Source organism: Bradysia coprophila (assembly GCF_014529535.1).
Source record: "Bradysia coprophila strain Holo2 chromosome X unlocalized genomic scaffold, BU_Bcop_v1 contig_26, whole genome shotgun sequence".
Classification (NCBI taxonomy): Eukaryota; Metazoa; Arthropoda; class Insecta; order Diptera; family Sciaridae; genus Bradysia; species Bradysia coprophila.
The window spans coordinates 1,364,808-1,436,644 of NW_023503313.1; the positions used below are offsets into that span (position 1 = coordinate 1,364,808).

The 71,837-nt window shown below is 36.3% G+C and overlaps 5 protein-coding genes, 2 long non-coding RNA genes and 1 pseudogene across 10 annotated transcripts in view; 6 read left to right on the forward strand and 2 right to left on the reverse strand.

Annotated features, from left to right (window-relative positions):
* LOC119069059 (sodium-dependent neutral amino acid transporter B(0)AT3) overlaps positions 1 to 4,518 on the forward strand; it is a 7,486-nt gene extending 2,968 nt beyond the window's left edge. For both annotated transcript variants that reach the window (XM_037172933.1, XM_037172932.1), the window contains exons 5-11: positions 1 to 185; positions 244 to 491; positions 549 to 656; positions 710 to 913; positions 978 to 1,135; positions 1,202 to 1,465; positions 1,546 to 4,518. The exon at positions 1 to 185 is cut by the window's left edge. In XM_037172933.1, the coding sequence (XP_037028828.1) occupies positions 1 to 185; positions 244 to 491; positions 549 to 656; positions 710 to 913; positions 978 to 1,135; positions 1,202 to 1,465; positions 1,546 to 1,744 (1,366 nt within the window). In that variant the 3' untranslated portion in view covers positions 1,745 to 4,518. The remainder of the gene's footprint in view (positions 186 to 243; positions 492 to 548; positions 657 to 709; positions 914 to 977; positions 1,136 to 1,201; positions 1,466 to 1,545) is intronic.
* A 16,106-nt stretch (positions 4,519 to 20,624) lies between these two features.
* LOC119069358 lies at positions 20,625 to 26,235 on the forward strand (annotated as a pseudogene).
* Positions 26,236 to 30,710: 4,475 nt separating this feature from the next.
* On the reverse strand, positions 30,711 to 31,988 carry LOC119069065 (regucalcin-like). Its single transcript, XM_037172942.1, has 2 exons — positions 31,319 to 31,988; positions 30,711 to 31,190 (listed from the first exon to the last, which is right to left on the reverse strand). The coding sequence occupies exons 1-2, from the start codon at positions 31,878 to 31,880 to the stop codon at positions 30,799 to 30,801; spliced, it is 954 nt and encodes a 317-aa protein (XP_037028837.1). The 5' UTR covers positions 31,881 to 31,988; the 3' UTR covers positions 30,711 to 30,798.
* A 594-nt stretch (positions 31,989 to 32,582) lies between these two features.
* LOC119069064 (sodium-dependent nutrient amino acid transporter 1-like) lies at positions 32,583 to 38,328 on the forward strand. The gene is made up of 12 exons (XM_037172941.1): positions 32,583 to 33,045; positions 34,300 to 34,458; positions 34,520 to 34,580; positions 34,645 to 34,734; positions 34,797 to 35,034; positions 35,292 to 35,562; positions 36,235 to 36,338; positions 37,145 to 37,334; positions 37,398 to 37,488; positions 37,562 to 37,644; positions 37,701 to 37,977; positions 38,041 to 38,328. The coding sequence occupies exons 1-12, from the start codon at positions 33,022 to 33,024 to the stop codon at positions 38,310 to 38,312; spliced, it is 1,860 nt and encodes a 619-aa protein (XP_037028836.1). The 5' UTR covers positions 32,583 to 33,021; the 3' UTR covers positions 38,313 to 38,328.
* A 1,891-nt stretch (positions 38,329 to 40,219) lies between these two features.
* Positions 40,220 to 40,780, forward strand: LOC119069066. Its single transcript, XR_005086271.1, has 2 exons — positions 40,220 to 40,377; positions 40,465 to 40,780. It is a non-coding gene; the product is annotated as an uncharacterized LOC119069066 (long non-coding RNA).
* Positions 40,781 to 43,156: 2,376 nt separating this feature from the next.
* Positions 43,157 to 44,484, reverse strand: LOC119069359. The gene is made up of 3 exons (XM_037173432.1): positions 44,304 to 44,484; positions 44,023 to 44,253; positions 43,157 to 43,369 (listed from the first exon to the last, which is right to left on the reverse strand). The coding sequence occupies exons 1-3, from the start codon at positions 44,379 to 44,381 to the stop codon at positions 43,157 to 43,159; spliced, it is 522 nt and encodes a 173-aa protein (XP_037029327.1). The 5' UTR covers positions 44,382 to 44,484.
* A 4,701-nt stretch (positions 44,485 to 49,185) lies between these two features.
* LOC119069067 lies at positions 49,186 to 52,626 on the forward strand. The gene is made up of 4 exons (XR_005086272.1): positions 49,186 to 49,380; positions 49,436 to 49,758; positions 49,811 to 51,061; positions 52,023 to 52,626. It is a non-coding gene; the product is annotated as an uncharacterized LOC119069067 (long non-coding RNA).
* A 7,312-nt stretch (positions 52,627 to 59,938) lies between these two features.
* Positions 59,939 to 71,837, forward strand: part of LOC119069068 — a 12,123-nt gene continuing 224 nt past the window's right edge. Inside the window, exons 1-6 of one of the 3 annotated variants that reach the window (XM_037172945.1) lie at positions 59,939 to 60,270; positions 62,537 to 62,817; positions 65,574 to 65,690; positions 71,101 to 71,330; positions 71,414 to 71,573; positions 71,639 to 71,738. In XM_037172945.1, coding sequence (XP_037028840.1) covers positions 62,621 to 62,817; positions 65,574 to 65,690; positions 71,101 to 71,330; positions 71,414 to 71,573; positions 71,639 to 71,738 — 804 coding nt within the window. In that variant the 5' untranslated portion in view covers positions 59,939 to 60,270; positions 62,537 to 62,620. The other 2 variants (XM_037172944.1, XM_037172946.1) reach the window with 2 other exon arrangements.

Here is a 71,837-nt window from a genome sequence, read left to right on the forward strand (position 1 = left end):
GCCCAGCGTGGATGTGCCTGAAGCTTTTAATTATAATGTTGCCATAGCTCTGCTAACAGCCTGGTTTTTGGTTTACATTTGTATGGTTCAGGGAATAACATCATCCGGGAAAATTGTCTACATAACAGCAATTTTCCCGTATGTCGTCCTCATCATATTCTTCTTCAGAGGAATTACGTTAAAAGGTAAATTTTGGGCACACTTTTTTTTAGAGTGAACAACTGATTGATTCTAAAATTCTAGGAGCTGCAGATGGCGTTGCACATCTGTTCACTCCAAGATGGTCCGCACTATTAGATCCCGTTGTTTGGTTAGAAGCGGGTACCCAGATTTTCTTTTCCTTGGGTCTGGCATTCGGTGGCCTGATCGCGTTCAGTTCATACAACCCGGCAAATAATAATTGCTATCGGGACGCTATATTAGTGTCATTGACTAACTGCACAACGTCCATGTTTGCCGGTGTGGTAGTGTTTTCAGTCATCGGTTTTAAGGTGATTTTTTATCAAGAAAATCGCTCGGACTTTCTTATTAAGTTAAATTTGACCTAGGCAACGTCCACCTACGACAAATGCTTGGAGGAAAGGGCAGCACTGATCCATGCGAATCAGTCGAATACAATATTACCCGTGTGTGATCTACAGAAGGAACTAGATAATGTAAGTCGATTTACGTAACAAGTCCGTTCAGCAATACAACATTCCCCTTTCAGAGTGCTTCTGGTACGGGGTTGGCTTTTATCATTTTTACGGAAGCTATAAACCAGTTCCCTGGCGCACAATTTTGGGCTGTGCTGTTCTTCTTGATGCTGTTCACTCTCGGTATCGATTCACAATTTGGTACTTTGGAAGGAGTGGCAACGTCATTGGTCGATATGAAATTGTTTCCAAATTTATCAAAGGAGAAAATTATTGGCGTAAATAAGTCGTAGAAAAGTTCGACAGTTCGATGGTCTATAAATTCCTTTTTTTTGTCCCCAGATTCTATGCTGCTCTTGTTGCTTATTATCCACATGCTTTGCACACGGTGCCGGGAGCTATATTTTCCAATTGATGGACAGTTTTGCCGGAAATTTCCCGCTGCTGATCATAGCATTATGTGAATGTATAGGTATCAGCTATGTGTATGGAATCAAAAGGTATGCGAGACCATCATTCCCTAGCACAAGATTTTCTTTACGCTAATTCACGACAACAACATTCAGATTTGCCGATGACATCGAATTGATGACTGGTTCCCGTCCATCGATGTACTGGATGCTGTGCTGGAAATACTTGTCTCCCATTGCGATGATAACGATTCTAACAGCATCATTCATTGAACTAGCATCCGAAGGTAGCAGCTATCCGGCTTGGAATGCAGCAAAAGGGATAACTGAGAAATTAGAGTGGCCGCACTGGTGTATAGTGATGGCTATATTTCTAATTCTAGTATCGGTACTGTGGATACCAATTGTAGCAATTTCACGGTTCGTACGCTAAATTCAGTGTTTACTCAAAAATCTGTCTCCGAATATCGTTGATCGACATTGATTCTGTGATGTTTCAGATTACTTGGAGTGACTATCGTTGAGGACACCGATTCGGCGTGGTTTCCCGAATCTGAATTGCGCGAAATTCATGGCATTGTACCGTACGAACCGACTGAATTGGAAGCGATGTTATTCTGCATTAAACCGGACGGTACGGAGGGTATGTGTTTTCCGTCATATGGGTTAAGAGAACAAGTGTTACAGGAAGATGAGTGAGCAGCATACTAGGTAATGTTATTATAACTCTGTACATAAATTCAATTATTTTACCATAATTTTGTTGTGAATAAACCACGCGGCTCTTAATTTGTAAGTCAATAACAAACAACAACAACAAAACCAAATTTACTGAGGATGAAAAGAACTGAAAATGAATTATTATTAGAAAACAAAAAACACAATAACTTGATGGCACTTAACATTAAATTAAATAACATTCATTCTGCGCATTCCTTTGAAACACTAAATATAAACTTTAGAAATTGGTAAGAGACGAACCACCGCATGGTGGAATATAATTTTAAGGCCTACAAAATAAGCACACGATAACAATAAATAAAAGAATTCAGACAAGAAAATTTAACTGACGATAAAAAAACAAAGGAAAACTAAAATCGCGACAATAAGCGCACTTAGCAACACATAATAACGACGCTTTGACAATATTTTGACAAAAAAAAAGTTTATAATTTGCCAAACAAAAGGAAAAAAAAATTTTGATTTTTGTTCCGAGTATTTTGCATTATCGCTTTTTATGTGCCTTTTTAAACAACATTATATACCGAGTCGTTGAACGAATTACCACTGAAAGTTATGGACCTAAGACGGTTTTTTATTTGATTTTTGATCGAGGATTTCATTCGTTTAATTTAACAAATTTTAATTCTTCCTTCCGATCGAATTGATAACCGTTTAAACAAAATAAAAAAATGAAGAAGCCAACTGACACTAATAGCGGTACTAATATAATGACGAAGCATAACGGAGGCACCCGGTTAAGACTATACAATTGAAGTCGTAAGTCCAATTTTTTGTCTGTTTTTTATGACAATAGTAATCAAGATAAATGATATGGAAAGTACAAACCTTCCACTTGTTCCGTAAAATTTAAATTATTTCACTTCGCATCCTTTAAATGAGTTCTTTAATTGGCTTCATCGTATTATGCAACAGTTACCTTTTAGATACATTGACAAAGCGATGAATTTATACCATTTGAACTATCTAACCAGCGAAACTTAGTTTTCATTTCTATCGGACCTGTGATAGAATTTTAAAAAGTGTGTCTTGTGCTAAGACTAATCGCACATTGGATCTATTAACCTTCGAAGTCCTAGTTGGCTGCACCCACTTCTATCATTTTCCCCAATAAATTGTTTCTGACTCACACGTCAAACGAAACAATTCCAGAAGTTACATTCCAAGAAGCTTTCTCAAAAACAGCATTATTCTTATAAAACATTTTGTTTTGAACTGCTTATTATGACCCAAAGTCCGTCCATAATTGAAATGAGCTGGATGGTTGTGAACATTGATTTTTGGGAAAGAAAAGGATTGAAAACCTTGTAATTATAGGAGGTTTTCATGAAAATAATTGAATGTGCAACCGGTTGACGGTACATAAATTGTTCTTAACAAATATTCACATCCGCGTTCAAATGACGATCGATTATTTTACAGACGCAAATTTAATTTATTAAAGAACAAAATTGTTAACCTGCACAACATTTCATACAAAAATAGAAAGTTTATAGATAAAAAAAGAAAAGTTTGCAAAATATTGATATTTAATATAATTTCTAAAATATTGAGCATCAGAGTTCGTGTAGTAGTATTTAAGGCTGTCCGTTGTTACTTAATTTTATGTAAGGTTTTTTTTCTGTAATGTGAAATCACTAAATTTTTTGATAGGATAAAACAGATGATCACAACATTTTACATATTTGTGCTGCTCTGAAATCAATAGAATTTAATTGTTGTTATTCCCGAGAACTGGATACACAGGACAAATTTTTGTTGAATTTGATGAAATTTCGTGAATACGAAAAGGTCAGAAGTTCATTGAGAGCTTGTAAAGCACTATATGCTACTAAGGTCTGACATAAATCTCAAAATTCCTACTTTTCTTTCGAACGATCGATTCATGAAATTTCAATAAATTTTTAACAATGAAGAAATCGGTTCTGATGGAAACAGTTCTTTTTTTTCGAAAATATCGCTAAATATCGCAGGACAGGTATTCACCATTCTACTATTCGCTTACGATTGTGAGAAAAATTATGGCTATAAAAGCTTATGTAAAAGCCCAAGAGAGCCCACAAACGAAATTAACTGTTACCGATCTATGTCTGTCAGCAAAACATAAAAAAAAAATTACGGCAAATTAATGCTAAGTATTATACACTAAATGGATAAATTTTTACAAAGAGTAAGTGTAAGATTTCGTGAAATTTTCCTCTCATTTTACATTAAGAAAATTTTCTTCGTTTTTCCAAAAACCAAAAATGAAATGAGAATGAAAACAGTGAGATAAATTACCGGGGAAGATGCAGATCGTCCGCGATGGATGAAGTTTGATAATAAAATATGTACTAAGATTGCGTGAACACGAATGACAATTAAGCTGTGGAATCAGTCACATCTTTTGATCTAAGTATTTTCAACACAGGCCAAAAATCTGTGTGCATATGAGTCCCTCATTAGAGTGTGGTTCGGAACTTACACCACGTAATAACACTAACATTTACCTGATACGAAAGACAACTGTGCTACGACTTTTATTTTTGAACGCTACGAAGGAGCGAAAATGACCACGACAGAGTAAAGTAAACCAGGCAGGAAAGTCTGTCATGTAACTGACGAATGCACATTATAAATAAAATTTTTAATGAAAGATTTGTCATGCCTGATAACTATGTCAAATTTTCAAATTTTGTCTTGGATTTTCATGAGAAATTTCATTCTTCATGAGACTTTCATTACAGGCCTACGCTCGTTAGGAGCTTCTTAAAACTAAAATAAGAGGTTTGAGCAAACATTTTTCGTACATCGGGTAGTGAAACAATATGTGTGGACAAAGCTTAAAACCCATTGCCTTATGAGGGACTGATCTGAAATGCACGCATACAGGCACTCATTCTCACATATTCATAGTTTAATCAGTGTTTACAAACAATTTGCTATTTAATATCACGCTAGGCGCAGCTCATCATTTGTTTTGTCGTTGTGGTCGATAAAGCGGTAAAAATCGAAATTGGTTCGACTTCAAAATAAACAAAATTAGTTTTCGAATTCCATTTGCTTCCGGATCGAAGCTATGAAAAAAGAAAACGATTAGCCAGTTATAAACCTTTCGAAAACATATGCTCTATCCCCAGTAAATTGAAACCCATTGTGTATTATTCATGGAATGTTTAAAGTAAGTCATTTATCGTGTAAGAGTCTTTTTTATAAACGTTAAGGAAAACTTCCACCGACAAACAATATCCATTTTCCAAAAATGGAAATGAAAATTTCTCCGTTTATTTAACGATAGTTAATAGGTAAGCAATATTATTTTAACAAAGTGAAAACGAAAGAAGAAGAATAAACCGTTAATAGAGATTGAAGATGATTCGAGAGGTTAAAAAATGTTATGAGATTGATTGAATTAAATTGTTCGGATGGGGGAAGAAAAGTGTAAATAACAAACACGAAATTATGGTTAATGGAAACGAGCGTACGGGAATGAAAAGTCGAAAATCTAAACATTTCATGAAATAAGACTAATAAAGTAATAATAAAGAAAAGGCATATCTAAATTATAATAATGTAAACAAGAAAAACAAAACAAGAAAAATGAAATGTAGCCGATTATAATTAAAATAGAAAATTTAAAAATCCATATTTACAAAACCATACAAAACAAACAAAACACAAACAGACACAAACAAAAGGAAAGAAAATAATGAATAAAAACACAAAAAATAATTACGACAATAAATCAAGTTCTTATATTTAAAGTAGTCTAGCAATCAAAAATGAAGAGAAAAAAAAAGAAAATTGTAAACATACAATTGATGGACAATAATATCTAACGAACTAAATAATTGAAAGAGCATAACAATAGTATATCTCTAGATATATGATTTAGTTGTAATACAATTCGAACAAGAGACGTATATTTTACCATACACCCACTTCAATTGCAATTTACGTTAAGTTATAGTGGCATGACACATGAAAAATCACATAATATAAAATAAGGTTTCTAAAATCAATTTAAGCGCATCACGACAAGTCAATCGAAATTTGTCGTGGACAGTGGATTAGGTGAAAAGTATTTCATAATTTCAGTGTAATTGTAAACGATTGAACAATATATCGATGACTGACCCCATTGGGTATACTGGATTGAACCACAATTCTCCAAAAGTAGGGAAAGTGAAACCGCGGACACAGCAAACAAATTGAATGGTTGTTGGCTATGGGAATTGGGACACGACTGTTGAGAAAAGGGTAGTTTGTTGTTTTTCCAGTAATGACTGAATGGTACCCAAGAAAGACAAAACACTTATTGTGATTGGTGGCTAAGAAAGAAAAACTTACTTTGGCAAACACCCAAAATTTACCATACCTCATTCTCCACCTCATTCTCCACCGTCTCTTCCAATTCTAAAAGCTTGCTAGGAAACGTTATAAAATCGTTATTAAATCAAGAGTCTCTCAGAGGACAATTACTTGAAAACGAGACACTCTAGAGGGGCTAGCGACTGTATAGGGGACATCTGGAAATTTTATTAAAGAAGGCAAACCGCACATTTAAGTAATGATCGATTTACTTCGCAAACCACTGGTATCAATTGTTTGTTGTTTTTTTTTAAATAATATTATGCAAAGAGTGGATGGTTCGTTGAGTATTTTATTCAATCACTTAAGTCAATTGAAATATAGGGATGTTGTGATTTTTCGTTTCGGTTGTTCTTTTAGGGAGCGTGTAAAATTTGTGTTGATTGTCAAAAGCTTGGGAATAGAATACTTTAACATGCATCCAGTAATCCCATTATTCAGTTTTAGTCAAGTGTTCCGTGTGTTCAGATTTTGTTACAGGAAGGATAAACAACAAAATCTCACACTTAAAACTTTCTACATCTTCAATCGCTGTAATCCCCATTAACTGTTGTAAATTGTAATTGAATTGACTAAAAAAATTATAATTTTTAGCCACATAAAACTCTTGCAAGAATTTTTTTTTGTGCCCAACAATGAAATCGTAACAAAATTAATGTTTCAATTTTCACACATCCTTTTTTCGAAAAATAGTTTTCTGTACATTTGAAAACCATAAACATATTCCGAAAATGAACAAAAAAAAAACTAAAGTCGGAAAGACATCCAACAAGTACGATTAAGTACGGCAGAATTTTAATTTTATTTAAATGGAAAATAGCCTGTACGAATTCAAAAGTGCAATGAAAGTAAAAATAATTAATTAATAAAAAAAAAGTTTATCTCATCAATGAAGAAACCCCCCCCAAATATAAATGTGTTGTTGTTATTTCAATGAAATTATAAATTAAATTATATTATGAATGTTCCAAAAATAAAAAGTGAAAAAAATTTAAATGATATTTTAAAATGTTAAAAAAAAGTAATTATTGTAAAAGTTAAAAAAAAGAATAAAATAATAATTTTACGTGGAAATTTCTGATGAAAAGTATATACAAATATATATGAATGAATTAGAATAGAGAAATGTGCCAGTATGTTTTCGTTTCTTTAAATAACACGCAGAATTCTACAACTACATATGTATGCTTGAAAGATAAACGCCTTCTCTTACAATGTAGAATCTAATTGGGCCCATTATTGAGTTTTGAGACTACAAAAATTTGGTATATTTTGAAGAATAAAAATTAAAGAAAATCAGCCTCTGAAGTCCATCTTCATTGAAATATTGAGAGATTCTTCACTCCGAACTTGATGGTAAAACCGTATAGTTTCGATTGTTTGTGTACATCAGCTGAAAAACAGCTGAAGCAAACACCAGTGTGACTGTAAAGTTCTTGAGGCTTTCGGCATTAGTTTGAGTGTTTCTTCTCTCGTTCGGTTTTGTAAATTAGATCATTAACCAGCCAGCCCTTTGAAGTAGTTGCAAAAGATGTTGCAGAAAACATTTTCCCTTCACGAAGTTTGCAACGACTGTAGGCAGGTGGAATGGTGTTCATGTGAAAGTGCAAGCAGCTCTGAATATTGTGTTATATCTCACAACTTAGCACTAAGTCAGGGCCTATTTTTAAGCGTTTAATCCGAGGGGGAAACCACTTCTTTTTTCGGGTGATTAACTGGTGATTAACATGATTAACCGTGATTAACATGATTAACCGGTGATTAACATGATTAATCAGTGATTAACGGGTGAATGACGTTTGTGGATTGGGGATGAAAAGTCGAAGTCAAATGAAAACTTCAACCCCTATGCATAATGCATATATATTGCAAGGGTGAGTGATTTTAAAGTCATATCTTCCCATTTCCACAGGTAACTGTTCAATGTTTGCAATTTTGCATAATTTTGGTGATATGTTCCTTTCCATTTCACCGAGGTTTTAAAATGACAAGGATAGTTTCCATGGAAATGATCTACACGCGTGATGCGTCTAATTCGAAGTATGAAGTCGATATCTGAGGAACTACTGAACCGATTTTGGAAATAATCATGAAAGCAAGTTACGAATTTTGAGCATAAAAAATTTCAGTGAAATCCTTATTTTTCGTCGTATTCTCTAGAGGCTTTTCAGTTTTTCCACAATAAGTGCCGAACCGAACCCGATAAACTTCATGTCGAGCTCAAAATTAATTACCACCTTTCAGGGAAAAATTAAATTTTATGAAAATCGGCTCAAATGTCTCACAAATTTGGTTAGAAAAAAGCTTGTTTTATCAGTTTTTCGACAATATCTTCCGAACCGACTTTACGTCAGGCTCAAAATTCATAGCTTTTCACTGTCTTTCAAGCAAAAAAAAAAAAAAATTATCAAAATCGGTTGAGTAGTTTATGAGATATCTGAGTAGTTATGATGCCGACAATATCTTGGCTGTAAACTTTGGGGAAGTCACACACGACAGTTGACTATAAAATGACGGATTTCATACACAAATTAACCTCCTGTGATGATTCCCCTCGCCGTGATTATGTGGTGAATTTATTTTTATGCTTAAGGGGCTGTTCACATGTGACGTCACGCTATTTTAAGGAATTTTCGACAACCCCCTCCCCCTCGTCACGCAAAAAGGGTCTAATTTGACCCAAATTTGTTAGAACCGTCACGTTTTGCTATACCCCACTCCCCCCATTCAAGTGTAACGTTATATGTGAACAGCCCCTAATCATCAGAAGTGGTGTGTTCTCGCGATCTACACAAGGTAAATATATGAGCGGAGGTAATGCCATATATAACATAACCGAATCAGATGTGCAGTGGCACGAAAGTTCGATACAAACGTCACCTCATCCCTTCGTTAAAAGCAAAAAATTGCATAAAAATTACCCACCTGTTTTGTGATAGGCACATTTGACATATGCCTTTATTGTTAGGATTTAGTGTAAGTGTTATTATTCGGCATTTATGGACTAAAAATCTGACGTTTCCCAGGACCTATTTTAGGGAATTAAAATTCCATAAATTCCTTAAAATTCCCGAAAATTCCTCAAAATTCCCGAAATTCAGAAGTTGTTCAACATGAAGTCTTGAAAGTAAATAAGTCAAAAAATTACTAAAAAATTGTGGAATGTTAGAGAATTAATTCCCTTAAAATAGGCCCTGACGTTGCCTATTGTCCAAAAACACTAAAATATGTCTAAAACGATAAAATATACGATTTTATAACCTTACTTCGCATTTTCTAGTAATAATACCTTGTTAACGCATTTGGTTTCAATTTTTACTAAAAACAAAAATATACTAAATTTTGAGAATAACCAGTGATTAACATGATTAACATTGATTAACATGATTAACAGTGATTAACACGCTGTTAATCAGAGTGGTTTCTCCCTCGGTTTAATCTTTAAAATTAAATAGAAAACTTAAACGAGCCATCAGAACAGTCGGAGCGTTTGCTGCGACTGAGCCCCGTACGAACCCGTATATCTATTGCGTACGTGACCCTAGTGCGTCTGTCGCCCTACTTTGACCGTTAGCCTATTGCGCCCGTAAATGTAGTTAAAGTAAAATTATTATGAAATGTTTACATCTTAGAAATTGCGCATAGCGCAATTACGAAGCCCCGTACGACGTTCCTTTCAAATGCAACACAAATTTCAAATTGACCTAAAATCTCCTCAGTCCTATATTAACCTATATTTATCTATAAATAAACAATTTATTAATAAATATGCTAGAATATTGCTCAAAATAAGTATCTATACCGTTATATAGCTCACTACTTTGAAGAATAATTTATTTAAAAGGAAATAGTTATTTACATGACTAGGGATAAAAAGATGAAAAGTAGAGTTTTCGTGTGAATTTTGTTGATCCGAGGCGAAGCCGAAAACGAGACTTTTCATTTTTATCCCGAGTTATGTAATGGATTTTACATGCTGAGGGCGTCGAAAGTAGTGCTTCAAACATGAAAAGTACGGTTTTCGACGCATGTAGCCTTTAAACTAATTACAAATACAAACTTAACTCCTGAATTTATACAATTTAAGATAAAACCGAACATTCTACACCCTTCTATAATCGAACGAAGTCCTCTGTACGTTCTACAACTTACTGGTACTTTCTATTCTAGAAAAGTCTGGTCTATTTGTACGTAGCCGTTCGGCGTTTCTCCCATCTCCCATTTATGTTGTTTCGGTCCTTCATTATGTCTACCAATCACCATTGTTATCATTGGTAGACATAGTGAAGGACTCTTTCATATGGGACAAGTGGGTTGACCTGTAGAGGCGCCACATTTTTTTCATAGTACTTCATTCTCTGTGGCTTATTTTCATGTGAACAAACTTCACATTTGTCATTACAGCACAAATTTCACAATATGAAGTTGCTTCACATGAAAATAAGCGCAGTGACAGCAGTAATTTTATGACAGAATGTACTAAAACATGTAAAAACTCTACTATATTTCTTCTTAGTTTATGAACGTCATTCTCCTATATGGTCTAACTATTATAACAGTGTTCAAAGAGCGTAAAAACAGGGGAAAAAACCAGTTAAATTAACTGATCTCGATGGGTGATACGTCAAAGTTTGTATGAAAAAAGGGGAAAAAACCAGTTAATTCAACTGATCTCGATGGATGATATGTCAAAATGAGAACTCTCTTTGAATTAGATTTAGATTTATCAGGGTGGGACGATCACCTAGGTGATCTTGAAACACAGATCTTGTGATCCTTTGTTTCCTTCCCGGTCATCATTTAAATCAAGACAACCTTCGGGTCGCCGCCAGGAATCTGTCCAAAGTGGCAGGTCCCAGGGTGACAACTTCGGAGGGTTGTACGACGTAATCTCCAAGGAGCCTGCGTCTTAGTTGAAGAAATTTAGGACATTCACAGATGACGTGTATGCCCGTTTATTCTTCTAATCCGCAGGAGCACCAAGGAGTCGCCGAGAGCCTTAGCTTATTGAGGTGCCGATTCAGCCCGCAGTGTCCAGTAATTGCACCAACCACTCTCCTTATGCATTTCCGGTCCATGCTGAGCAAATCTTTAGCCCATCTAGCGTTCGGCCTCGGGAAGAATCGCTTCGTGTGAGCGCCTCCCTCGTACGCATTCCAGCGCTCCAAGTGTTTACCCTCCACCCATTTCGATCTCGCTTTTGCGCATATCGAATCGGGTATAGGTAGGTACGGTTCAAGCCCGTCTACGAGAGCAGCAGAGCCTGCTTTGGCAAGCTCATCCGCCTTCTCGTTTCCATCCACGCCAGAGTGTGCGGGGACCCAAACCAAGCAAATCCGGTTATTTTGACCCACCGAGTTTAGGTAGTCTTTACATTCTTTGATCAGCTTGGAGATCGTTACGGGTGACGATATTGCTTTTATCATCCCCTCGTTATCGATACAGACCGTTACGTCCTCTCCTTGCGTTCCCAAAGGCAGAGCTTCTTGAACTCCTTTGAGCACTGCGAAGACTTCCGCCTGGGGGACGCTGGCAAACTTACCCAGGTGGAACCAGCTGCCTTCTTCGCTTTCTGGTCTGAAAACGCCGGCTCCGGTCCCTACCGAGGTTTTAGATCCGTCGGTAAATATGACTTTACCTTCCCTATGCAGATCTGTGGGCCAGCCGTTTAGCCAGTCCTGTCTGCCTGGGAACCTAACATCAAAGTTCCTGGTAAAGTCAACTACCGGCGTCAGCCTGTCCCTAGGCATGCTAAACACAGGATTCGCAATCACGTTCCTGATTTTTCCATGCCCCTGCAGGAAATTTGGCGTCCACCAGCCATTTTGCGCTAGCCTGTCTGCTGTGGCAGACGCTCTGGCCTTAATTACCAGGTCCAGAGGTGGCAAATTTAGTAGCACTTCCATGGCCGCAGTCGCCGTGGTTTTCATGGCTCCAGTAACACAGATGCATACTAGCCTCTGAATATCACCCAGTTCCTTCCTAGCTCTTTCGATGTCGAGTCTAGGCCACCATACCACGGAACCGTGACTCACCATGGGTCTAATGACAGCCTCATATAGCCACAGAATAGCCTGCGACCTTAGACCCCAGTTCCTCCCAAAGGAGTTCCTGCAGATCCAAAAAGCCGCTAGAGCCTTCTGCGCCTTGTCCTTTACATGCGCTATCCAGTTGAGTTTGCTGTCAAGTATGACCCCAAGGTACTTTACCTGAGAAGAGAGCGCTAAGTCAACATTAAAGAGCCTCGTATTACCCACGAGGTCGGATCCTTTGTGCCTTCTGCTGAACAACACTAGGTCCGTTTTTCCTGGGTTAACTCTAAGCCCTTTCGCGCTACACCAGCGCTCCACTATCTTCAGTGCGACTCTGACCCGATCGCCTAGCGTACTCTCAAAGCTTCCTCTGACTAGGATCGTTAGATCATCCGAGTAGCCTTGGGCGTAGATTCCCTCATCGACCAGTTCTTTGATGAGAGAGTCCACTACCATACACCATAGGATCGGTGAAAGGATACCACCTTGCGGACATCCTTTTGCTACCCAGAGATTGGTCTTCTGACCACACACATTGGCCTCCACCGACCTGTCTCTGAGCATGTTACTGACCCATCTCACAACCATACGTCCGACTCCCCTTTCCTCCAGCGCTCGGCGGATAATGTCAAAGCCCGTGTTGTCGAAGGCCCTTCGATGTCCATGAAACATCCCAGGGCCACTTCGCCAATTACGAGCGACTGTTCCACTTTTGCTACCAGTTTGTGCAACGCAGAGTCCGTTGACTTACCTGCCTGGTAGGCATGCTGGTTGATGTGCAGCGGGTATCGCTTCAGCACTTCATCCCTGATATAAAAATCGATCAGCCTCTCCAACGTTTTTTGGACGAAAGATGTGAGACTGATTGGTCTGAAGTCTTTAGCTCCACAGTGAGATGGTTTTCCCGGTTTAGGAATAAATGTTACCTTCACTCTTTCCCACTCGGCCGGTATATGACCGAGTGCCAAGGAGCTCCGTAACACATCACACAGCGGTTCCAACAGTATTTCTCCACTCTCCTTCAGTAGAGCCGGGAAAATACCGTCGTTTCCCGCTGACTTGTACGGCTTAAATTTACCTATCGCCCACTTCAACCTGTCCTTAGTGACAATTCGTCTAGCCAGTGCCCAATCTTCTTCCGATGGAGGAAAACGATCTTGCGGCCTGGGCTCGACTTTATCATCTCCACAGCCAGGGAAGTGGTTTTGAAGCAGATGTTCTGCCGTATCTTCTCCACTTTCCGTGAACGTACCGTCGGGTTTCCTCAAGGAGCTCGGGAGGAGCCTGGGGTCCTTGGAGAGGATTCTGTGGATTCTGGCATAGTCGGAGACATATTCCATTTCCGCACAGAATCTCCTCCATGCCTCCCTGGCCCTCGTTCGAACAGCCTTTCTGAAAGCCTTTTGAGCCGCCTTGTACGCAGCCCATTCGACGTGCTGATTTGTCCTCATTGCTCTATTCCACGCTCTCCGCGCAGAAACCCTGAGTTTCTCAATCTCAGCGCTCCAGAGCTTGCCGTCCTTTTTCCTGACTTCTTTGCTTTCTGGGCACGAGCTTTCATAGGCTTCCGTCAGCAACCACGTAATGCTGTTCACAGCTTCGTTCAACTCTGCCGAGGATCTCGGCATCCCTCTTTCCAGTTTATCCTCTACGTGTTGCCTCAAAAATCCCCTATATTGTTCCCAGTTTGTCCGCCTAGGATTCCTATATTTCACCACTTTCACTGCCCCACTTCTCAGTCTGAACTTTATCGTCCTATGGTCCGAGAAACTGGGCGTTGAAGACACCCTCCACGAATCAATCTGATTCGCCAGGCCCTTCGAAGCGAGAGTAATATCTAGGACTTCCCTTCGGTCTTTTGTGACAAACGTTGGTTCATTACCTCTATTCAAAATATCGAGGTCCGCACCAGCTATGAACTGTAGCAATAGAGAGCCTCTGGGATTTATGTTTGTGCTTCCCCAGACCGTATGATGCGAATTAGCATCGCAGCCTAGGAGAATTGGCACACCCTTTTCCTTAGAGAATTCTATGGCATTAGTTAAAAGCTGGGTGTACGGCGTATCCACCGTTCCTGGCATATAACACGACCCTACTAGTAAGTCACCCCCGTGAGCAACGTCTCGTGATATTCTTACTACGGCCGTGTCCTCGTCCGAAAACTGTCGCATTAGCATGGCTTGAAACTTGGGGGCCACGTAGATAGCCGCCCTCGTTCTCCCACCATTGCCTGCGATGAAGACTCTATTTCTGTGATGGCCGAAGCCCATCACCATAGATTTATTTGTCCAAGGTTCTTGGATAAACACTATACTTGTGTGCTCCATTGCTATGTCGCGACAAAGGTTAGCCGTGGCAGCTTTGCAATGGTGCAAGTTAATTTGTGCAAATTCGATATCTCGATTAGCCATTTCGACATTGAGATGGTTACATTGAAATTATTCGACCCAGCCTCTTAATGGGCGGTATTTCCCGAAGAAGGTCCCTTCGTTGTCGAAGAGCCCTTTTTCGGTGTGAACCTTCCGGTAGGCAAATTGGTTCTGACGGTTCCAGTCTTGCGACTAGCCCTCGTCGACCCCTTTTTGCCACCGTGCCACCTTTTTGCCAACTCTCTTTGAATACTGTATACACTTATAACGGCAAATGACTATGTACGTCATAATATGGTTGCCTTCCACTAACGCAAAATAAACCTAATTTTTTATCTGTATTCGTTTTAGGTAGTATAGTTTAAATTAAGTGGCATAAAACCTTGAAGAAAATTCGCAACACAGAAAAAGGAAAAGGTCCACAAGTCGGTGAGTTTCATTTTTGATACGCTACAGCATAGCAATGAACCAAGCACTAGAACAGATTTTTTTAACGGAAATTTAGCCTCTCTAATATGATCTGCCAAAAAATAAACAACATTTTTTGAACCGCCATGCCACAAGTATAAATTTAATGAGGGCCTCTAAAGTGGTACAAATTTAAAATTTTCAGTTCACTTTAAAACGTAGACAAGTAGGTCATTTCAAACAGATCTATAGAAATTCACACAAATAATTGTCAAATATTATTATTTAATGAAAATTTGTCAATAAAAAATTAGTTGAAACATTTATTGATCGAAAATCGAAACCAAAATACTGTCAGCATCTACAACATGTGTGTCCAAAATACAGTACACCGGCAACTCTGATCTTTTATAACGACAACATAGTAGGGTTGCATACGCAGGCCCCTCTTGGAAAATCTGTTCTACTGCTTGGTTCGAGATGCTATGGCTACAGTCAACATGGGGTTTTAGTTACGGTAGATCACAGTATTTTAATCTGGAAATACATAAGTGGTTGGGGTAACTAATGAAGAGTTGAAGATTCCTAAAAAAACATGACCCTGCGACTTATTTTTTTTACTGTATGATTTTGAGTCTACTTCCAAAAATTTTTAATTTCCTTTAGAAGCCTTTCTTAATTATATAGTAAATTATATTGATTACCTCAATGAATTAATAAAACTACAGAGTTGTCCTAAGGTAAAATCTTGAACCGATTTCAATGAGAATCATGAGTTCAAAAAGAATCAAATTTTATCGAACCAAAAATCCCCGACATCTCGGTGTTGGTTTATGGCTTGTTGCTTGTTTCATTAAAAAGATAACTTTCCAGCTGATTTTCGATTTTCTTGGGCGATGTAAATAACTATGTTAAATGGTACTCTAATCTCATGACCTTCAAAAATATTAATTTCCATTCAAAGAGAAATGCACATTCAACTTTACGATATTTTTAACGTTGCAGCTAAAGAGATCTAACACATAACGACAGGACAACAACAGTTTCTCTCAGCAACGATAAAAATACCGAAAATTCTAACTGTGAATAGGGGACATTGGCCAAAAACTTAACGAACAATTTAATGTTTAAATACTTTATCTGATTAAAAAAAATCTTGAAACAATCTCAAAACGTGAAATTACATGCTGTACACTGTCGTAACTTACTAATTTTTTTTCTGTTGCTGTGCTTTTGGTGCTGTGGTGAATTTCAAAATAGGACAACTCACGATTTTCTGTAGGCCAACTCTCCAAATTGCAGACTCCAATATTGAATAAATGATGGAGAGTTGACCTAGTGGAAAAGTGATGTTAAGTTGTCCGTGTAAATTTGTATGAAGAAAAAAATGATCGGTCAACTCACCATCCAATAAATCGCTAGGTTGCCCTATGACGTTTGTATATGGGACAATTCACGATTTATTGAACTTATATGAAATCGGACAACTCACAGTTCACTTAGGTTAACTCTGCGTCAATAATTAATACAATCAACGCACTCCAATACAGGCACGAGAACAGAATTAAATAAGAGGCCTCCACGACGCAGTAGTCTAAAATTCTCATATAAATTCAGTTTTTAGACCCGTACGAAGTACTGGGGTCTTATAGGTTTACGCATACGTTTGTAACACGTCGAATTGGACTCCCTGAGTAAGGGGAAACCTATTGTGGTTGTCTAGAGATGCTAAATCCGCGAAAAAAAAATGTCCGTCTGTCCGTCTGTCTGTCTGTCTGTCTGCACGATAACTTGAGTAAAACGCATCCGATTTTGAAAATTCTTTTTTTTCCCGTTTAGTAATGTCAAAAGACAGGCTAAGTTCGAAGATGAGTGATTTTGGATCGACCCCTCCCGAGCTGTGGCCCAATAAGTGCTTTACGGTTTTTCGAAGATTTCTCCGGACATTTAAACGTTAAACTTGTAAGTGATACGTCAAATAAAAGGTATTTACAATACCGATCGACAAAAAAAAAAGTTTATGGAAATCGGATGACCGACTCGTGAGTTAGACCCCTTGGTGTGAAACAGGCACAGGGCGGCAAGCAGTTTTTGCTTGTAGGTCGGTCACATTTGAACATATTTCGTCTGTTTTAGCTTTATTAGATAGGTATTGACCATACCAATCAGGGAAAAAAAGTTTATGAAATTATGTTGTCCGGAGCGTGAGCTAGGTCTCTTGGAGTGAGCTCTTATCTGGCTACTCGGAAGTACAGTGAACGTGGTGTATTTTGACAATATCTCGAGTAAATTTTGACCGAATTTCATGAATTTTTTTTTTGTTTGAAAGGTATTAACGAATGTAAAGCGTCGGTTCTATTTCCGGTCTCCTAACAAAATGGCTGCCGGCGGCCATATTGGATTTTATTAAAAGTGATATATCTTGGGAAAAATGGTACTTAGAGAGTTTCTGTTAACATGGAAATAATTTGTTATGTGTGTGAAGTTTCAGGGATTCCATATATGGACACCTATATATACCTATATACAGCTATATTGAGTTATATACAGGCATATAGAGCTATATAATAGCATATATTTATCTGTGAAATGTTTATTTATAGTGAAATATAGGTAAATATAGCGGTATATAGCTGTTTAAATAGGAATTTATGAAATTTGACTTCGTACGGGGCTGTCTATATTGCCTCCGGCAATTTAATTGTATATGATAACAAGGCAAAGAGTGGATAATGTAAGTGATTTAAAAGGGAGAATAGTTTTTCAGCAGAGAAGAAAATGAAGTAAGAGAAATGAAGAGTTTCACATTAAAGGCTTTTGATACGAATAGGTGTTTCGTACGGGTCGGCGTTAGCTATGTTTTTATGTTGGTACAGGCCACTGCGTTACGGACGTTCCATACAAAATAAGAGGCCAAATTAAGTAAACAAAAGACTTTTTTTTAAAGGTAAATCTTTAAAATAAACATAGTTCCAAAATCACTGAGAAATTCAAGTTCAAAGTTAAGATTTGTCAATGTAGGTCAACTCTCCATCATTTACCTTATTTGGATGAAAACAACATTTTTTCATCAAATAGGCTAACTCATAAGTTATTTACGTATCTGTTGTATACAACTTTTCGTGCTGAGGGCCTACGAGAAAATGTCAATTTTTGGCCTACACATTCTCAAAATCGATTTTTAACCGTGAATATTTTTAAGCGTGGCCAAATGGAAAAAAATGTAGAAGACAGCATGATCTCCATGTTGCTCCATTTGGCCAAAAATGTGCCATCATGTCGTTGAATGTTCTGTGAATGTTTAAGGAAAAATCCAGACTTCCATAGACTATATTTGTGCTTAGGAAAATCGTATAAAATATTTTCCAAATTGAAACTTTAACAGATCACACCAGTGATGGCGCCATCATACGAATTATGTGGAAACAGCTATATTTGAATATATTAAATGAACTAAAATCGAATCAATGAACCAAGTTTTTCAAAAATGCAGTTGAGTCTGATATCAAAATATCGGTCGTTTATTAGTTTAGATCATCTTCAAGCTCCGGTACTTTCAAACGTAACCTAAGATTAGTTTCGCTGTGTCTATGTCAAAAAGGAGCTGCCACTCGAGTACTAAATTTAAAATCCTGTGTAAAAAAAGGACGAACAATTTGCCTAGTCGGTTGGCCTGTAGAGGCGCCACATTTTTTTCAAAGTACTTCATTCGTACTGAATTATTTTTTTGTGGAACAACTTCATATTGATTCTCTCCTATGAAATATCACAGAAGAACTAGGCGGTTCAAAATCTCTCGTTCAAATGACATAATTTTTTAACGTGGATGGCAGTTCTTAACGTAGCGTGGATGGCATTTCAAACGGCCTTGAAGATGATCTATCCACTAAAAACTAATGAAGTATACTCTATAGACCATCCAATGTCAAAATTTGTATGGAGCTGAGGAAATAGTGATTTCATATAAACAAACTCAAATTTCAATGAAAATCACACAATCAGCACTTTGGCCGCAAACAGTTTTTTTATGAAATGCTCCTATCTATAACGATATTTTGAAACAAAATCTGTTACTCGTACAATTTATGCATCCTTAAACGCACTCAACTGCAGTAAAAATCATGAGAATTGTACAATTTAATAGGTCTGTTCCAAGGCCATATCAATTGTCAAATTTGATCCATAGACAACATAACCTAAACAACTGCTCATGAAAAATGAGCTGCCGAAATAGGCGCGAAGCAGCTTCAATACGTAATTTTTTTTGAAAGCTGTCACTATAAGTATACGGCGCCTCAAAATTTCAGCAAAAAACAAAGGTTATTCTTTGTTATTTGTACTAAGGGGGACAGACATTTCATTCAATCGTTGAGTGAATATCCTGTGTAGATCAAGCGTTGCATCCTTATACAGGACGTTTGGGATCACTAGAAATACCCCCAGCTGAAATGCCTATAGACGAATTGCTAAAACACAACGAAACATAATAATAGAAAAGAAAACAAACAGAGCTTTTGCTCTTCCCTACCCACTCATGGTTCACGTAAAGTGATTTCAACAAAGACGACAGAGCTGTTTCGACCTCAGGATTCAGTGGCGGTCTGAGGATAGCGTGATCTATCCATCATCAGTTGTTTCCACTGATCCCTTCCCAAGACAGCGACAGTAAAACTTTCGATTGAACAAGTGTTTGAAAATTTACTTAGAGAATTATTCATCAACTGATGGAAATACGGGTAAATTTGGAACGCTGCTAAGAAATTCAAAACCCAGACGCAGCAAAAAATCAAGTAAAAGCAAAAACGTAACCAGAAGAAAATCAAACTAACAAAAAGTACGAAAGAATCTCACCATTTTTCAAACAAACTGCATTCATCCAAGCCACATCCATCCAAATTGAATTCATCCAAATTGCACTTATCCAAATTCCATTTCCAAAAACACCAAATGTACTTTACGACACGAAAACTCATTCCATCACAGGCAACTCCGTTTTGCACGAAAGTGTTGCGTATATCGAGGATAACTCCGTTCGTATCGAAAATTAGTGAACGCTAAGGATGAACTAGTGACAGTACAGCAAGGGTGCAGTTAACTAAAGACTTTGGTAAGGGTGCAGTTAACTAAAGACATTGGTAAGAGTACAGTTAACTAAAGATATCGGTAAGAGTACAGTTGACTAAAGACACTGGGAGAGTCCTGTATAAGGATGCAACGCTTGATCTACACAGGATATTCACTCAACGATTGAATGAAATGTCTGTCCCCCTTAGTACAAATAACAAAGAACAAACCTATTCCACAAAAAATGACATCTAGTCGGTACCTGTCAAAATATTTCTTTAATCATAATATTTACTCTGTTGATAACTATTGAGTTTAAGTGACTAGGACATGTTACGGTCAATAAAATCATAAAATTCAATAGTAAAACTTGTAATGCCGTGTGTAAAAGTTTCATAAAAAGATTTACTGTGAACAGCAGCTTCAATACAAAGCAACTATTACGATCTTACCGTAATGTCTTCATTACATTTTGTTGTTCATCCACTGCCTGGCACTGATGAGTTGAATGATAGGTGAGCAAAGATGGAAGAATTTTTTTGCATTTTAGTCGAACATTAATCCGTTAAATCTTCCGTTCAAATAATAAATTGAGTGCATTGTCCTGACCCATCTATGATTGCACGGTGGTTTTGTTTTTTTTTTCTTCTTTTAACCACGTTTATCGTCGAAAATGTCGGCATTCAATATGATTTATTTTTTGAATTTCTTAGCACCAAAGATGCACAGGGACAAACACCATTCATGTTAGCCGTTTCCTCGCGTGCTTATCAAGCTGGATTGATTCTGTTCAGTGTTATCATCGAAATATCAAAAGCTGATCCAGCTGAGCGAGATTCAATGATATTTCCACCCGCTTCAACAGCCGATCAATCACCGTTATACGTGCTGTGCTGCAATGACACTTGCTCGTTCACATGGACTGGAGCTGATCACATCAATCAAGACATTTTCGAATGCAAAACGTGCGGTCTAACTGGTTCATTGTGCTGTTGCACCGAATGCGCCAAAGTATGCCACAAGGGACATGACTACAAATTGAAACGAACTTCGCCGACTGTTTATTGTGATTGCTGGGAGAAATGCAAAGCCTTGATAGCTGGAAATCAGTCGAAAAGACTTGAGCTGTTGCGTGAATTGGCCAACGATACAGACTTGGTGACGAAACCGAACTCCCGAGGTGAACCGATATTGTTGTTTTTGATTCAAACAGTGGGCAGACAGGTCGTCGAACAGCGTCAATATCGATCAAGAGTTCGCGGCTCAACAGCGAATCGTAAGACACCATCGTTGGACGTTGACAATGATATGCCCGATGATGATTTAGAGCCGCCGAAATTCGCGAAAAAAGCACTCGATCGATTGTTGGTTGATTGGCCGGCAGTAAAGGCAATGATTTTAACCGGTTCGGATCAGGTGAAACGATCCCAATCGGCGGAAAATAAAGTTTTCTACAACGAGACCAACGAACAGAACATTTTACTTGCAAAGTCAGAGCGGCACGACTCTGTTGGACAAATTTACGCATTCATTGTTTGTTCGCTGCAACAATGATCCGTTGGACACTGCTCAGCACATTAACTAGAGAATTGCAGAGCGACGATCCAGCACGTGCCGAAGAAGCACAAATTGTGGCCCGACGGTTTATCCGATCCGTTTCTCGTATATTCCTGATATTTAGCTAGAAACGTTTGCCCAATCCCGACAAACAGCGCAGGTTAGTTAATGCCAAGAGTTTTAACGAGTCACTTTCACTCAAATCTCGATTTCATTTCAGTTCAACACAACAGAAGCACTTGCAAACGTGCCGACGGGTGTTCCAGACTCTGATGAAAATCTCTATCGAAGAACTGATCGAAATTGCTGATGCTTTAATAGCACCCGTTCGAATGGGAGTGGTACGACCGACAGCTCCATTTTCTATGTCAACTTCATCAAGCATAGATGTAGTAAGTTCGGGTTGTTTGACTTGTTGTGACGTCATCTTCACCACCTGCAATTTGTATTTTCTTTCTTCCAGAATTCCGACGACTTATTTAGTGTCGAACCATTGACACCATCATCGGTGGCACGGAACGTTGCCAATGTTCCGTCTTCTCGTCAAGGCTACAAGGTCTATAATCTGGGAACACGCAACGTCGGCGATCAGGCATCGAGTTTCCTATCCCAAATCGATCGTTATCGAATGCGACGATTGGATCAGGCCGCCGAAGATGCAGCCATCAATAATGGACAAGACGATGAAGATATTTCCGAACAGGATGATACCTCGAACGAACGTGACCTTCGACCTTCGAATAATATGGACGAAGATGTGCCAGATCCGTTGCGCAACGAAGATGCGGTTATGGTAAGAGATTGAGATAGTATTTGGAGATTGGGTGGATGAGCTAAAATTGGATGTTGTGGGCTTGTTTTGATTGCAGGAAGGTGAAAGTGATAACGAATTCAATTTTCATGAAGCAGAAACCGAATCTGATTCTGATGATAATCAGAGCACTCAGGATGCTCAAAGAAGCGTTCAAACTGGTGCTACAGCCGGCTCAGACACAGGTGAAGAATATTTTCTTTATGTTTACATCTCGCCCCTTAGTCTTGGTCCCTTAGTTTTCCATTCGCCGCGTTGTCCTGGACTCTTTGTTGTTACAACCCTTCTAAACCTTTCATTCGTCTCGAAACTCACTGAGTTCTGTTATAACAATAGGTACGTGCCGCAAGGCATTAGTTTCATTCAATGCAAATTTCAAGGTGGACAGAAATATTCTGCCATCATCACCACAATCATCAAACATTGAAATGTTTTTGTCAAAATGATAAGGATGTTTCTACAACGTTTAGGCTCCATTCTCATGCTAAATGAAGACGATACAGACGGTTCAAGTCAGCCGGACGAAGATGGAACCGAGGACGGTGAAAGTGACGAACATTCGCAAGAGGATTATAGTCCAAACGACGAGCAATTGGAACGCCGCACCACAGTCACCGGCACTCAGCGCAACAATTTGGCTCCGCAATCAATGCAATGGGCAATCCGAAGCCGTGACACCAGTCGATCGGTTCGTTTGACTGGCAATTCGAGCTTGGTATTCATAGATCCGTCAGCGTTGCGACGAACGACCACTGCAAATGCAGCTGTTGCAGCAGCCCAGGAACCACACACAGTGTCTACGACTGCCAGTAGCTTGGCTCGAGCGTTTGGCATTGTCTTGAGACAAGTTTGTCAACTGTTTAATACGATCTCCGAATTATACACCAACGGAACGCTGCACAGCAACAGCAGCATGAATATTACTTATCAGGAGGCCAATCAATTACATGTGAGTATTGAGTATTGGGTGCGACTGCTCGAAAGGAAAATAAAAACAAAATTTCAGATTGACAGGGAAACGCGATTGAAGCCGACATGGGACTGGGTGTTAACCGTAATGGATGCAACTGAGGCGCAACTCCGGTTTGGTGCTTCGTTGACTCATTCAACCGATCCATCGCATCCATTGCATCCACTACATCCATTGAATCCTTCACAACCAGCTGCATCAAGCATCAACAATCTGAGCGTACCACCGAGCAGTAAGAAAGATTTTTTCGCCTTCTCGTGACCAACAAATTCTCAATTTTCTCTCTTTCTCCATTTTGTATCAGGCAATTATCAGCCACGTCGAACAGCCACACTAGAAAGTACGCAAAGTACATCCAGTACCAGTACTCGAATCGTTGGATTTTCTACTGCGTCTGATAATCAACGCAATTTTGACAGAGACGGTGTAGCACAGACCGCTCGTCGAGAATTTTTGACCTACGCATTATCCTTGATGCGATCACACAGTTCCGAACACCGTGACTCATTGCCGGTATTGGATGTGACTGCTCTGCGTCACATTGCCTACGTTCTCGATGGAATCATCTTTTATATGCGTGCTGGAAAGGAGAACGACATGGACAAAAACGACGTGAACATCTGGGCCGACTTGAATGAAAACGAAAATGACGATGCTGAAGACGAACCAATGGATGGTGCCGATTTGTCCGATAGCGCAATGTATATGCTGGGATCACAGCAAGGACGTCGTCATTCATTTTTCCAACGCTCCGAATCGACACTTTGTCTCGGCCGATGCACTATGATGTTTTAAGACTGAGGGGTGGTGGTGACTCCGACTCGTATCACACTGCTAATGACGAAATCTCCGCTAGCAGTTCAATTTACGACCTCACTTCAGCGTACAATGACATGACAATTGAATGCAAACGAGAATTCATTGGTAGAGTGCAAGCATGGTGCATGCTAATGAACGGCTCATTTCCTCCGGTTCGGCCACACTACGTAAACCAAATGAATGAAGCGGTTTTGGACGAATTTTTCCACCAACTGATCTTCGGCCTCAAAACCATAAGGGATAACGAGAGAATAAACCAAGTGGCTGGCACAGTAACAACACGTAAGTAGACTTTAAGTTTTCATCAACGCCTAATATTCTTTTCCAACTATTTTCGATCTGACTCACTTTTTTTTCAAAATTTCGACGGAAGCTTGTCCGAATCACTGCAAATTCAAATGTCTTATCTCAAAAGTTTCGCCTGCGGCGCTTCACAAGAAGCATACATGTCCTAAATTCCTTATATTTTCGGTCCTTTGAAGTAGTCAAATACCCAATCTACTGAAAACTTACAAGAATAGTAGGTTACAGTGCACCCTGCGAAAATGATTCATTACATGGGGGAGCAATTTTGAGATACGAGCAACTCACAAGTGTGTGTTTAAGCGCCAAGGTTTGAAAACTGTTATTTTGACAAGGGTAGAGTTTGCATATCCGAGCCGAAGGCGAGGTATGTAACTACCCGCGTCAAAATAACAGTTTTCAAACCGAGGCGCTTAAACACACACGCGTGAGTTGCAAGTTTCAAAATTGTTCCACCATGTAATGAATCATTGCAGCAGGATGCACTGTATTCTATTTTATTGCTTGCCCATGCGAAAATTGATTCTTACATATCAATTTCTATAAATAGCAACAAAAGCTGATTTAAATACAACCATCTCTGTAGACAAAATCAACAAAACAAATAGAAATTTTTTCGGCACTATAAAACCAGTACACAGCCGAAATCGGCTCATACTTCTTCATAAAATATCCCGAAAATATTGGTATTGGTACAGCAGTACCAACCGTACCCACCGTACCGAAAGTGATCGAAGTGATCACACTATAGCATGTGCCATGTTGTCATTGAATTGTTATTCCGTACCATGACATTCTAAGCAATGATTTTGTTGTCTTTGTTATTTAGACGAAAAATTTTGCAGTGAAGTGAAATGAATTGTGTCTAAAATTAATCAATGTGTGAAGTGTTTTCGAATTTAAGTGAAAAATACGCAACTAAAAGTGCTCGCTATGTGTGTTCATAACAAACATTGAAATTATTGCTAGAACAAATATGGCTGACGCTTTCAGTTTTGTGATTTTTCTTTTTAAGAATTGAAATTCTTTTGCCACACTGAACTCTCGCCACTGCAAAATAATTGTCCAAAAACACAAAACATCAATAATTATTCTCGTTTTCATGTCAAAAAGCATAAAATATTTCAGATGACGCATTCACTTTCATATGGCTGCACCCCACGAAAACTGATTTTACATGAATGACTCGAGCACCCCGCGAAAATATAGATTCCCTGACGAAAGTGTCACGCAAATATCCCTAAGGGAATCGACCATTTTCGTGGGGCCCAAATTGATATGTATGAATCAATTTTCGCATGTGGCAAGCAATAAAAGAATTTTATGTGAAACTCGCGTTGCTATGTGTATCTACAGGAAGAAATGAATATCAAGCTCGTCCAAGGTCCCCAATGAAATGTTTTCGTACTGTTTTGTCCTTTAAATCCTTTGTTAAAACGCGTTGTATTTTTACAGCGTGGATTATGAGACCCGGAAAGAGAAGCTTCGTAGAAGTTGCAGTGAATTTGGGTATTGCCGTTATTTTCCTTTTTGTATCGTTGTTGACAAGACCGAACCATAATTTTCTTAGAGAAACTGTGTTATTTTCCATTATAACGATTAATTCGATTTTAGTTGCCTTATCACCCGTCTATGAGGCGTTTTTACAAAAATATTTGAATTACAATTCAATAATACTCACAGTTATTCTATCGGTTTTCAATATACTTAATAAATGATCAACAGGTTCAACAACAACAAAAACAACAACAACAACAGCAACAACATTAAAACATAGAAAACCAAAATGTGAATAAAAGTATAATTTTAACAAAACACAAATAAAAAAAATATTTTTTTTGTAAAATGGAAAATGCTTGCGTTTCAATTCTTCGGGTTTTATGGGCGCAGTGTGTGATGTGAATTTGAGTTTTTTCTGCAGTCATAGCTATGTTTTCAAGCCGTTATTCAAGTCCAACATCAAGATTCAAGAGACGTTTAAATTGATTTTAACCTCGACAGCTGATAGTCCGAGGAATTTACGGTCAATACCTATCTAATAAAGCAAAATCCATCTAAATCCGTTCAAATTTGGCCAACCTTCAAGCAAAAAAGGCTTTCCACCCTGAACCTCGTTCAAACCAAGGGGTCTAACTCACGAGTCGGTCATCCAATTTTCATAATTTTTTTTTTTTGTCGATCGGTATTGTAAATACCTTTCATTTGACGTATTAAGTGTAGCCTTTAAATGGCCAGAGATATCTTCGGAAAACGTAAAATCACTTATGGGGCCCCAGCTCGGGAGGGGTCGACCCAAAATCGCCCATCTTCGAACTTAGCCTCACCTTTTTGACTATCTTTCAGGGAAAAAAAATTTTTGAAATCGGATTTGATTTACTCAAGATATCGACGTGACAGACAGACAGACAAAATTTCTATTGCGGATTCGTCATCTATGAACATAGACAAACACTTTGCCCTTACTGTCTGCTTCGAATTCCATCAATTACACACGGCATCGTAATCCTATAAGCCCCTTCGTACTTCGTACGGGGCTAAAAAGTTGTTCCACAAAATTGTCAAAGGAGACTAACGATTCTATAGAGCCATCGATCATTCGGATCGGATGTGGCTTGAATCTGAGTTGTTCGATACCTTGGCAAATTCATTCTGAAACACTAAGCACTAAGAACTGAATCAATTAAGAGGCTCACTTGACGCATTAATCAGAATTTTGCTTGGTATTTCAGTGCGTTGCAGCAAATTAATGGTTTGAGTTAAACAACTGTTTGATAGAAAACAAAATTGCAATTTTTGACAACGAGGGGAAAGCTCCTCACAAGTTACTTTCACGATTAGTAGTTAGAACGACTCCTAAGGACCCTCCTACATACTCGTAATACAATTACCAAAAATATGAGCTCTCGTCGAAAGTAGACATTCAAGATTGTAATACAAAGCAAAGGCGATGAGATTTCTCTAGGACTGATTCTTCTACAACCGTAGGGTGTTCTTCATTCAATGAAGTTCATTGCTGCGCATTATTACCATAAAGTTCCGATCAGATTTTTCAATGTCTCCACTAAGTAACTTCTCCTCCACACGAACATAAGGATTTTCTATTTCACTTGTTCATTAAGGGAAATACAAATGAAACGCTAAAAACTGTGATTCCGAAAGTTCAGCGAAAAGAACAGAAGCAACCCTTCGACTGTATCATGTAAAGCCCTACCTCCGACAGAAGCAGCTGCGACGTTTGATAAACCACCGACGAACATTCAGTCTAAGATTGACGAAGAGTTTGTATTTAATTTCCGAACAAAAGATCTTGCTCTAAGCAATGTACGGTCATTTCATATTTAATGCTGCTGAGAATTTCAAAATCATCGAAAATTTGATTCCAAAAACGTTTTCAGTGAACCGTTGGAAATTATTCAAATGAAAACATTTCCCGCAACCATATCAAAAGCATTCAAACTGTTCCAGTGCAAAACAAGCGTTCGAAGTAATGTTGGGAGGGTCATATTCGCGAAAAATTTTCGAGAAAATTCGCGAAAATCAAGAAAATTTTAGAGAATTTCCCAAAATTTTCACAAGTTGACAAAAATTCACAAAAATAAATTTTTTGCAAATTCGCCGAAATTTTGGAAAATTCACGAAAATTATAGGCACTGTAACGGTCGAGTATAAAATCAGTCATCGCTATGGCCAGTCATTTTTCGACTCTTGTTATTTGTGATCGTCATTTCTCCATCTCCAGCCTTATTTTGGATTCGGAATTTTTTTAATTCGGGACGATCAGTAAGTTCGCGAGTGATAACCACGTTCATTTAGACAATAAGTCTAGGTTCGATTTTTTAGCACCAATTATGAGCACCTCTAACATAACAATGAAAATTAAAAAAAAAAAACGACTCTGACCTACTGCGTGCTACACCTTATACTTTTAGGGAATGCTCGGCAGAATTTTGTTTTGTTTTTGTTTCTGTGAATTGGATCATTAACCAAGGCTCGATTATATTATTCGCGCAACACTCAAAATATGATACAATTATTGGATTTTATTGCTTATTATTGTATCGGTAACGTGGTATTTTTAGCAAAACATTCAACAGCGGAAAGTTTTTTTTTGCTCTCTCGTTACATTGAATGAAAATTTTCCAGAAAAAAATGGAAAAACGCAAAAACTAACGGTGAACTGATTTTTCATTACTAACACCTGACCAGACCCATATGTGACCTACTATAAACCATAAAACGTGTATATCTCAGCATGATGGTAGAGAACAAAAAGCGATCCGTTCATTGTTGTCTATTTTTCTACGCTGTAAACGCTAATTGTTTAATAAAAAATTGTAAAATGTCAATGCCGCGAAATTTGATTAAAAAAAAAACATTCGATGCTAATCTCAAAACATACTTTTCTGTGTGTACGTACAGGTAAATAGACTTGTCGAAGCGTTACTTTTACGATGCTATTGTTATACTTCCATGAATGTGATATATACAAACCTCATGAATGTGGTAATGTGGTATGCATATCTTTGATGTTGTAAAGTTATTTGCTGAGGTTCTAGGAAAAACAAATATTTTTTTTACAATTATGACCTGAAATTAAGTTTGCCTTTATATCCTGGTCGACGAGACAAGACTTTTTCGGTGCTGGAATTTTCGTTTTAATTACTTTTATTATTACACGAAATGTTGCTGTAACAAAGTCTTCCATAATTCTTTAGATTTGTATGGTAAGACTAGTAGTATAAAGTGAGCTTTATTATTTTAATGACTAACGAACACATTCACGTTATGCTTTCTTCTGCAAATGATGTTAATCTCAGTGCAATTAAACAATTTACAGAGCTTAAACCTTTTTGCAGACAAGCCTGCGATGGACATAATAATGATGTATGAATAATCTACTACTTCTTCGGTAAGTAACACGACTATTGAAAACTTTAAAATCTCATGGGTGTTGCGTTGTTTATAAGAAAACACGAGCCGAAGCTCATCACTTTTTCCTTTGTCAACAGATGACTAAACCGTAGAAAACTAAATTTGACAATATCAGGGCATATTATTGGTATGAATTCATTTCTAGAAGTTACCAAATATTTACCAAAAATTGTCTAAATTTACCAAATTTGTCTTTCGGTTAGTTCGGTATATGTGTTGAGCAATCATAGGCCCTGCTTGAAATTGTATGTTTTTAATGTTAAAACGGCCACTCGTCGTCGAATAATATCGGTAAAATCAATTGTAGCATCACCACAGAATCGTTATCAATAATTGATACTCAATAATATTGAGTCAATATCACGTAGTAAATACACAAACACACGCAAATGGTTTATCGAAAAGGCTATACGCACCGGAATTGGTCTATAAAAATAATTGTTGTCCTTGTTAGTTATTATTGTTCATTAATAAATCAATTTCCCAACAATGAGCCATTGATCAATGATCATGTGCTGCACTTATTTCTTAAACGTTTTTCTGATAATGCTTTTAGTCCTATTATATACTTGCTGTTATCTACAAGAAATGCGGGAGCAATAAATACAGTCAATAAATCAATCCAAAAGTTACGAAAATACCTCCATATCTTGGAATTAATTCACCTAATCATTTTCCGAGTCTAATACCATTCCCAATTAATAGCTGGAAATGATCCAAGAATTTGTTGATAAATTTAAATGTGTTCATTGATTTAGATATCTGAAATGATGGTGTAGCGAGGCAGTGTAAAGAGGTTATTGTTTAAGTAACTGATTTTCAGAATTCTCAGAATTATATGCCAGTTTAAATAACGTATGCACCTCTGTCCAAAATGTTTATCTTGATGATTTAAGTTATGTACCACGCCAGAGGTGCATAATCTACTATTTACGTGCTTCAACTACGTAATACCGTCATTACGGTTGTGTGATGATGCTAAAGATCGTTGATAGATCGTTTCCAGTTTTTTTTTTATAAATTTTGGAAATGTGGAGATCGAAATACCAAATAATATTTATTCGATTCGCGGAAATCTTGACGCCTTTCCTCCATATCGCCTCTTATTAATTTCAATTTTATTTTTACTGTATCATACAGAGAGGGCGGAACTATGGGCCCTAAGCGAATGTGTTTGGCATTGACAACTCACGCCAAATCATACTGATGAATAGAAATCGTGTAATCAAATAGAATATCTCACGACTTTAAGCATCATAATTATGAAGTCATTCAACGAACCGTATAAATTAAAAATCGTGATCTGTGCAATCAAATATTTATTTAACATTTACTTTGTCAGTACATCAAAATCAATTCACTCATAAAGTGCTGCTGAGCTATTTAACGTTAACGATTCATTTTGAACGCCAACGGAACATAGGTATTCCCTTGAGCTGTCGCTGGTCTGAACTGACTCGGTACAATTTTCCGTATTGGTCATCATCGTCGAATGGCTTGGTATCAGTTATCCAGGAAACATCCCAGTATGTCGTAACGTATATCTTACTCCAATCGTCGCCACCGAAACATAACGATGTAACTGTTTTAACGGGCAATTCGATTGTCTCAAGTAGTTGACCGTTAATCGTGTCAAATTTACATATTTTACTTGACCCATATGAAGCCATCCATAGATTATCCTCGGAATCAATGGTAATTCCATCGACGAAATCGCCATTCAAGAAGTTGCTATCGCATTTCTTAAATCCAACTACTGAATTGAGGTCGATGAAGAGTTTTTTGTTGGCTATGTGAATTGACTGTGTTAATTACATGAAATTGTTATAAAAAGAAGAAAAATTCTACAGGAGAACTGTGGTACCAACAATACAACATCTCTCCCGTAAAGCTTTTCCTAATACTACCAATAATTACTTATCGTCCCTGATTCCAGATCGAAATCGAATGACCACACACCACGGAGCGATTCAGCAAAAAACAAGCGTTTGTTGTCGTTGCTCCAAGTAAGACCATTGGGTGTCGCCAAACCCTCGTCCATCACATCTAAGGATTCTCCATCAAATCGATAAATGTGACCAATCCCCGAACCGAATTTGTTTCCACTCTGAACTGGAGCCCCTCCAACCCATAAGCGTCCCTTTGCGTCACACTTTCCATCATGGAAGATTCGACCATTTAAATCGAATTCTTTGATTATGTGAAGAGATTTTGCGTCCAAATCGAATGTGGCCAATTTGTTTGTGCCAATCGCTACAAGTATCTTATTCGGTTGACCTTCAACCGGTATAGCAAAAGATAACCATCCATCGTAAACGTGAATTCTTTCCGTTTTGTTATCGCTTGGTGTATAGATGGTAATATCACCCGCCAGATAATCTATGTAAATTAGACGATTACTATCAGCGTCATAGAATGGGGACTCCCCGTTCCTCGATCTTTCATCACCAGCTAAGCAAACATTGTAGTCCGTTGACATGGCCAAGAAGTAAGACGCTGTGAATTAAGCAAAAGAGAACTGTTGTCACGGTGTGTTACTTTTGTTAAGGTTGATTGAACTAGAAGTATATAAAGTCAAATCAGCTGAAAATGAAGGGAAGATATGACTGTGTTCACTTTTATTTCTATTGTGGATGACAAGGCTTTATCATGACTAAAGGGAGTAGATTTAACAATAAGGGTGGTTTATACAATGATAACTTGAAGATTCTTGAGATAAGTCTCTAAAAATGGATCTCTAGTTTTGCACAGTCCGGAGGGACTATTGAAAATTTCTTACAATTTCACTAGGTTTTTTAATGGATTTTTCCATTACAATAATTTTATTGTGAAGACGACACTATAGATTCCAGCCAGCTGAAGTAATTGGTTATTTAATCTTCCAATCAAACGGAATGGCTTTATAAATTATTAGTGTCAATCTAATCGAAACGAGGTTCAAACTTCTCAATGAAATTTGTTTTTGGTATGATTTACCATTAACAATAAAGATAGCGATTATTCGCGTTGCGTTTGGTTCACTACACAATGCTACATTTTAGATTCGCCTGTATGGCTTTATTGCCGTATACAACAGCTAATTATTTTACGATCCTCTGTGTCTCGAACAAGCTATTGCACTACACAGTTTATTGCACTGTAAATAACAGTATTATCTGTAAAAAAAATTGTGCAAAATTTGGTACTAATCGTTTAGTCAGAGGTAGACCATTGTCGAGGTTAGCTGACATTGTATTGAAAAGAAATTAATTTGACAAAATTTTCCATATTTAATTATTGTTTTAAAAAAATTTCACACAAAACAACGACGTTTTTTTTCGTTTATCATACAATAACTCCTACAGTTTCTCGACACAGCTTTGTTTCTCGACGAGTATATTTAGGAAAAAATCGACGGAATTTAAACATCGATTTTAACTGCAAGTAAGGTCTGATATGGGAAAAATTCAAGTGTTTAAATGAGATGATGATTTTGTATGTGGAACTTTTATGGAAAAGTAATTAACTTTGATAGTGGATGCAGTGCTACTCTCACTCTAATAAGAAACTGTTGCTCCAACTGAAGTGCTTATCGAGACAAACAAAAATTGTGCAAATAATAAGAAAACACAATATCCCCGATGATGGATGAAAAAAACACAACTGTAAGTTTAATTATTAAATTTTATGTAGAAACAGTGAATGCGAAATTCTGGCACACATATGTGCAAACTGTTTTGATGTTTTTATATACAATCAGTGCCGGACTGAAAACCGGGGAAAATTCGAAAAATGTCCTTTTTTTCATATAAAAAAGGATCTTCAGAAATTGCCCGAATTCCCAGTATGGCCAGTCTCGCACTGCATGCAGTTATCAGCTGTATTACAAGTAGTTTAAACTTAAAGAGTATTTTTGGAATTTCTTAAAATTTCCCAAATTTTCTTTAATTTTTCCAAAAAAATTTTTTGGAGAAAATCTGAACAAATATAGGAAAATTCAGGGAAATGTTTTCCCAAAAATAATCAGTGGTTTTATACTTTTTGTGGATTTCGTTTGCTCCATTCGCTCTATTCCACAATGTGAGTAAATAACATCAGAGTAGTGACTTTTTACAATGTTCCACTTCACACGTGCGAATAAGTGCAAGGACTTTCTTTACGATTCTTCTATTGAGACTGCAGAACGTTAAACACATAAAAAGTTTATTTGAATTAAGTTGAATAATTTGTAATTTATTTACGTTTAGGTTGAAATTAGTAACAAAACTTTGAACATACAATTTCTTGCACATGCACAAAAACCATTACATAACTCGGGATAAAAATGATGAGACTCGTTTTCGTGTGTTTATTGACCTCAACTTCGCCTCGGACAAACATAATACCTCACGAAAACTCTTCATTTCATCCCTAGTCATGCTAGTTACTATTATTTGCCAACAGTATGTGGCCCTGTGGAAATCTACACAATATTGTAATAGTCTTAATTTTTACTCGATCCTACTTATGGAACCCTAACTCACGACACACCGAATCCAGTTTTCATAAATTCTCATTTCTGGATTCGTTTAAATTGCGTCGATAGATATACTCAAAAGAATCTTCAAACACTTAAGCAGCCCTGGCTCATGGCTTTGATCATGCATTTTATCAATGTTACATGTACCATGCGAGTTAAAAAAAATCATTTGCATTGTTTCTAAAAAGTGTACAAAAAGTATCCCTAGATGTATATTCAACATTCCTGTGCAGGATTCAGTATTAAAAATTGAAAATTTTCATTTACGATAACGAAAACCTATCTGTAGTGTTACAGTTTTAGTTACTAACTTCATTGACACCTGTTGTGTTCTTAGTTTTTGCTTTTAGAGATTAGTGTCTACGCCAAATATAGTATGTAACCGACTGCTTAATTTTAGACTCAAGCTGTAGCTGAACAGCCCGATAATGGAGCCGAAGAAACTGATAGTCCAGCAGCAAAACAAGAACGCAGGGAATGGTCGAACAGTTTAGAGTTTCTGATGTCTTGTATTGCTACCAGTGTTGGCTTGGGAAATATTTGGAGGTTTCCATTCACAGTAAGTTCTTAATTTTTTCAGTGAAATGATTTCCCTCAATAAATAATTTCGTCGATTCTAGGCATACGAAAATGGTGGAGGTGCATTCCTCATTCCATACATAATTGTCTTATTTTTAATCGGTAAGCGAAGGTGTTGAAATACTGTTCAGGCATAAAATGTGTTAACTTTATCAATTACTTGAAGGCAAGCCTTTGTACTACCTTGAGATGTTTCTCGGTCAATTCACTAGTCGAAGTTCAGTAAAAATCTACAACTTCTGTCCAGCGTTCAGAGGTTAGACAGAACAGCTGGGTGTTCTTCGATTTTTTTTTTTTAATTTCGGGTTCTGGTTTCAGGAATCGGAGTTGGTCAAATACTTGCTACAATTTGTGTTGTTACCTACTATACGTCTCTTATCGCTCTGACGATATATTATTTTATCTCGTCTTTTGCGAAGGAACTGCCGTGGTCAACATGTTTGGAGGAATGGGGACCTGATTGTGTAAACTCGAGACCAAGATTTTTCGGTAACATAACTCCCCATGCAGATAACTCTACTGAACGACAAAGTAGTAGCTCGGAGATATATTTTTTGTAAGAGAAAAATAGACTACAAGAACTGTATGACTGTAACATTCCGAGAGGAACATTCCGTTGTTTTCTTTATTACATTCTAACGAGCTCCGACGACGCTTTTGTAATTTAGGAAGAAAAGCAATTGGAATGCAATAGGTGCAGGGCCTATTTTAAGGAATTTATACTTTAGAAGTTCCAATAAAATTCTTTGAAAAAAATTCCTTTAAAATACCCTGGTGCTATGTAGCTAACATAACAAAATTGCATTTTTACAGGCAATACGTACTGAAGGAGAAAAGTGACATAAGTGACGGTATCGGTTGGCCTGATTGGAAATTAACTTTATGCTTGTTGGGATCTTGGGTCGTGGTGTGCCTTATAATTGTTAAAGGTGTCAAGAGTTCGGGGAAAGCTTCATATTTTTTGGCATTGTTTCCATACGTAGTTATTATAATCCTGTTGGTGCACGCGTGCACGTTAGAAGGATCGGTAAATGGAATTTTATTCTTCCTCAAACCACAGTGGGGCGAACTACTGAATGCAAAGGTTAGTAGATCGTTTCCGTAATTGAAATTACATTTAATTGCTTTGCATGTGGCACACTGATCATCTTTGAGACGGTTACCTTTCAAAGCTTATTATTTATCTGGATCCGCTTTTAAATGCATCAATAGGTTTTGAACCAGCCAAGTCCAGTTGTTTTCTCACAGTAATTGGAAGAAATTGCAGATTTTTTACCATTCAATGAAATAAGTCCTTCATATTATGGTCATCTACTGTAATTCTCTCATTGATTCCGAGATGCCTAATTATTGGGCATGACAATCATTTTCATACTCAAAACTAACGAGTATATCATAATATAATCTGCATGCCTAGACGACACTTACATGACTAAGTTATTCATAAAATGAACGAACCAACCATTTCGAACCCAACTACTGACTTCCTATCATAATTTCGAAGAGCTAATTGTCATTTGTATGTTCGATTCGTTTTAAAACGATTTTTTTTTTTAATTCATCAAGGAATCATAAAACTCTCGAGAAGTTGGTGGAGGTTTTTTAATATCCATCCAACCATCCAATTGGCCCTTTTTTTAAACGCTTATATTTAACGTGCAAACTGTACATTGACGGTTAGTTGAGGCATACAAAATAACTCGAAACACTCTGCCTGCGGTTCATTCTAACAACGACTTTATTGTTTTTACATCAGGTTTGGCATGCTGCAACTACACAACTATTTTTTTCGCTCTCTACTGGTATGGGACCTATCATAATGTTCTCATCTCACAATAAGTTTTCTCATAACATTTATAGGTAAGAAATACGAACAAAAATTCAATTGTTGTCCATCCTTCACTCGAATCAAAAGGCCATAAATGAATTTTTTCACAACGCAGGCGAGAAAATGGTAATTTTCTTCCCTCAACTGAAACTTCGAAGGCCTGTGTTGTAAAAAATTATGTGTTGATTTCGGGAAGAGAAGTAGAAAATTTCATTTTCTCGGGTGACTTGTGACCCTCGCTACGTTCTGGCCACAAACAACACCCTCAAAATAAATATCCTTCTTTTCTTCCCTTGGGTAACAAATAACTATTTCACAACACAATCGAGAAAATAGTCATTTTCTCCCCTCCGCTGAAACATCGGAAGTCTTTGTTGATAAAACGATGAGAAAAAGTGGGAAAGTTGCAACAAATAACTATCGAAGCTCTCATATTAGTAGCTTACGTATCTATGGAAAAAATATTGCAAAATGGATAAGAGGTAAATTACTGTTAACGAGATATGAGCGAGTGACACATTGACCTGAGGAAATACCTTTTCATGTGTCGGGCCGAAAACAGGGGTTTTGCAGAAATCTTCTCGGGTTTTCGGCCCCTTTCATAAAAAATAATGTGCGTATCTACCTTGGCCAAAAAAGCCTAAAATCCTATGGCCAAGACAGACACGCAAATTACTATTTTGGTAAAAAATCCAACAGATATGTACGCTCACAAAGTTGAGTAAAATCGCATACTTTTAAGACCGATCTGGACCAGTGAGAGTAGATTTCCACTCGGTCTAAACTTTAGCCTCTAAGTAGATTCCTAGTACAAAAATTATTTGATCTAATTACTTAGAGATGCTATGATTGTGACAACGCTGGATACATTTACGAGTTTAATGGCCGGTCTGACTATTTTCGCTATACTGGGTAATTTGGCCCATAATTTGGGAATCGAAGATATTACAACGGTGATTAAATCAGGCACTGGACTAGCCTTCATTTCATATCCTGATGCAATATCCAAATTTGAAGTAGTGCCTCAGGTAGATATTCATTCCGTTTGGTTCAAACACTGGAAAACGAATAATCTATAACAAAATTTAAAGCTCTTCGCAGCATTGTTCTTCTTCATGCTCTTCACACTCGGAGTGGGTTCCGCAGTGGCTTTGCAGAGTGCCATTGTCACCGTTATTGTTGGTAATGAAGTGTGATTGTGATTACAGTGTGATCATAAGATGGTTTTCATTTTTTTTGCCTTCTTGCTCTAAAGATCAGTTCCATTGGAAACATTGGAAAGTTGTGATAGGCGCATGTACCGGTGGCTTCCTTGTGGGACTGGTATACCTTACGCCGGTAATAGAAATAGCAGAATATCCAAAGAAATCATTAACAATAAACAAATTCATTAGGGCGGTCAATGGATGTTGAACTTAGTCGATTACTACGGTGGCACGCTCCTTATCTTTTGTCTAGCTGTTTTCGAAACAGCTGGAATGTTTTGGATTTACGGTCTGGAAAACTGTTGCTGGGATATCCAATTTATGACCGGTCGAAAAACGTCACTATACTGGAGGCTATGCTGGGCATTCATTACGCCTGTTCTGATGGCCGTTATTTTCATTTATTCCATGGCTACGATAAAACCACTACAATACAGTGGCTGGGATTATCCTGTATCGCTTACCGGTAATTGATTAGTAAACTATAAAATGTGAGAAATTCTTTTAAACTGAAAACTGAAAAATGTAGCGATTGGTTGGGGCATATTTGGTCTCGGCATCATTCAATTTCCCTTTTGGGGAATATGGCGCATCGCACGAACGGCGAAACTATCGACCTGGGAAGCAACAAAAGAGTCACTGAAACCGAATAAAAAATGGGGACCTGCCGATCCGGAGAAATATTTGGAATGGCAACAATTTAAGAAAGATGTCAAAGAAAAACGGATAAAGGAAGCTGAATTGAAACAGCATTCATATTTGAGGCAAAAGTTGTACATATTCTTAGGAAAATACAAATAAATTTTGAGTGAAAGTCAATATGGTTTTTTGAGCATGTTGGTGAGTCCAATGGACTATTATCTTATTGAAGTTCGGTTATTTAGGTTAGATAACGACTTTTCCGCCAGTCTGAGTTAAATAAATTTTGACTGAAACCTGTGTCTGAAATGTATTGCTGATTTGTTTTGTCTGTTGCACAATTCTGCGCTACCTACTAAACCTATGTTAGGCTACTGCTGAATGTCAGTTGCACGTTTAATCGAGGGGTAAACCACTATTTTGTGATTAATCGTTAATCAGTTAATCTGTTAATCAGAAACATAAGTTTTGTGAATCCAAACGGTTAATCGGTGATTAACATTGATTAACCGCTTATATTTCACGTTTATTTGTAGTTTTGCAACGATTTCCCCGGTCAAATGCTGGTAAATCATCAATTCGTCATCATGTTAATCACTCGTTAATCATGTTAATCACATCAATAAAAAAAAGTGGTTTCCCCCTCTCGTTTAATTCTACAGAGTGATGTGTAGTGACCAAAAGCTGCAATAAAATTTCTGTTGCCCGAAAAGCGAAACTACTTACCCTACTACGGTCAGATTTTTTTTTAGCTGTCACTAACGACAAATAATAACTTAAAATGATTTCTCACTTAAACCTCACTATCGCGAGTCCTAAACTCAAAAATGAATTTGGAGCAAATTCGACGCTATCACTGTACACACGGCTATTACAAATCTAAGATAATTTTGTGTGAATATTTGATGATTATTATATATGGCTCATTCTACTAAGAAGTAAGGATTGGAAGATAGTACTGCAATACAACTTGAAGTGATTCGATGCTCAAATTCAAGCAAAATAATCCATTGTAATAATAAATATGAGGAAGTAGCATCTACTTGCTCACGAATTAACGGGAGGATTTTAGTAAGTCTAGAGTAGTCAGAACTTTCGAGGGCTCATTGCATCATAACTCTCAATCATTTATCAATTCTCTGAAAATAATGTAAGAATTTGTAACTCGGAAGAAATTTAGATTCGTGATGAATCTCCATAACTACAACTATCAAAGAATCATAACTCAAATGTAAATTGTTGTTGGAGAATCCTGTTGCTACGGAGATCGCTATGATGTACAGATGGACAGAAACCTTATTCGTTTCTATACTTTTAAATGTCTAGACAATGTCGCCGTTCCAATAGAAATTTCTATTAAAAAACCTTAACCTTTCTAGAAACACAGCTGAGTAAAATAAACCAGACAGGAGTGTTTCATTTTCGAAATGTCAAATAAGGGACCTAATACACTCTATCAAAATGAACTCAAATAAACACTGACATAAGTTGAATTAATTTAATTCGCAAAATATAAAGCTACTAGATAACCTAGGTACCCAGCCAAATCAAGCGCTCCTGCCTGGTTTATTTTGCTCTGCCGTGCTAGAAAAGAATTCTTAACCTAAAATTAGACAGTCAAAGGCCGTAAACTCGGGCTAATCTTATGGCTAATATAGCCTTGGATTACACAACTGCCATAGAAAAAAGAAAATTGTTTTAAATATTACCAGCAATTAAATTTATCGGCAGCTTGTAATTCCCATCCAGCGGTTCGACGATGATTAATGTTAACTATAGGCCGAAAGCATTATCGTTCTCAATAATTCGATAAACTTCGAGAATTTATGCAATAATCTTTGGAACGATGCGCACAAAGCTTTTCTATTTTAGCAATTGTCCGATTGATAACGCATTTGAAATAGCTGATTGCACTTGAAAAACGTGTGGTTCGAACGATATGATTGGATTTTGGATTTTTAACCATTATTTGATGTCTCCAGTTATCTTTCTCGATTGATTTGACTGAGATTTCTTTTACTATAGTCTATCTTATCAGGTCAAATGATGTGCTGACGTGCATTTTTGAATGAATAGATAGGTTAATGGGGCTGCAATCGTTTTATAAGAAGGTGGTTTCTTGCGTTGGCGTTAGTTGACGATCAAAGTAGTAGCCATGAAGACCTTTATTGTTGTTTTGTTGTCGTGCATTGTTTTCGCAGCAGCTTTCGATGCTTCGAAACAAGATGTAAGTGTAATGATGAATATTGAGTGTTAATTGTATAATTTTTCGGTTGTTCCCGTGCGTAATTTTCATTTATTTATTTTTTAAAAGATTCCACTTCCAAGAAACGAAGAATGTGCATCAACATGCTTATGGGCTGGAGTATACAATGTGCCAAGTTTCCAAAGCTGTACCCGGTATCTTCATTGTGTCCATGGTTTCCTTTTTGAACTTGAGTGCGAAAATGGTGAGGAATTTGATCACTTGACTCTACTCTGTCAACCAGCTGATGAAGGTCGTTGCGTACTTGAGGGTCCAATTACATCATCTGAAGAGACCTCTGAAGGAACTTCTGAAGAATCTAACTAAGGTGTAGCATTGTACTAAATGATTTTTGATTAAATTAAAAACTCAACCTCTACCAAACAAAATTCACTTTTTATTGGTCGTTAAAATATTTATTGCCGTCAATTTCTATAGCAGTTCTTCCGATTACTGCATAAATACCCGCGAAAACAGTATTTTCATCTTGCTGAAACTTTCGCTGATGGTATTTTAAACAATTTGACTGAGAACAGGGTCTGAATTGAATATTGAACTCTATTCATACAAGATGGCAAGGAACAACTCACATCTCCGATAAATCCAATAGTAAAATTTCAATGAGTGATATAGATAGTGTGCTTAGCTTTATGAATGAAAATGTATCATTCTTCGAAAATTAAGGTAAAAAAAACATCTGGCTGAGCATGAGACTACTTTTAGTACACGTGAATGACGATCATTGCTAGTCTTATCAATTTAAACTAGGACACCTATAAATAAACGCTGAACAAAAACGATGCCACAATCTTCAGGTGATCTCACTGTTGCATCAGAAAATACAACAGGATTAAGGAAAATGTTTCACATAAGTAGATATAAATGCATGTTGTGTGTCTGTACGCAGCACACTCATTAGTTGGCAAGACCGATTATCCAATAATAATTGTTGTGACCGGTAAAAGAACTTACATAACATTTGAGATAAAGTAGATAAAGAAGCTTGCTCATTTCACGCTACTTCGAACTTTTTAAAGTGGCTACACCATTTTAGCCCATTTCTGACAAGAATCAACAAATTCAAGTGATTAAAATGTGAAGAAGCATTTTTATCAATGAAACGTTGATGTTTAGTTTTTCTGTGGAATACGAACCAAATAGTGATAAGAAATTAATTATTTTTGAATCGCATTGTCACCAAAATGGCACCACCATTATCATCCCAAAGCGAGATTCGTGTGATAGACAAAGGGCATGGCAGTGATTAGTGATACATATTAAAAAAAATTGTGACACCATTTTTTAGTTGGCTGCGTCATCTGTTATCGACAGCAACAACAAAATGAATTCTGAAACTAATGAAGAAGATTTTGTTTACATTTGCACTTTACATCACTACTTGTGACAGGGAAAATGCACTTACCGTCAACAAATATGTAAAATGTGTTACGTCACTGCTTGTAAATGCTTGTTTAGGCACATGTGATTACTCCACTCGCCTTCGGCTCGTTCCGCAAACCTCACACTTGCCTAAACAAATATTTACAAACAGTGATGTAATCTACTATTAAAAATTCTCAAGGAAAGTAGCCAAGTATTAGTAAAGGTTTTTGTTAAGTTTTTCTTTCGCCTTCTCGCTCGAACATCGCCATGTAAATAACTAAATTAAGTTGAAAAGCCGTTCTTAGACTAAACTCTCGCTTTAGTTGAAATATTATTATTATAGTCGTATTTGTATTTTTTCAAATAATAAAGTTCGTTCATTCATTCTCAAGGGAAGTACTCGATAGTTACAACGGAAATATACAAAGCCACGGAAGATGTGTGAACACGAAAGGGTCCCCCTTTCTTTTGTTAAACTGAAAACTTTTTATTCGAAAAGCTTCCCACTTTAAAGTTGCAGCGAGAAGACTATCTCAGTAGAGCTGAATACAAGCGATATTAATTGCAAGCTTCGAGTTGAACACTATACGCTTCCCTTGATAGACTTCATCTAACTTAAAAATGCACAATCCAAAAAATCATCATCTTGTGTTGATACGAGTTAGTAGTCCAGTAGTAATGGAAGTGCCCGTGTCCATGAAAGGTGCACGGGATGTCTTGGGTGATTTGGATAGCTCTTGGTACCCTGACAAAGAAAAGTTCGAGTGCCAAGCTGAAATACTGTCAGTTTTCGGGAAAAAGAGGGGAGGGGGTAGTCTGTAGTCCATTTTTTCAGTTTTTGACCATTTTCGAACACTCTGAACCAAATATTTCGTATTTTTATAGATGATATTGGTAGAGAATTAAATTTCCTAAATCCTAGAAATTTTTTCAATTTCGATATTTTTCAGATTACCCTATAAGTTGCCGTAGATGCTTAAAGATTCAAGAATGATACTACACTCATAAAAATACGTCACTGTCTGAGATAAAGTCAAACTTAACTAAACATAAAGTTGAAGGTTCAAATAAATAATTTAGGATGTTTCCTAACTGCAACAAAAAACTTAGTTATTCGAACTTAGCACATAGTTGGCTTGTCCTCACTCAGAAATCTGTGAGAGGTAACTTTTCAGGCCTTGCATACCTCTGATGGGGGCTTCTCTCGGGATTATTGGATTAACTTACGAGGAGACATGTTGCGAAAGTTGCAACTAGATCAATTTCTCGTAACGAGATCTGCACCACATTTCTATATAAAGAATAGCTACAACAACTGTTACAACTAAAAAGTCAAAGTGTTCAGTGTTTGGAAGATTTATTCAATGCTTCGTAAGAGTTAATTTATACGAAAATTTTCCGCTTGAAATGACACGCACCAAAGCTCGAAGCTTTTTGCTTTCAGAAACTTGTTTGTCCAGTATTTGACATCCTTTTTCTTCAAAACGGATGACTTGACACATACCTTAGTGGTTTTTGCTTTGACTGAGACTCTTTTACGGAAATTGTTCTTTTCACCATCCACTTTGATATTACTGGTCAAATAACCGCACTGAAATAGATGAATAGAAATTTTTGAGGATGTGTGCGTACAGACGGCTATATACAGACGGGTAATTTTTGAAGTACAAGTTTAAATCTTGGAGAAATAATTAGATCAGAAAAAGTGAATTCGATCAACGCACTTCAAGCATGAGTGCGCGTGTGCAAATTATGTTTCCTTAACGGTATCCGAGTCAAGATTTCACGGATTTCCCGGTATCCAAAAATGTAAAAGTGACTTCCCGCTACATACATTTCCCGCTGGTTTGTGCAGTTATAATTCGATTTCCCGGTATCCTAAAAAATTTTCAGAAATTTCCCAGTATCCTGGATACCACGGATACACATAATTTGCACACGCGCATGAGTGGTACTCTAAAAGGGTACTGAAACTTGAAAGTGTGTTACTCAACACTGTGAAAAACCATTTCATATAAAACAGTACACTGTAGGTGTCGACTATGATCATGTTTGCTTGATGTGCGTTGATTCGATCTAATTTCTTGAAGGTTGAGAAAATAGTTGAGGAGACTCAATTTTAAAAGGAAGGCTTCACAATTACCGAGTGGAAAGCGAAGTAAAAAAGCAAAATTCAAAGTCTCTACTGCAATGAATGTCTACGTCTAGTCTGAGAGATTACGTAGATGCTGACAAAATTCTTACCAGGTCGACAACGTCGATAAATTGACTTGAAGCGATGCAATCTATGGAAAAGTTCTTTTTTATGTCGCGAACCTTTCTCTTTTTAGCAGACAAGTCTTGATGGTGAAGATCGTTTATATTTTCTCTTTCACAGTTACGCATTTCTTCAAGATTTTGCACTTTAGCAGATGCGTTTTCTTGTGAGGTTTGAACAATTACGGTGGAAGGTGACTTTTCCTTCACATTTGCATCCTGCAGTAAGAGCTTTTGGTAATAGTTTTAAAAAACAGACATATATTCACCCTTTGCGTATTATCAACACAATCTTCGTTTGGTGGCTGAACTTTGCAATTCCTTTTCTTCGTAGCGCGATTTTCCATTCTAGATCGATCCGTTTCGTTAAATGTATACCGTGGATTGGGTTTCCGTGATCGTAATGTGCGACCAGCGGCGACTCCAACATTTTGGACAAAGGCGTTCTTGTCCACTTTGCCTTGGTAATGCGTTTTTCACTGCAGTTAGTGTTGGTATTTGCTCTCTTATTTCCAGCCTGCATTTAAGTATAAAGATTTACTATTCTGCGAATTATTTTGCTGGAGTTATGTAAATACCATCACAATAAAATCGATTTGAAAAATCAAGAATATTCAGTATTCACGTCTAGAAACTAATCAGAATTCGTATTTATAGACTACTTAGATTTATCAAATTCTTTGTTGTAAAAATAGTGGACACGATAAATAGAGCTTTACTAGTATATTTCGTACCTAGGACTAAAAGTCTTTTTAGCGTGTGAGAGGTTTTCAGACAGAGCCGAACTCGAGGTCTGGAATCGAATACGCTAAAAAAGACTTTTAGTCCGTGGTACGAATAATATTTTTCATATCCGACGGAGAAAAAGTGCGACGAAGTTGCACTTTTCGGGTCCTAGGTATGAAAAATAACATTATGGAGAACTGCAAAGGGGTATGACATGATACAACCGAGATTTTGAACATAGAATGTTAACGGGGAAGGTAGACAAAACCATGAATGATTCGATTGCTCCCTACATTTTACCACTTAAGATTTCAATAGACCGTTTTAATGTGATGGCGTTCAGGTTTGCATTACATTTAGTGTTTATTTACATTATGATATCGCTTGTAGCGGCCAACAACCACGCCACCTTCTTAGTTGTATTATTTAATTTACAGTGAACTACAACCACGTCACTTCGTTTAGTTGCATTTTTGAGTAGACTACAACTATGCTACTAAATCTGGTTGCATTTTATAGTAGAAAACAACCTCTACTTCGTTGAGTTGAATTTAAAAGTGCACTACAACCATGGCACGTTTTTTGGTTACATTTGAATTTAGAGGGAGTTGCAACCGCCCCACTTTCTTAGTTGCATTTTATAGTGAACTACAACCATGTCACTTCGTTTAGTTGCATTTTTGAGTAGACTACAACTGTGCTACTAAATCTGGTTGCATTTTACAGTAGATCACAACCTCTACTTCATTGAGTTGAATTTAAAAGTGCACTACAACCATGGCACGTTTTTTGGTTACATTTGAATTTAGAGTGAGGTGCAACCGCCCCACTTTCTCAGTTGCATTTTATAGTGAACTACAACCACGTCACTTCGTTTAGTTGCATTTTTGAGTAGACTACAACTATGCTACTAAATCTGGTTGCATTTTACAGTAGATCACAACCTCTACTTCATTGAGTTGAATTTAATAGTGCACTACAACCATGGCACGTTTTTTGGTTACATTTGAATTTAGAGTGAGGTGCAACCGCCCCACTTTCTCAGTTGCATTTTATAGTGAACTACAACCATGTCACTTCGTTTAGTTGCATTTTTGAGTAGACTACAACTATGCTACTAAATCTGGTTGCATTTTACAGTAGATCACAACCTCTACTTCATTGAGTTGAATTTAATAGTGCACTACAACCATGGCACGTTTTTTGGTTACATTTGAATTTAGAGTGAGGTGCAACCGCCCCACTTTCTCAGTTGCATTTTATAGTGAACTACAACCACGTCACTTCGTTTAGTTGCATTTTTGAGTAGACTACAACTATGCTACTAAATCTGGTTGCATTTTACAGTAGATCACAACCTCTACTTCATTGAGTTGAATTTAAAAGTGCACTACAACCATGGCACGTTTTTTGGTTACATTTGAATTTAGAGTGAGGTGCAACCGCCCCACTTTCTCAGTTGCATTTTATAGTGAACTACAACCACGTCACTTCGTTTAGTTGCATTTTTGAGTAGACTACAACTATGCTACTAAATCTGGTTGCATTTTACAGTAGATCACAACCTCTACTTCATTGAGTTGAATTTAAAAGTGCACTACAACCATGGCACGTTTTTTGGTTACATTTGAATTTAGAGTGAGGTGCAACCGCCCCACTTTCTCAGTTGCATTTTATAGTGAACTACAACCACGTCACTTCATTTAGTTGCATTTTTGAGCAGACTACAACTATGCTACTAAATCTGGTTGCATTTTATAGTAGAAAACAACCTCTACTTCATTGAGTTGAATTTAAAAGTGCACTACAACCATTGCACTTCATAAAGTTGCATTTTGTGGACTACAACACCACTTATTTAGCTAAATGTTTGAGTAGACTTTAACTATGCCACTTAGTCTAGTTGTTCTTTTTTAAGCGACCCACAACAATTTACACAGAGCAACTTTGAGTTTGAATTTTATTTAATTTAATTTGGAAAATTACAAATATCATCATTAGGGGACATTTTTAAATGCTGTCAGTTGTTGCCCTACATTTTTACACTTACTCTCCATTTAAGACAAAAGAAAATACCCTCTGCCTTTAGACAACTGACGGGATTGATGAATGAAATTTTATTATGCTTAACAAAAGAGGACAAGACTAGAAACATCTAAAAACATTCTTAACATACGAGTGTAACGAAAACCGCCTCTTCGGCTCAAACATTTAGAACAGAATTACACCTACATCTTCAATGATGTGAGTGATTGTATCTGGTGTCTGAGCTGATTTTTTAGTGCAAAATACTACGAACCGAATGAATTAGCAGCTGATATATGCCGAGCAATACGAGCTCGGTTGAAACTATTTGATTTAAAGCAGAGCTTATGCTAACAAATTGGTTAAGGAAGAATTTGTCACAGAACTTCGTTTGCTATCAAGCGAAATTTGGTTATTGCATTAGAATGAGGAGATGTACTTCTGTCTTGCATTTAGAAGTAAAAAAACACACTTCGAGATATGTGCTAATGTACACTGTTGCAAGAAAAATTAAGACAAAATGTAGGAGAAGATGGAGCAGTGTCAGAGCGCTTACAGCTATACGTAAAACTTAACAATGACTTATCTGTCTGTTATTTGCGTCCATGTCTAAGGCATCGTAGAACCACTTCCTGTGGAATTATGTTTCATGACAAAATGCAAGTTCAAACTGTCTTTTGGTCGGTATAGTAGCTACATATGTACCGAGACTTCAGCATTCAATATTCAAATTCGTTTAGAATTGGTAGGGCTAGCTGCTGTCTATTGCCTCAGTTATAGAAACTAAAAGTTTAGATCATTAATGCCAGGTCATCTTTTAGTTTTCTTTTTTCTGATACCTAGTGCATTTTGGTGGTAGCTCAAATAATTGTTCTCGAAGTACATGTATCCAATATCCAATTCACGACAGTGTCCTGGTGTATATTTGTATTTTTGTTTCGGAATATTTGCGGACCCAAGTCGGAATACAAAATGAAATAGACGAAATGAAATGGTGAGGTTGCTATGATTTGGTGCTAACTTGTGTTAAGTTTGTGAAAGTTAAAAGAGGTGATTGAGCAAATAAGCCCCTGAGGGCTTCATCTTTTGTCTCGAGATTTGTAATGAATTTTACATGCTTTTGAAGCCTAAGCCAATTCTCTTGTTTTGAATAAGTGTGAAAGATGTCACTTTTGACTCTAGTGAAAACAAAAGCATGTAAAAACCGCTTTCATACTTCAGGGCCGAAAATGAGGTCAAGTTTTGATTTTTTTTCTCTAGTTTTCAGCCCTTTGCATGAAAGCTCACATGTGTAACTGCTTTGGACGATAAATTTTAGACACTTTCGCTTGTAAGCCTCACCCCGTTCGGCCTACAACTCGCGAAATTGCCTAAAACCAATAGTGCAAATCAGGTACACTATTTCACAAATCGTGCCGAACACGGACGTAAGGAAATTGCTCTTTCATTAATCGTTCGTCAAGCGAGTCGCCACCGGTCGACGGTGGGTTTTGATTTTTCATTTTTTAAAGTTGACACACGTGCATTGGTACATTGTACTTCCTAAAAACCGGTGATTCCACATACATAATAAACACATACTAAACGAGCTCCCTTCAGGAATAAGTGAACACAATAAATTGAGATTGGCTCGTTCGGTTCGTGTTTTTTATGTAGGTGGAAGCACGGGGTTTCGGGGGGTTTTGAAATTAATTTTCGCTATGTTGCTCACATTGCAATGTCAAATATGTCTAAGGTCGTCTAATTTGTGCTAGGTGAAGTCCTTTTTCGCTAAGCAATCAGCGTAACATTCGTAAATAAAAAATCTTGAATTTGACAACAATGTGTGGCAACATGTAAAAAACAAAAAACAAAACCCCCTCAAAACCGGTGGCGATTAGAGATGAGCGGGCCGCCCGAAATACATCGGCCCAACCCGACCCGACCCGGCCCGATCGGGTTCGGGTCCGGGTTTTGAAAATTCATTCGGGCCGGGTCGGGTCGGGCTTTGAAAACAAAAATTCGGGCCGGCCCGACTTAGAAATACAAATTTAAAGTAAGCCAATAAAAGCCTATAAAGCATGAAACACTAACTTATTTTATTATTTTACTTCGCGTATAAGATTATTGCAAAGCTTTTATGCGTAGAAAATGATTTTTCATTAAATTTCTTATAGTAAAAAAAAGTCGGGTCACGTCGGGCCGATGATTTTTTCGGGTCGGGTTGGGTCGGTCCGCGAAGAGAAAAGTCTCGGGTCGGGTCGGGTTCGGGTTCAAAAAATTGGATCGGGCCGGGTCGGGTCGGGTATTGAAAAAACGTCGGCCCGCTCATCTCTAGTGGCGATCCACTTGTCAACGGACAAAACATAAACAAATTCCATCCCCTATAGCAGCGAGTTCTCTACGATTTCGTAGAGGGTTTAACCTTATTGTACTGTAGTTAATATGTGATCATAGTGACACTTCGCATTTCAATATTTTATAAGTCATCTAATGGTGCAAATTCTTGTAATTAACTCCAGAAATTAACATAAAAAAGTGACTTTATTTCGCAAATGGATTGTTCTGTAAAAAAACGTCGCTTGAATGAAGATATTAATGAAGATGGTGACGATGGTAATAAAGTAAATGTTTTCTACATAAAAGCATTTAGTTATCAGTGTTATTGCAGTGCGTACTGACAACAATGGTCGAAATTCTAGTTTGATTGAGGATACAGAGGAATCTTGGGAATTACTTGATGTCGACTATGACGAAAGTAATGACTCACATGCTGATGTGTCTAATTCAGTTATAGAACCACAAAACATCGAACATAGCACACGAATCATTCAGGATGCTCGCTCAGTATCAAACACTTTGAATGAATTTACACGTAGCGATTTGATAATACATCTTGCAAGAAGCTATCTGGAAGATAAGGTCATCTTATCTACTGATAGAATTCGCAAAATTTCTCAAGAAATATGTTCAGCTTTCCCTGATGAAGACATGGTGAGATAGCATACCTATATCATGTAAACATCTTGTAAGATACACTGTTTAGGCTTCTTACTTCATTGAACCGATTGGTAAAAAGGCCCCCGGTGGGAGATTTTTCAATCATTATCAAAGCCAGTTGAAAAAATTTCGGCAAAAGAATCTCATTCCAAAGTCATCACGGGCCATTAATAAAATGCTAAAGGCTGTGGAAGGTGAAGAAATATATGTTCTGAGTGGTATGTAACCAATTACCTTTTCATACAGTTATCTAATTAGAGCCCTTCTGTAGAAAAAGAAAAAGAAAGTTTCGAATATTTACTTCAACGTCAAACGAATTTGGCTGAGATTGTTGAACATTGGAGTGTCACGTTTTCTTATCGGCAAGACGTTTTTAAAGACATTGCAAAAGATATTAGGGCGATCTTAGCGGAACAGTGGAAACCGTTGACACTATCGATTGGTCATGCCTTGGTAGATTTTGATTACTTTAGAACTTTGGCAAATGTTTTAGACAGCAATTGTTTTTTGATGCTCTTTCGGACTCGGCTCAAAGAATAATATCTTTTTGACAATACTCGCACATTAGAAACTTAAAGGAAATCTATTTACTTGAGCTGAAATTATTGATTATATAAGCTTGTCCGTCTCTTTAGGATTCTCAGTCTTCATAAATTTTTAAAAGACTTCTCTTCAAAAATAGATCCATAAGAACGTCCACAAAATTTGACTAGTTCGGTTAATTTCAATGAATGCAAAATGTTGATTATAAATTTGAGCCGATGCACCACTAATTCATATTTTCTGAGATTTTATGTATTCAAACTTTGAAAATGAGCATTTTTAAGCAAATAGGTGTGATAACATGATAAACAGAATATTTGGATTATTATATTTTGAGCTTGTCAGCTTCATATTACTAGAGTTTTTATGTGTCTTCTCGAAATTTACGCTCTCGACATGACAAGCACCTGTTGTGGACGGTTTATTTTGGGCACTTTTGCTTTTCGCTCTCACTTCATTCAGGCTACAATCCGCGAAATTGCCTTCCTCAAAAGATACGTATTTCACCGTATTGAATTAGATATTGAACAAAAATCCAATTTTACGCAGTGCCAAATCTATCCACTTCTATAAAATCTGCTTCACCAACAACAGATCTGCGAAGATTTTAAAATTATGCATGGACTCGATAAAGCGGCAACTCTTCGTTTGAAATGGAAAACAATTTTCGGCACTAAAGTGTTTCTACTGCTGAGAGAAACAGTAAAGAACAAACAAACATTACGCAAGGTCGAACAACTGCCGCTCACTGATGGTTCGTATTGATTGACTATCGATTTTTTCTTAGAATTCTGTTACATCAAAACGGCAGAGCAAGTTTTTTTATTTCGAATATGATTGCAGATTCTCCACTCACTTTTTACTACGTAATCTTAAAATCTCAAAACCGAAACATTTAAGTTATTGGTCTTCCACAATAATTCACATTTTTGTTGTTGTTGCATTTGACTAGTCTGACAGAAAATACAGAAACTCAAGTTATGATATGCACATACATGACCCTATTGACCGTCGACTTTATTTTTGCATTAACTGTTTTTAGATTAGACAAAAGATCAGAAAGATCTGTTATTTAAACTCAAATGTGAACACTGAGCAGAGTTGGATTTGGATAACATGTTTGATCTTAATTTTTTAAGGACGATTCAAAATTGCGCAAAGTTGCAGTCGTTGTATTCTTATCAGTTGTTTACAAATTATATTCTAATACGGACAGCCACCAATCACCTGGCTTTACTTCAGCTGACGTAACGTCTGTTTCATTATTGTTTCTCGAGTTGTTCTCTGTATTTATATTACATGAGCGTAGGTATACCAACCGATAAATGTAGATCGTATGGAATGGGAGAAGGAAGAATAGAAGAGAATCGATTGTTATGCAAACGAATATTATCAAAGGACTTAAATAACTTATAGAGAGAAAAGGTTTTTAAGTTCTTTAATAGTAGATTACGATACAAGGGAAATAATTTCATATTTCGTATTCAGATGAGTAAAAGTATCCGAGGTACGTTTACTCATCGTGATACGAGATCACAAATTATTTCCCGTGTGCAGTATGCTATTTTACTATACGAAGGAGGTAAAGATTTTTCCTGTGAGGGAAAAGCCTCATTACCTCACGATGTATAGTAAAAATCATTATGTATCTGCTCTGCCATTGTAGAAATATGATTCGAGCTTTAAATTCACAATGTTTATTTATTATATTTCAGAATATTTAAATGTCTCGTCAGTTTTAATGCTTAATGCTATATTGGTTCCACCACTCCAAAAAGGAGTAAAAAAACCAACAATTCAAGACGCCCAGGACAGCGTCATAATGGTTGCCAAAACCGAAAATGAATTGCGAGATCAACTTTACGATAGATTCGTAGGAGAGTATGCAATCGACTGCCATCCAATCGTTGTAGCTATGGAGCCAAATGAACAGGAAATTTATTTTTTCGTAATATTTCACAATTTGCGATATCGATTTAGCAGATTTTGTGATGCCATAGATGTTTGTTTTAAAATGTTTTGTGTTTTTCAAATCGAGTTTCCGACAGCATGTACACAATATTATGCTCTTTTAAATGAGCTGTTCTATAATATTCCCTTAAAAATTTGCAAAAGCACTAAAGTCGCTGAACTTTGTAAAGATATCAATGATACGGTGTAAACCGAAAACAAAAACAAAAATGAAAAAACGTTTGGCTTGGTAACTATGATAGACTTAAATATTAAATGAAATCGATCATTTTCGGTCTCTTTTTATAGATATAATTTGTAAATTCTAGTTGTTCATACGTTGTACCTTTAATTGCAATATATATTGACTGTTCCATACTACTTGTCTTGAAATCTTTTACTTCAAAATTTTTTATTTTTTTTGTACATTCATTGGATTTAATTTATGGTTAACGGGCCTAACCAGATCCAAATCCAGAATTGATTTTAGAGTCATTTGGACCATAAATTAAATCCAATGAATGATCAAACCAGGTATGGTCTGTCCATACAAGCCGGAGGAAATAGCGATTTCATATAAAAATACTCACCTCTTAGTGAAAATCATTGAAAGGTGAGTTTGTTTATATGAAATCGCTATTTCCTTCGCTTCATACACATTTTAAATCTACATCTTTTCTTGAAACCATAACGTTTGCTGCTGATCACTGTTCAAAATCATTTTAAAAAAATCTTAAAACAAATTTCGGAAAAATCAGCAGATAATCGAGTTCTCTCAAATAAGTGATAAAAATCAAAACTTTCATTAAGACAAACTTTGTATTTAACTCGGTGATAAATGCTTCTTTCGGCCCATGATGTGTATCGTTACACTCGATGGCATAATAGTTAATAAAGGCCGCAGGCCGTGTGTCACAACAAACATCGAGAGCCTAATAAAGGACTTTGCATTGAGTTGCATACAACGTTTTATGCCACAGACGCATCCAAAGTTTGCAAATTTAGCATATTATGGTGGTGAGTGGCATAAATAACTATTTACAATCTAGTTTCTGAATACTAGTTTCTAATAATTCAAGAAATCGAGTTATATCGAATGATATTTAGCAGTAGGTAGCAGGCTTGATGAAAATAATTTATTTTGTCTAAAAACTTATAAACTTGGCATTATCAAAAGTCACAATTTCGAAGTTGGAATTTTTAACCTTAACGTACGTAATCATATATTTTTATTCAGTTACAAATTTTCTCAACTTGTTTCTTTGTCCCTCTCCTCTCAACCAGTTACAAGATGATCAAATGTTTCCTTTGTCAGTTCGGTTTCGAGACTCCACGGGAACTATGCGAGCATATTAAGAAGCATCATTCGGCAGTTAAATCATTTAAATGTGTAAACGTAACATGTCGATCAGTGTTTACCGCTATGTGGAGCTATCATCGTCATCTGAATTTATGTTGCAAGTCGATGCCTAGTTTAGGTACCAGTGGGAGCATTCCTGCTGTACATTGTGATATAACCCAAAACAAGTTAAAAGGCTTCGAAGAAAACATGGATCGTAAAGCTTTAGAGTTGGTGTGTAAAATTGCAGGCAATATGAATCTTCCAAGAAATTACACTTATGAAGTACTGCGCGATTTTCAAGATTTCTATAGTGAAACACTGCTGAAAGGTTTTAACGAATACGTCAGGCCCTACATACAAAATACGGAACACCAGTCAAGTGTTGACTATTTTATTCAAATCTGTAAAGATCCTTTTCGGAGCGTTAATTCTGAATATAAGCTGGAAAGGGTTCTTTCGGAAGCCAAAGTCATTGAGCCTTTGAAAACCTTCGAAATAGACGAAAAGAAGACCCCAGATAAAGAGTTGGAATGCTCTAAGCAAAAGGGTACATTAATGCCCTTGGCATTTCAATTCAAAAAATTTTTTGAACTCCCTCAAGTTTTTGAATTATCGAAGAAATATGCTGAAGAAATGCGGAAAGACGAACATATAAGTCATTTCATCAATGGCGAGGTCTGGAAAGAAAAATTGATGTCATTCGACCCTCACGATACAGTTATCCCTTTTCATTTACACATTGATGAAACGCAAATAAACAATGCCCTTGGTTCGCACCGAAGCGTGGGTCTGGAGACATGTACATATTTCTCCTTCCCGACAATGCCACCTCAATTCAATTCACGTTTGGAAAACATATCCCCAGCTCAATTATTCTCAGCAAACGCATTCAAAAAATGTGGTGCCTTAGCTTGCTTTGGCGCTCTGGTAGATGCTCTAAACGAAATAGCGAGTGTGCCAATTACTTTGAAAATCAATGGAAAAGAACAAAAGGTATGAACATCACAGTAGAAGTAAACCGTATTGCGTACCAACTTGTTCTGCAAATGTGTGATAAGATTGACTATTTTTGGGAAAATATTACCAATATTTTCTTGAATTTTCCTGGATTTTCGCATATTTTCTTTAATTTGAAAAAAATTTGGGGAAATTCGTTAAGATTTTAGGAAGTTTTTTTCCTTGGTACGGGTCACTAATGGGGTTAAGGGCATTAATTAACCAATCTTAATGTCGTAAATAAAATTGAGACTGTTTAGAGTTATAATAAATTGACTTGTCTGTAAGGTCTGTAATATATACTAGAGTAATGTAGACGTAGACACATATCTTTTACTCCAAATAGCGTTAACAAAAACCTTACTCGTCATATTTTGTGAATAAAAACCGTCTTTTATGATTTCTTAATAGGTCTTTTTTGCTCTTGGATTAATTCTCGGCGATAACAAGGGCGTGAATGACATATGTGGCTTTGCAAGGTCCCATTCAGCCAAATACTTTTGTCGATTTTGTCGCTTGACGAAAAAAGAAACCGAGACTGCAACAACGGAGGTTAAAAAAAAAATGCGTGACAAAGCCAATTATAGTCAAGACCTGAAGATGAAAAATTTCGAAGAAACTGGCATCAGGGAAGACGCGTTTGTCAATTCAATCTCCTTATGTCATGCAACGATTAATATTGGAATCGACATAATGCATGATGTGTTTGAAGGAATCTTGCATTACAATTTGTGCGAAGTAATATCTGCTCTAATCAGAGATGGATATTGTTCCTTAGATACGTTGAACAAATTGAAGGCTGATCTGTCGTATGGCGAGGTTGAAGCAGGTGACAAGTCCCCTCCTATAACTATGAAGAAACTGAAATCAAAGAAACTTCTCATGTCCGCTTCAGAAATGCAATGTTTTATCCACCACTCTACATTGATACTAGGAGACTTGATTCCTGATAAGAATAATGAAGTTTGGCAGTTCTTGCTTCAAACCGTAAAATTCGTTGACATGCTTTACTTGCCATTTTACACTGATACGGACCTTGCGAATTTAACAGACACGATTTCGAAAATGAATGCAATGTACATCAGAATTTTCAACCAAACTCTAAAACCAAAACATCACTACGTGACACATTATCCCACCATGATTCGACGCTTTGGTCCTCTGTACTACATCAGCTCGATGCGTTTTGAAGCCAAACACAAAGTTATTAAGAACTACACGAAAAATACTTCAAGCAGGGTAGATTTGTCACATTCACTTGGAATGAAACTTCAATACAACTTCGCGAGTCGGCTTTTAAGTGGAAACGGATTATACGACATTATAAAAACGGGGCCGAGTAAATATTTCCGTCTGGAACACTCTCACCTATTTCCAAATGTTGAGAGGTCACAGAAAGTGTTAGCTTTACTTAACGAAAATTTAAAAGAAACGTCGAAGGTAAACTTAAATGGAATCCATTTTAGTGAGAAGCTATGTATGACGCTTGTAAAGAATGGTAACATGACATTATTTAAAATAGAGAAAATCATATATTTGACCGAGAAAGCATCGGACATATATTTCATATGCAAAGAGTATAAAAATGTTGATTTTAACGAGAACTATCAATGCTTCGAGGTGAATACCCAGAGCCCAGGTACTGTTTTAAAACTAATAAGTGTGACTCAAACACTAAAACAACGTCGCAGTCCAGTATCACTGCATGCTATGGATAACAACAAAATCATGTTTAGAACTAAGTCGTTTTAAAGCGTAATTGTGGTTTATCTTGCGGAAACTAAGCCAGAAAACCTTAGGGCACTTTGTAAATCGGACACGAATGTATAATCCTTGTAACGCTATAATAAATTGATTTTGTCAACGATTTGGGTTTTCAATATCAATCAAATAGTAAAAACTTCGAAATTCTATCTTTTTATCAACGTTTGTAGAAATGTTTTTCAGCGGACTTTGGCACTAGATAATAATATTACATACTCTTACTCACTCAAATTGTTTATCGACAACGACCTGTAAAAAACGTCTACAATCAAAATAGGCAACTATATACCAAGTTGTGAAAGCTAAAAAATTAGTCGGAACTTGATCCACCCTAAATTGTGTATTTGAGTGTGGTCAACTTTATGTTTAGTTACAGTCAACTGTTACTCAGTCAGTGGCGGTATTTTATGAGTGTACTAATCTCATTTTGTAATAGACTAAGCCTCGGACTAAGTTCTCAGGACGTGCAATCACAATTTTCCTATTAACATGCTCACATTTCTCACATTCGCTATACTGAACAAATCATTAAAAAATATAATTCCATCGTCATTCTTCAACATTTCTGCGACAAATTTAGTTAAAAATTGTTATCGTTATTTCTCTACAGACGTGACATAACTATTGTTCAGGACCACTCTGTAACCTTCAGGTTCCATCTTTGTATTCGATAAGTGATATATGTACAGAGAATTTTCCGGGCAACAATATTGCCATCTGAAATATGACAAAAACAGTGAAAAATAGATGTTTCAAAATATTTATTCACTTTATTCACTTGAAAAAACTTCTAGGGTTTAGGAAATTGAATTCTCTATCGATATCATCCATACAAATACGAAATATTTTGTTCAGAGTGTTCGAAAATGGTCAAAAACTGAAAAAGTGAACTCCAGACTTCCCCCCTACTTTTCCCGAAAACTGACAGGATTTCAGCTTGGCACTCGAACTTTTCTTTTTCAGGGTACCAAGAGCTATCCAAATCACCCAAGACATCCCGTTCACCTTTCATGGACATGGGCACTTCTATGGCTACTGCACTACCCTTACAATACGTTTCTTTTGAACTTAGTGTGAATGATCGATCACATTCAGAATACTAGAAAGTAAGTAGGTCAGGAAGTGTAGAGAGAAGTGCAAAAAGATCTATTAATAATGGTGTATGCCTAAATGAAACGTTCAAGATGAAGATCACAATTCCAAATTACAATTAAAGATTTCCAACAGTCAAAACTTGGGAAATTATTGGATTATTTTTTGGCGCAAGAGGCGTTTACAGGTAACGTTTTGGAAAAGAAATTCAAAATTAAAAAGGAAAAAGAAGGAAATCTTAATCACAATAATCAAAGATTCTCAATATTGCACAATCATTTGTATAATTAGAATTTACGTTGTCCAGAGCAAGATGTTGTGTAGTTTTGGTACACTTTACTCGATCGTGAAATGTAAAATTAAGTTTTGATTTTTCCTCGATTTATCGGTCTTGTCGAACGTATACAAATTTGTTGCGAGTTCTTGTTCTGATCAGACATTTTCAGCAAGTATTGTTGATACAATTTCCTTACTCAAGTTATGACTGCAAGAAAAAAAAAACTCATAACTTGAGTAAAGAAATTGTATCAACAATACTTGCTGTTGCTGAAAATGTCTGATCAGAACAAGAACTTGTAACTTTGTTAAGACCGATAAATAGAAGAAAAATCAAAACTTAATTTAATATAATTAGTATGGTGTCTCAATACAACAAAGCCGCAAGAATGATTGATTCAGTACTCTGTGTATTTTACAATTCTATCTTTATAGAATAGACGTCTTATAAAAAGACAGAACCAAGAACCTTCAACAAACAAATGTCATCTGATGGATGATAGTGTAGTCGACAGCGAGTTCAAAATACTCTCTAATATAGTTTTCCTAATATAGTAACCAAACCAGAAATTTTCTATCAATACCTACGTTGAAAGTTAATTAATTGAAAAGTAAAGTACGATAATTACACAGGTCATTTGTCTGCGCAAGGTTAATAGATCGATGCAATTCAGGAATGTTCGCATTTGAACGACAATATTCAATACCTCAATACAATGATTAATCCTCTACCTGCAACGTAAATTCCGATCAGAAAATTACGAGGAATGCAAATGTGATGAATTATTTAAAAGAAGAGAGGAAACTACTGAGAGTATTTTAATTCACCGACATTCACAGCCATGGTTAAATGTTATAGCTATGATGACTCGCAATAACGAATTGTTTCACATTCAAGTTTGGATTATCCGGATAAGCAAGTACTATATCTGTAATATAAAGTTGTGTCTTCTAGGGGCGGCCAGGCAAAAGGTCCTATAGACTGAGACTTGGTATTCCGACTGCTGAGGAACAACGCGTGATTTTTTTTCTTATTTTCATGCCGTGTTAGATATTTTTTTCGTCCGTTTTGGGTGGTGGTGGATGCATTTTTTAAACTGGAAAATATTTTGGTAACGCGTGAAATTTACACTGTAAGGTAAGCTCTGAAGAGCACTTAGGGTGTGAATTAATTTTTGGCCACAATTTATTTTTGACGAGGAATAGTATTTTGCATAACTAGGGATAAAATTATGAAAAGTAGAGTTTTCGTGTGTGTGTTGATCCGAGGGCGAAGCCGAGAAAAGTGAAAAGGACGGTTTTCGACGCATGTAGCATGTAAAATATTTTTAAAAGAGAAATTCAGAGAAAGGGTTTTGACGCATGAAAATTCATTTTGACGCGTCAAAATGTTGTTGACACATGAAAGTGTTGTTGGCGCGTGAAAATATTTTTGAAAGAAAAATTTACTTCTATCTGATGAGTGAAAATGTTTTTGAGAGGAAAATATTTAAACATTTTTAAATAATATAATCCTGAGCGAAGACGGGGGTACTACACAAGTTCGATATAGATTGATTGTTTTATGTCCGGGTAAATACAATTTGCGTGTTCAAATAAAAGACAATAATTTGGATATTGTTCGTATAGAGTCCCGTCTATTGAAAATAGGTAAATATTGATGGTCATAGGTAAACTTTCAGTTTCAATTGTTAACCTGTAATGGACGGCTAATCATCTAATATCAATAATGACGATTTAAAAAACGACAATCTCTACCCTACTACCGTACAACGCATAAAGACCTTGGAGAGACGAATTTGTGAGAGAATTTTATATATCTTCTCTCACAAATTCGCCTCTTTAAGGTTTTTGTGCGATGTACGGTAGCCGAGGTCTTAAATATCAAAGTGCATATATTCAAAGTATTAAAGTGAAAGATTTGAAGTCATTCCATTAAAAATACTTTTATCGACAGAAGTAATAGATCCAATAAAAAGTACTGCTAAAATAGGTTTTGCCGTCTATGACAGATTCCCCCACTGCCCACTCATTCGGCTATAGACTCGCATAAATTGGTCAGTATCAAAACATACATACAATATTCATCGACGAGCATTTTATTGGTTCCATTGAGAGAGAATGTAACTCACTATTGTATCGATTTTGAACCGATCGACTGAATGTTGTGAGACCGTGTGTCAAGTGGTTCGGTCAAAGAAAAAATAACCATAAAGAATATATCAACAAACGGCAGTTATTGAGATAGCTTTCAACAGTGAACATATGTAAAACATTGGTTGAGTGCATGCTTTATAACGAAAGCTTTTTGAAAATTCAAATTATTTTTTTTTTTCGGTTGTCGGTGTTTGAATGTTAACGAGGTTTCACTTTTACTTAACAATTAAATTGATAAAAAAAAAATTAATTTCGATGCAGAGTTGAATGTGTGTTAAGATTGACCGAAAAAGGCAATAAAATTCTTTTTTAGTCTATTGATTTTGTAATTAGTGATTTTAAAGCCAATGTAGAAAAAGAGACGACTTTCATAATGTTGAACCGGAGTAAATAGAGTTTCCATAACGTTGTGCCTGCGTGTTTATTATAATGAAATAAATTAATACTTTATGTGGTCAAATATTCACTTGATTGATAGTGGTCGATATCTGTAGTTCATTGCAGTTTGTTTTTGTTTTCTGTTGTTGTGGTAAAGCAATGTTGTGGTCGCAGTGTATATAAAATATACAATTTATGATTACATACTGAAAGGTGTACATCGATCGAGGCAAAACAATTTTATTTAAATGATTTTCAGTTGCATTTATGTAAACTAGATTCTGAACTAGTTCTTAAAGAAATATTTTATTTTGACAGAAATCCAAAATTGTGAACATTCTAAAACGTGTTGTGAACATCCTAGAAGACCACCTAAACCTTCGTTATATTCACGCTTCCGTTGCGGTTTTAAGATATAAACAAACTATTTGTGATTGAAAGGCAAAGGTTAACTTAAACTTTCCCTTTTTCATTATGCAAAATTCCAACAATTAATTCCTAAAACAAATTCGTTTTTTTCTGTAAATTTCAATAATGAATCACACTTGTCTTTCGTAGAAAATGGGAAAGTTTTTAAATCATGTAATGTTATTCCTTTGTTGGAAATGTATAAAACGCCTGATGGACGTACTCCCACATTATTTATACAAAGTGAAATTCGAAAATAATTGCAGTTTTAATGGAAATCGGAAAATTTTTTTATTGAACCATCGCAGGTTTTTTATTACTTCTCGCACCTACCGTTCTATAATAGTCATATAATACCCACCCATGGATGTATGTGTCTAATGCATCTTCCACTAGTGCGCCTTTCATTTAACATAGTATCACTATCACATCACATACATCAATATCAAACCGTGTGGTTGAACACTCTCTGGTTTGTTGGTCAAAAATTGGTTAAAATTCGTGTTTTAGCAGTAGAGATTCGATGGAAAGTAATAGATGAGAAATTCGAAGATCTCCATATTATCTATAGGTTTACCTACCATTTACTTCTTATAATCCAAAATTTTTGGATTCTGATCAAATTCGAAACACAAAATAACGATTTTACTTCATGAAATCGAAAACAGTCGAGTTAATTATTCACTCATTTCCGATGAGCAGAGATGTCATTAACAGTCAGGTAAAAAGGGTACAAATCGACATTATCAAGAGTTTCATGAAATTTGAAATTGAACTACATTGAATATTCAATTAATTACTTGGGAAAAAATACATATATCCATATAGGTGTACGTACATAGACATAACGATAAAGTGCTGTGTCCAACATACCGTGAATATTTTATTCGTCAGAACATGTGATGATGGATAAAGTATATTGTGGCTTGGATTTCTTAACATTTGGTTCACATATAAAATTTATTGTTTAGATAGACCTACGTGAGAAAGTTTCCAATTTGTTTGAAATTTTCAAGTAGTTATTATGTTGGACGCAAAAGCCGAAATCTAAACGATGATGCGTAAACGCCCTCGTGAATATATAGCTGTAGATCCTTCGTATTACATGTAAATACAATTCTATTGGTACCACGTTTCCGTTACAAATCAATCGATTAATTTTTAAATTATAATTGGTGGGCAATTCCAATCAACATAAATTTTTAAAAACTTTTAGTGTACCCCGTGCGCAAGGTATCTACTCTACATATTCATATAAAGCAGCACGGATCGTCATTTTATTAGATTGACGGCGTCGCAACGCTTCTATAGTGTGTTTATGTAGTAAAACGAATATTATTGATCACAACAGAAATAGTGTCTCACCACAGAAACTCTGCGTCGTTCGCCCATCTGATCCCCGCTACTTCTCTGCGTGGATGTTTTACTTTGCCTCCGATAGGTTAGTTGAAGCTAAAAGTCAGTTTATCTATTGTTGACTCACTCTGAGTCCACGTCTGAGTACCTCTATTCAATTTTATTTGTTTTTCAAATCAGCTCTCACCGGTAAATAAGAACAAAACTAGTAACACACGACATTGCAGTTCTCTTCATCGAACATTTTATACTGATCTGAACACACATATACGAAACAAAACCAAAACGACGGTCGTGGTTTTTTTTATTATTCTTCTTATTCGAAACAAAACTATCGAAGAGCATTTAGTGTTTGGGTCTCAGCGACGGTGTATCATATGAAAACCATTTGAACAGTGATTATTGAATATATAAAAAAAAAAGTTATGTTGCGATCGACATAGTAGGAAAAAGTGTACCGGTAGTGAAGTTGTGTGATCTTGAAATTGTAAATATTTATTTGATCTGCAGGCCAAACAACCATGAAATAATAGACCGATTATGCATATCGTGCAATATACGTGCTTCTTGTTTGTTTAAGAATATAAATTTAAAATGAGTGCTACAATAAAGAAAAAATGTCAAATTGTTTGTCTGCTGCTGTGTGCAGTACTAACCATTTTGAATAATGCACGAGCTAAACCGACAATAGCCTTTACTCTACCACCAGCGCTAACATCGATACCATCGCTGTCCTCGTACACACATCAATTCGTTGGCCGAAAACTATCAGATCAAATGAAAAGTTACAGGTAAAAATGTCTTCTTGTGCATGTTTTATCATTTCCAGCGAAAAACGGATAGGAAATTGGGAAATTTGGTGTAGCAATAAATATATATATAAGTCACCAACAAAGTCATTACCGACTTTTAGTCCATCAATTATTGTTGTTTGTTTAACAAATTATTCATTGCAGAAGTTTTATAAATAATAATTAACCAGGTTATTCCGAACTGTTGACAAGGTTGTTTCGAACATTTCAAAACGACATTAGAATTTGTAATGTTACAGCAAAACTGCGGGCTGTGTTCTTTGTTTAGAAGGAATGTTAATTAGATGTTTGTTTTGCTTTGTTGTTGGTTTTTTTTGCTCAATAAAATTCAAAACGCAAAATTAATTACTCATTTACAGTTAGACCGCGCTATTTTTAAATCTCGTTTCTAATGAAACATGATGATAAAAAGGTCTTTGTCGTACTGTACCAATGCCATACAATATCAAACACAACATCGAACGTTTTCAAGCATAAAGACATGCCATTAAGCAAATTCTAGATTTAATATCACCTAATTGAGTTCAACTAAAATTTAAGATGGACACGAAGGTTTGTGTACGATATATTCTATTGAATGTATGGCATATAGCTTGTTGGTTGGCTGGTACATTTGCGGTTAGACTGTTGAAGTCGCCAGTATTCCCTCTATATATGAGTAGAGCGGATAATACGTTGGTGTTCTGCCTTTTTTTGTCTACAATTTTCACAAGTCTCTTATTTAAATTACAGCAGATACACATACAGAAGGACGAAGAACAACAATACAAGACGAGGGTTGCATTTCCCTAAATTCACTCAACGACTTTTTTAATCTCACGGCGAGTGTTTTTTAAAGTTTGTTTAAAAAATTGATTTTGAAGGAAAATCGATTTAAAAATTTTTTTAAGACGCTGAGACGAAAATGGTCTTTTCATACCTAGGACCTTCGCCTTCGGCTCTGTCTGGAAACTTCTCTCACGCTAAAAAAGACTTTTAGTCCTAGGTACGAAATGTACTACTTCACAATTCAGTCATTTCCTCACCTCAGCTGAAACGTCGAGAGCCTCTGCTCTGAAAAACGTTGTGTTGATTGACCTCGTAAAAAGTGGGAAATTTCATTTTCTCTGATGACTTGTGATCAGAGCGTAGCAACACACCCTCGGTTAACAAATAACTATATCACAAAGAAGGCGAGAAGCCATTCATTCTCGCCACAAATAACGTAACGAAGGACTTTACATTGCCTTTATTGCGAAAAACGTTGTATGCCTGCGGCCTCGAGTGACAATCTACATATCTAGTGCCAAAGAAAGCATTTATCACTCGGTTGTATAAATAACTATTATACAACTCAGCATCATAATGTTCGAAAACTGCAATAATTACTATTTCTCGGCTCTGTTGACACTTTAAAAGCCTTGTGAGAAACGTTGTGTCTACTTCGAAAAGCAGTTTTAAACTTTTTTTTAGATGAAATCAAAAGTAGAATTTTAGGAGGACACAAGCTCGTCTATTGAGAAATTATGCAGGTCACGTGCCCAATTAGATATTTACCAATGTTACTGGTAACTTTTAACTGATGATAAAAACTGTAGAAAAAATTGATTTCTTTCTAAATGCTAAAATGTTTCGCTCAATTTCTGCACCTCGTAATTTTAAAAAGAAACTCAATACACTTTTATGTATGTCAACTTTCAGATGATCGTCTTACCTCATGGTTCTTAATTTCAATTTTACTTTAAATATTAATTTATATGGCTGTACGTAATGATAAATGGCTCAAAAATAATTTGTTGTTCGAGACAACAAATGAATAATTTTAAAAGCAGAAGTTTTTTTTTTTTAAATATGTATATCAACCAATAGCAAAGAAGTAAAAGAAATTTCTCTCGACTGTTCGATGGCATTAAACTCTTGACAGAGAGTGTGTGCATCTACATACAATTATAAAGTGCAGTAGGTAAAAAACATGCGTAAGAATCTAAATCAAAAGTGAATTCGGCTTACATAATGAATCGGAGTTATTAAATCCAACCTGTTTGAAAAAAAAACCTCACAAAAGAAATATATTTTGGCTTGATCGATGCTATTGAACTTGGTAAATTATGAATGAAAACAAAGGTGTAATAAATGCAACTCGTTTTATTATTTCATGAACAATTTTGAGAAATTTCTTTTTAAAATTTTTAAAGCAAAGATTCGACAATACCTTTTCCCCAGAGTATTGGCTTTTAATCAAAGCACCTAGCATACTAGTAGAGTGTTGCTTGTGTCAAAAAATAGAGTAATAAATTGTGACAGTGTACCATGTAATTTTTGATTCGTACACTGTTTCAAGGTACAGTTAGTGTAAATATTAATGTACTTTCGACATAACACATTGCAACATTGCAATACATTGATAGGTGCTATGGCTCAGTTATTAGATGCTTAAATGGTTAGGATACAAAGGTGAAAAAAGAGTGAAAAATAACGTTTTCTTATCACTTATCGTTTAATATCATGAAATTTCTTTCAAAAATGATGGCATCGTACTTACTACACAGTCAATGAATCTTAATCTACTCTATGAAATTTCGCTTTTTTCATAAATGAATGTAGTTTTACCTCTACGTCCAGAAGTGTTGACCCAGAAGTGATGGTCTACTGCTTATAATTTTGAATAAAAAAAAATCATTATGTCGTTCATCTGAATATCAAAATCGACAAAACAAAGTTTGTCTATAACTAATTTCAATTTCATTCTCTTACAGCGGACAACGATTCAGCAACGAATCACTCGTAATGATTTACTTCAACGATCAGACAATAGCCGTAGTAGAGCTTGGTCCCGCAAAACTACTATTGAACTGCGAACTTATTGAAATTTAGTAAGTTTTTATTCAGGTACATTTTGACTGCATATCGTTAAATTACCACCATTTGATTAATCATCATTGGATGAATGTTGTGAAAAGGAAATGTCTCGCCCAGAAAGTATGTCGCGTATACATAATGACATTACCTCATTATAAACATGAATGAACTGTCACGCAAGGCCGAGCACCCCTCCCCCTAAGCATGACACACTTTATGGACTGGTGCGCTTTTCTACTATATCATTGTAACTTGTGAATTGTGTGGATTGGTGTTCTAGGATTAAGCTGGAGCATAAATTAACTTTTCGTATTTTATTGCTAATTTTCATCCAAGTACCAAGAACCGCAACCTCGAAACCAATTTACCCTTCCCATCATCAATATCAGCGTTGGGTTACGTTACATTTTATCCTAAATACTACGACTACAACAGCTACAATATAAAAAAACACCGTTCGCCTGTGGCCTCGAGTAACATTATACACATCTAGTGCCTAAAATAGTAGATTACGTGTGGACATTTTGTTTTCTTCCCGGTATCCGAGTCAAATTTCCCGGTATCTAAAATCGTAAATTTGATTTTTCGCCACATAGTTTTCCAGATTTTTTCGATTTCCCGGTATCTAAAGAATTTTTCTGTAAACTTCCCGGTATCCAGGATACCGCGGATAGTGTGAATTTCCACACGCGCGTGCTTGTGTTTTTATTTTGGCAAGTGTGAGGGTTGTGAGGGATTTTGGGTTTATCTTTGCATCGACACATAAAAAATGGTATGTCTCTATGACGAGTTGGATTATGATCCACATCTTCGGCTTTGGATCACGCAATTACCAACTTGTCAAAAGAAACATTTGGACATACAGACATAATACAGTGATCATTAAAAGTTTGGAAACATATAAAAATGTGAACAAAAGAACAACAGACGTGAATACAATAGAACAATAGACATTGTATAAACCTGCTTCTATTGTTCTAGTATCTTCTTATCTATTGTTCTTTTGTTTACATTGCTCTTATATGTTTCCAAACTTTTTAGGCTCACTGTATTTATTATCACTTGGTTTTATAAATAACTATTACATAAGAAGGGATGAAAAGTTGTAAAGTCAACAGAAGTGAATGAATTATGAAAAGTGTGGTTTTCGACACATGTAGCAACACGGTGAGCTTGAAAAAAGTCTAAATAAAAAAGTCGTTGCATACGAAATTTTTTTATGGATAATTATTTAGGACCATGCGACGAACTTATATCAATAATTAACAAAAAAAAAGTTAACGGTACTTTTTTGAGAAAAGTCAATTTGAAAATAGTGTCAACCCTACTGAAAGTTTTTGACTTGTGAAAGTCAATATATTTTGATGCCACATTCACCACTTGATAGCCTCACGTCTTACCTTTACAACGACACCTCATTTGCTATTGCTGAGCTGAGCCACCAATAATTGGTCCTACTAAAAATGTTATTAAATTGATCAAGAAAGTTACTTTTTTTACTCTATTTTCTTCGGATATGCGTTTATTTTTGTACAATACGTTAAATATGTTTGATTATATCCATTTACTATTGCTTGTCTGTTTACGATTGAGCAAATTCTCAGTGGAAATTCTCAAATGCCTAAAACATTTTGTCTAATATTGTGACGCCAATGTGTTTTTAAACCGTTAGTGTATGCAATCGTGAACTGACAAGCAATAGTAAATGAATATAATCAAACATATTTAACGTATTGTACAAAAATAAACCCAAATCCGAAGAAAATAGAGTAAAAAAAGTTACTTTCTTGATCAATTTAATAACATTTTTAGTAGGACCAATTATTGGTGGCTCAGCTCTAATAGCATGGTCTATGCAGTTCGGGTCATAGCAAATGAGGTGTCGTTGTAAAGGTAAGACGTGAGGCTATCAAGTGGTGAATGTGGCATCATAATATATTGACTTTCACAAGTCAAAAACTTTCAGTAGGGTTGACAATATTTTCAAATTGACTTTTCTCAAAAAAGTACCGTTAACTTTTTTTTTGTTAATTATTGATATAAATTCGTCGCATGGTCCTAAATAATTATCCATAAAAAAATTTCGTATGCAACAACTTTTTTATTTAGACTTTTTTCAAGCTCACCGTGGCAAATAATAGTTATTTACGTATCGATTGAGTAGGCCGAAAGAGTTACGTATTAAGTTTTGTATGCTTGTTAAGAGGACCGAAAGTAAAGAAATGTCAATTCAAGGGGCGAAAGCGAAAGCTTTCGCCCCGCGAATTGACAGCTTTACTTTCGGTCCTCTTAGCAAGCATACAAATTATATAAATCGATTTGATTCGCTTCTTCAAAGACCAGGAACTTTATTCAAATAAATTCTAATCCAGACTTTGTTACCACCTATCGACAAAAATTTCGTGTGAATATATTGAAGACAACACTTTGGTCAAAGAAGTAATCGTCTCCGGACAATTGTAATATGCTGTAATCGGTATACTTCTACTTTGTCGACAGTGAAATCGGTTGTAAGACTTCATTTGATTTTTCTGCTTCACGTGCAAAGTCGAAAAAATCAATGCAAATCCAGTTCATGAAGTGTTAGACACTTCAACATTTTCTACCAAGTCAATTTTTTTCAACAACAAAAAAATCCTGCAAATCTCTATTAATCGAGCCTATTTATTACATTCGATTTTATTAGCACTAATTAATGGTATTCGATCATGGTGTGTGGTTTCATTGCTTTCAATCTCACATTTATTTTGGCGTGTTCATTCAACTGTAACACATATTAGTTCGAGTACTAGTTTGTATAGTTTCCAATACAAATCGATTTTTATTATCGACAATTATTTTGAATGAAAAGTTTAGCGAGCAAGTCTAATGTATATAATTCCTCGAATCAATTTGTTGAATAAAGATTTCCCCCAAGGCTATACTATCAGCAAGTTGAAGGGAAAACGTTTCTAAAACAACTGATTATTATTTTTTTTAGTTATGCTTACCAGTTCTTCAGAGCTATACAAATCATTTAACAAGCAATCCAATCCAATTTTCCTGTTCAATTTCATTTAAAGTTCAGATTCACATTATTGTCGGTTGTCGGATGATCTTTTACCTCTCTGTCTTTTAACAAACAAGAGAAAATGTGAACATTCACGAGAGTTTTGTTGTTGTTGTCGTTGATGAGATGACTGCAATGGAAGACACGATGACCTAAATTATATTATCACAACTCTTCTTTTATATGAAAAAAAAAACTTGATTTTCAACGTACAGTCGATATTAATATACATAACGTATATAATCGCATATGCTAGTTTTAATAGTAGTTTGAGTTTCTTCCACACAAGGTAGGTAGGTATGTCAAACAAATCAAACATTATTATCATGATGATGAGACGATGACACGATGTTATTGTAACTGTTCAAACGATTAGCAACAATTTATTTTGCAGTGACCGTTTCTATCTACGTACGAGGCAGTATAATAGTACCGAAGACTAAGTCTTAAAGCCTACCTTTTTTAGTTTCCTTTTCTTGACCGGATGCATAAAAACAGCTCGACATTTTCAATGTATTGCGCTCTTTTAAACGTTTTTGCTAACCTAAGCAATTTCGTTTTCACTTTTTGTGTAACTTTTATTTATTGGCCGTTTTGAATTGAGTTCATTGCGAATGAATAAATCATCGAAAAAGTTGTAGGTATGTTCGTTACTGAGAAGAGTATTTTATGAAAATGTGTTTTATGTGGAAGAAGCGTTTGAAATAATCATCATCGATTCGTTAGACGTTACCGGCAATTTAACCATTTTACGCTAATCTATGAGGTCCTTCAACTGACTACTGAATTCAAGTACCAATTCAATTTTAGTTTTTGAATATTCGTCATCATTTACCCAGGACTGAGATAGAGATGTACAAGTACAATTCGTAGAGGTACGTAACAATTTTCTTTAAATCATCGCCATAGTTAACATTCCGTACCTCATAAAGAGGTACTGAGTGTGAGTCTGCGCATGGAGCTGTCAGTGTGTCAGTATATCAGTGTGTAAATTAACTCCATTTAGAACTGAAACAGGGGCACAAATTATGTAAAGTATACTTTAAGACACACAATATAAAGAGTGTTTTTAAAATTATGACACAAACTATCATAAAATGAGCTGTAAAATTCAAATTTTACCTCTCGATCGAATTCTATAAATTATGTCTGTTGTTATATATTGTACTCGTTACTTATACGCTAATTTATTCCTAAAGCTGTTGATGTACATAATGAATGAAGTTTACATCATCTCGGGGGAAAGACAAACAAGTTGAGTTGAACTGTTGGTATAAATGTTTGGTAAGAATTACCCCTCAAACCATTTGCTTTCGATCGATGCACAAAAAAATCGTAATTTATCCACTTGACGTAACAATCAAAATTGCAATGATGACTTTTACCAAAGCACTGTCCAGTGCGTTGATTTTACCTCTGTTGTAACCATTGAAGAGTCGATATTTTTAACGTTACGCTTTAGCAACGGACCATTAGAGTACATATTATTAGTGTTTATGTTATAATGTAGTGTGCCAGTGGACACATAATTTTAAATGAGAAATTGCTTCACAGATAGGAACCGAACCCACCAACAATCCGTTAACAAATTAACACCAAAAGTTGTCGTTCTAAATTGACACCGAAAGATGTCGTTCTAAATTGACACCGAAAGGTGTCGTTCTAAATTGACACCGAGAGGTGTCGTTCCAGCTCTAGCAACGATCTATCATGAATTTTCTCATAAAATTTCTCGAAAAATTCACGAAGTCTTACTAATACCAACGACTTTACTATACCACATGCAATATAAATGTTACATTACATAATGAATACATACGTACGTATACTTTTGCATAAACGAATTTGGAATAAATTGGTTGGAATTCACAGGTTGGAAGTTATAAATCAACAGCAATGACTGTCACTTATAGAAAAAAAAAATTACTCAAGAATGGATTCTGAGTGACTCAAACATTCGAATACGTTCAACAGTTACAATATCTGTACGTAATTATTCGTTGATTGAACAACTGATTATCATGTACATATATTTCCATGCAGTGCAATTACAATTTAATGGTACCAGTAGTTTCATAAGCACTTGCGTCACAATAAATAGAAAATTATTCTGAGAATATTTCAATGCCATTTGAAACCGAAGCTGAAAATCTCAATAATAATTCGTTCTGAAATTGCAAGTGACATTGCCTTTCATTACATATTTCTGGACATCTCAGTTATGATATCTCTTTCCTAGAGTTGTATGACGCGAAGTCAGACGTGGCACGAAATTCTTGATGGTGATGAGGCAATTGTTGGTGCGCAGAACAAGCCCATAGATCGAAGCACGAAATAAGCACAGTTTAGTAAAAAGTCGTTTTCATTTTTCACAGCGATGACAAGGAAGGAGTACTGCTTCTACAAAAACTCTCATCGATCAACAAGCCACTAGAGATTACATTTAAGGACATGGTCAAACTGATGAGCCAATGTGATATTGTAGATAAACAAAATGAAATGAATAGACAACCACATCTGTCCAAAGAGCAACGAAGTGTTGACGGTGGCGGAGCTGGACTGTTTCCACAAAATCCATTTTCATTGTTGAGTGGCATCGTGCCAGGTAAATTATTTTGAATTTTCTTTAATTGCAACTCGTTTGCCGAGTCATTCCTTTTGTTAATTTTCATTCATTGACATTTTTAGGAACGAAATGGTGTGGCACAGGTGATATTGCAACATCATATAGTGATCTAGGCTTTGAAAAGATAATGGATAGATGTTGCCGACAACACGATCTATGTCCGGTGAAAATTCGGGCCTATCAAAACCGTTACAATCTTATCAACAATTCATTGTATTCAAAGTAAAAATTTAAAATTTAGCACATGCATCAAGTTCATTAATTAAAATTACTTTCTTTTTCAATAGATCCCATTGCACGTGCGATGATATGCTATTCTCATGTCTGAAAAAGACCAATACGTCTGCGGCTCAAGTAATGGGTTCGATTTATTTTAATTTAGTACAGGTACGGTAATAATCACAAAATTATCCGACTGGAATCGAAAGAGTATCTCCAGAAAGACATTCTTTACGACATATTGTCTGGAAAAAATAATTGTTTATT

Excerpts from the sequence above, each read along its gene's own strand:
- LOC119069065 (XM_037172942.1), bottom strand. The coding sequence starts at position 31,880 with ATGTCAACGGACTACAATGTTTGCTTAGCTGGTGATGAAAGATCGAGG. Across the intron at positions 31,191-31,318 it reads TCTGGAATCAGGGACGATAA|CCAACAAAAAACTCTTCATC; the intron begins GTAATTATTGGT and ends CAATTCACATAG.
- LOC119069064 (XM_037172941.1), top strand. The coding sequence starts at position 33,022 with ATGATGGATGAAAAAAACACAACT. Across the intron at positions 33,046-34,299 it reads TGGATGAAAAAAACACAACT|ACTCAAGCTGTAGCTGAACA; the intron begins GTAAGTTTAATT and ends GCTTAATTTTAG. Across the intron at positions 37,645-37,700 it reads GACTGGTATACCTTACGCCG|GGCGGTCAATGGATGTTGAA; the intron begins GTAATAGAAATA and ends CAAATTCATTAG.
- LOC119069359 (XM_037173432.1), bottom strand. The coding sequence starts at position 44,381 with ATGGAAAATCGCGCTACGAAGAAAAGGAATTGCAAAGTTCAGCCACCA. Across the intron at positions 44,254-44,303 it reads GTGTTGATAATACGCAAAGG|GATGCAAATGTGAAGGAAAA; the intron begins GTGAATATATGT and ends CTCTTACTGCAG. Across the intron at positions 43,370-44,022 it reads TTATCGACGTTGTCGACCTG|TGCGGTTATTTGACCAGTAA; the intron begins GTAAGAATTTTG and ends CATCTATTTCAG.